General features: G+C 40.6%; 2 protein-coding genes across 3 annotated transcripts in view; one reads left to right on the forward strand and one right to left on the reverse strand.

The window, feature by feature from the left end:
- Positions 1–7,210: 7,210 nt before the first annotated feature.
- PSMA5 (proteasome 20S subunit alpha 5) lies at positions 7,211–31,133 on the reverse strand. Of its 2 annotated transcripts, XM_089514842.1 has the most exons (9): positions 30,977–31,133; positions 23,641–23,707; positions 18,620–18,746; positions 17,194–17,261; positions 15,580–15,687; positions 15,419–15,477; positions 11,011–11,113; positions 9,935–10,021; positions 7,211–7,488 (listed from the first exon to the last, which is right to left on the reverse strand). In XM_089514842.1, the coding sequence occupies exons 1-9, from the start codon at positions 31,003–31,005 to the stop codon at positions 7,411–7,413; spliced, it is 726 nt and encodes a 241-aa protein (XP_089370968.1). In that variant the 5' UTR covers positions 31,006–31,133; the 3' UTR covers positions 7,211–7,410. The 2 variants fall into 2 exon arrangements, with proteins under 2 accessions (XP_089370968.1, XP_089370969.1); XM_089514843.1 differs by lacking the exon at positions 15,580–15,687.
- Positions 31,134–52,519: 21,386 nt separating this feature from the next.
- The window catches only part of SYPL2 (synaptophysin like 2), a 24,556-nt gene continuing 4,986 nt past the window's right edge, over positions 52,520–72,089 (forward strand). The window contains exons 1-6 of the mRNA XM_089514844.1: positions 52,520–52,626; positions 53,460–53,531; positions 59,277–59,401; positions 66,487–66,691; positions 67,473–67,664; positions 69,233–72,089. The exon at positions 69,233–72,089 is cut by the window's right edge and continues 4,986 nt beyond it. Of these exons, the coding sequence (XP_089370970.1) occupies positions 52,567–52,626; positions 53,460–53,531; positions 59,277–59,401; positions 66,487–66,691; positions 67,473–67,664; positions 69,233–69,361 (783 nt within the window). The 5' untranslated portion in view covers positions 52,520–52,566 and the 3' untranslated portion in view covers positions 69,362–72,089. The remainder of the gene's footprint in view (positions 52,627–53,459; positions 53,532–59,276; positions 59,402–66,486; positions 66,692–67,472; positions 67,665–69,232) is intronic.

Raw genomic sequence — 72,089 nt, forward strand, 5'->3', positions numbered from 1 at the left:
CCTTAAGGTCAACCTGTCGTGGGGTTTTCTTGGCAAGATTTGTTCAGAGGGGGTTTGCCATTGCCTTCTCCTGAGGCTGAGAGAGTGTGACTCACCCAAGGTCACCCAGTGTGCTTCACACACCTAGGATTAAGTTCCAGCACTGAACACAACAGGCTTTACTTTTAAAGAGTAATATAAGGCTGAACTGTTGAGAGTACTGAACTTCGGCTGGACTGTGCATACCTAAACCGGGAGCTGAGAGCCAGTATGGTGCAGTGGCTCAAGTGCTGGACCCTAGGAGACCAGGGTTCAAATCCCTGTTCCACCATGGGAAACCATGGGATGAACTTGGGCAAGTCACACTCTCTCACCCTCAACGGAAGGAAAAGGGAAACTCTCTCTCCTGAACAAATATTGCCAAGAAAACCCCATGGCAGGTTTACCTTAGCGTCTCAAGTCAGAAATGGCTTGAAGACGCACAACAAACAAAGCAAAAGGAATGCAAAAGCACGCTCTACAGTTATATACAAATGTTAGCAATAGCAGCACTTTCAGCATGGATGATAAAACCTCATTTTAAAGAGTAGCTGTGGATAATTTGCCGAACAGCAAGATATCCTCAAAGTTAGACAGGATGATAAGGAAAGAAAGGTCTTTCTAGAACCAACCATGAGTTTAGCTTTACATCTTAATTTTTACAGAGGAAACAGTAGTCTGTCAATAATTAAACGTACTGAAGAATGTTTTGTTTGATCCTCTTCTGCTCCAAAGCTCCTGTTTTAAGGCAAGAACATGCTGCTATACCTGAATAATGCCATGTGTCAGAAATTGTATAGGCCATCTTGGGAGGATTTTTAAATTGAAAACTGAATAGGAAAAGTGGAAGAGCCATAAATTTGAGCTGGCTTTAAAAAAAAAGAATGCACACAAATGGAAACATATGGACAATGCAACCAATTGAGCAAGCTTGCAGTGGTTTTATGGTGTCACAGCGTCAGGTGGAATGGTAATACAAGCATCACAGTGAGAACAGGAAACTGAACCAAAATGTTGCAGCATGAAACTGTTGGGGTTGGGGAAAAGGAGACACAGTGGCATGCAACACAAACTAGGTGCTAAAATAATATTGAGATAATGCATAAAATATTAACTATTGAAGATAGAGCATTATTAGAATTGTATTAGTGTCCTAGTGGAACCTTCCCCAACCCAGTGCCTCTGTGGAAGTGATGAATTACAACTTCTTATTATTCACGAAGCATCAGTGTCCCACAGCAAAGCCCCGTTCAAAAGAGATAGAAAAAAACGCACCATTAGTATCATAGAATCATAGTTGGAAGAGGCCGCAAGGGCCATCCAGTCCAACCCCCAACCATTACAGTGTTCTATTTCTCTTATTTTTTAAAACCATATTGCAGATTCTTTTAGATAGAAAATTAGATTAGAAATCAATGGTAGGCTAAGACTACTATGGAATAACAATGTTCTTTCAAAGGACAAAATTTTAGGAAGCTGCCATTTTGCAAAACACAACTCTGAAACAGTAGCATTGTTTGATAGTGTATTCAGTACAGCCAAGATATTTTGGTAGCTTCTGGCTGCAGCTAATGTAAAATCCTGACATTGCTGTGAAAATGTTCTTATGTTGTTGTTGTTGTTAACTGTCCTCAAGTTGATCCTGACTCATGGCAAACCTGTGCATGAGACATCTTGAAGACTCCCTGTCCTCCACTGCTCTGCTTAGACCCAGCAGATTCAGGCCCACATCTTCTGGTGTGTGGTCCTCCTCTCTTTTACAGTGGACCCTTGTTATACGCTGAGGTTTGGTTCCAAGATCCCCCGTGTATAACAAAATCTGTGTATGCTCAAGCCCCATTAAATATAATGACATAGCAAAATGGTGCCCCTTATAAAAAATGGAAAATCAAGGTTTGATATTTGAAATGTATACTTTTTTTGAACATTTTCAAACTGTGTATGCTTGAATCCGCGTATAAAAAATCCGTGTATAAGAAGGGCCGACTGTACTACCTTCTCTCTTTCCTAGCCTTATTGCTTTTTCTAATGAGTCAGGCCTTCTCATAATGTGGCCAAAGTACAAAAGCTTCATTTTGTCATCCTGGCTTCCAGGGAGAGTTCAGGCTTGATCTTTTCAAGGATTCATTTATGTCTTTCAATGGTATCCTCAGCACTCTTCTCCAGCACCACATCTCAAATGAGCTGATTTTCTTCTAGTCTGCTTTCTTCACTGTCCGGCTCTTGCATCTGTACACGGTGATGAGGAATATGATGGTTTGGACAATTCTAACTTGTCTTCACATTTTAGAACCTTGCCTAGTTCTTTCATAGTTGCTCTTCCCATTCCTAATTTTCTGATTTCCTGACTGCAGTCTCCATTCTGTTAAATATTGGATCCAAGGTACAGGAAATCTTGAACTACCTGTATTTTGATTTCCTCAACATGTAGGTTAAATTTATGAAAATCCTCCATGGTCATTATTTTTATTTTCTTTATGTTCAGCAGTAAGCCTGCTTTTTCACTTACTTCTTTAACTTGCCATGGTAGTTTTTCCCAAGTCTCTCATATGTTCTGATAGTAGCATGGCATCATCTGCATCTCTTAGGCTCTTTATGTTCTCTTCTCCTATCTTTATGCCTCCTTATTCTGAGTTTAAACCTGCTCTTTGTATATTTTCTGCTTACAAGTTGAATAAATAGAGTGATTGAATGCAGCCTTGCCTGGCCCCCTTGCCAATCCAGAACCATTCTGTTTCTCCATATTCTGCTCTAACAATAGCCTCTTGTCCTAAGTACAGCTTCTTCGTCAGGACTATAAATGTAGTGGTACTCCCATTTCTTTTAAGGCCATCCCATAGCTTTTCATGAGCTATGCAGTCAAAGGCTTTGCTATAGTTTATACAACACATGCCGATTTTCTTCTGGAATTCTTTGGTGCATTTCATTAATCATTGTATGTTCACAATGTAGTCCCTGTTGCCTCTTCTTTTACTGAACGCAACTTGCACCTCTGGGATTTTTCTCTCCATATAAGATTGGAGTGTGTGCTGCAGTATTTTGAGTAAGATTTTGTTTGCATGAAAAATTAGTGCTACAGCTACAGTTTTGCAGCCTTTTGTGTCTCCTTTTTTGTGGATGGGGATTTATATTGATTGTTTCTAATATGTTGGACATTGTTTTGTTTTCTGTATTTGTTGGCATATTGTCATTAACATTAGAGTTGATTCTGCCTGTGTGGATTGTAGCACTTCCATTGGGATATAATTTGTTCCTGGTGATCTCCAGTGCATCTTACACCTCACTTTCTAGAACCTGGGGTTCCTCTTTGTATGGTTCTTCATTCTGTATGTCACTCATTTTATCATTTCCTTGATATCTTCTGACTTTTTATGTCTTTTTTTGTGTAGTATGTTCTTCTAATTGTAGACCATTCCCGCCCTCAATCCAAATTTCCCTGAGTTCTTGGATCTTGTGGAAGAGCTCTTATTTTCTTCTACTTTGTTGCATTATTATAGTAGTTCTCTTTGTTCTTGCATACTAGTCATTGGACAATTGCATACATAGTTCTGATTTTATTCCTATCTCCCTTTACTTTTGCTTGTCTTTCCTGTAGAGCTTGAAGCATTCTGTCATCTGTTGCTCATTCTTTTATCTTTCTGGCCATGGGTAGTGTTTGCCTCCACTGTTCCTTAATTATGTCCCTGGCTTCTGACCATAGTTCATGTTCCCAGTCGATTATTTTTAATCATAGAATCATAGAGTTGGAAGAGACCACTAGGGCCTCCAGTCCAACCCCCTGTCATGCAGGAAATCCAAATCAAAGCATCTCTGACAGATGGCCATCCAGCCTCTGTTTAAAGACCTCCAAGGAAGGAGACTCTATCACCCTCCGAGGGAGTGTGTTCCACTGTCAAACAGCCCTTACTGTCAGGAAGTTCCTCCCAATGTTCAGGTGGAATCTCTTTTCCTGTAGCTTGCATCCATTGTTCCAGGTTCTGTTCTCTGGAGCAGCAGAAAATAATGCAAATCTTTTTCTTACATTTTCTGTAAATTCTGTTGAGATGTTCTTCCGATCATATTTTGGTATGATTGGTTTCATTCCCCCCCCCCCAACTTTATTCTCATTTTTAATATAAGTAGCTCATGATCTATACCACAAGAATTGAGCTTCTCTGTCTTTTACTTTTGATGTTGTGTGCCTTCCTTTCTGACTTATGGCAACCCTAAGACAAACCTATCATTTGATTTTCTTAGCAAGATTTTTTCAGAGGTTTGCCATTGCCTTTGCCTGACACTGAGAGCATGTGACTTGCCCAGGATTGCCCGTGGGCTTCATGGCCAAGTAGGGAATTGAATCTTGGTCTCCAAAGTCATAGCACAATCTATCATATGTTCATATGAAGTTGTACTAACAGGTACAAAAACTTTCCAGAATATTTGTGGTCTGTTTGTATTGGTGCACATACTGAAGCAGATCACATATATAAGGATCCTATATATAAGTGAGGCAGCATAATAGTTCACATGTAATCATTAAGACTGAGGTACCCAATCACTGACTCAGAAAATTTGGAAAGGAAAGCATCAAAGAAAAATACACCACCATATGGAGTAGAATAGGAATCATGTAGTCTTCCAGTATGTGCTGTTGGACTGCAGCTCCTATCATGAGATCCATCACAGTCAATCACATGGAATGATGAGAGCTGCAGTCCAACATCTAGAACTCCCCCCCTTGTTGTAGACACATTTCATAATCATAAAAGATATTCAGTATAATCTATGGCCTGTTACAGACTGCCAAAATAAAGCTGCTTCGGGTCTCTTTGGAGGTATGCTGTTTAAATGATGCATGGGTCCTAAGAGTCTGGAGGTCGCGCCAAAGCCACACTCCATTTCTAAGCACTGGAGTGCAGCTTTGGTGCAGCTTTCCGATTCTTAGGATGCATGCATCATTTAAACAGCATACCTCCAAAGAGACCTGAAGCAGCTTTATTTTGGCAGTCTGTAACAGGCCTATGCTTCAGAGTTTGTAGAAGTAGCAAACCTGTAATCGGCTATCTTCTTCCCATCCTATTTAGTTATTTAAAATGTCTGTATATGAACTGTAGGCTAAATAGATAAGTCTCACATACTTGTTCTGCAGACAACTATGGCAGACATAAGATTTGTACATTTTTCTAGTAAATTGTAATTTTTTCTAGTTTTCATAGATCAAGATGAGTACAGCTTTTAAAATTTGATGTTGGCTGGTCTGTTGCAGTCAGGACTGATTTGCTTTTACTGCTCAGATAAGAATAGAACAAAGTCTTGTTTTTTAGTTTAAGAAAAATCATGGCAGGCTCACATGGTAGCTGGTACTACCAACTGTATTTAAAACAGAACATAAAAAGCCTTTGTCTTAATTGTTAGGGAAGGTCTTATTTTTTGCACAAACCCAATAATATCCAGCTAAAATGAAACCATTCTACTGTATACACTAAAAGGACTCTTCATATCCTTTACCACAGATTTTAAACAACCGCATTCTCATTGCAGAATGCACATCAGCTTTATCTTCAATCACTTTTGGTTTACCGTAGTTTACTTCCTCTGCATTTTTCTTTCAAAGGAATGTTATACATCTAATGCAAGTTTACAATGCAGTGGATCCATTCTTATAGGTCATAGAAGGCACTAATGAACCAGCTCCCTGTTAAATGTTGGGCATTACCTAGCCTAACATAGGGAATGTTTCTTCATACTGCTCATTACTCCCAATAACTTTTGCTTAACAAACGTACAGCCCATTAGGCATACTCTATCATTTCTTTTATCCTTTCTAACACCTCCAAATATGTCTTTCTCCACCTGATTACAACACACACTTCAGAACATTTCTTGAGCACTATCGATGTCTAGATGCCAACCATTTGAACGAGACAGACAATTCTTCACTTTCTTGAACATGTTCATCCTACATGATTTTCCAAAACCAGTCTTTAAGCAAAATAAAAAATCCAGCATCTGTCTGGGTTCATCCACAGCTTTTTTCAGAGTAAATGGAATTGTTTGCTTCCAAGTTTTAGAGACTGCTCCAAGCTTTTATTCCTTTGATTAAAAACATCTGGTCTCTATCCTAAATGTTAATAACCTATTGATATGATTAAATGAAATGGGTATGACACAGCATTAGGCTGATGGACTTTTCTCCTAAAATGAAAGTAAAGCTAATAAAAACTAATATGACAGTTGGCCACAATATCAAATAAAAAATTCAGACCAGATGGATTACTAACTGAAAACCTGAAACAGAAATATGAAATCAGTTGGCTGCTTGAGTAGGAGCTTGGTCTCTATTTAGGATTGATATATATATATATTTTCCACAGGAAGACATAAGTGAAAATAAGTAATGAGTTTGAAAACTGTAATAATCTTCTACCTATAAAAGAATTTTTAACATTTGATGTGTTGGCAAGTTGCATAAATTAAACCAATTCTTTAGTTGCAGTGTCTTGTTGAGATTCTGTGTTCCACTTGAGGGAGCTGTGTCTCTTGAAAAGCTACAAACAGGAGCTCCAGAAGTGGCTTTCAAGACCACAACATATCTGGGTATCCAGTTACTAACAATGTTGTCCAGAAAAGGACGAAAATACAGCACAGTAATAAGATTAGAAAAATATTAAGACACTGGCAACTAAGTTACATAATGGAAAAATTAATACACTAACTTTAACTATGGTCTCTGAACAGGTATTTTCAAAATTTTAACTGTCTTGCAATGGATTTTTTTGAGTGTGAGCTTTCAGTGTTAAAAGGAGGACTGAGGACACTAAATTGTTTCCCTAAAGTATTTTTGGTACAATATTCTATTATGCAATCACTTCATGCTACTAATTTCAGACTGCCCTTCCTAGCAACAGTGATCACTGTTCTAGAGTAAAGACCATACTGTTTTTAAAAATGAAGCTGATGCAACAGCTAACTGGAGTCACTACAAGGACCATCACTGCACATCAGGTACCAAGTAGAGAGATGAAAATGGTGGTTAAAGAGGAGTGACTGTACTACAGTCTATTTTGTGTTCTCTTGTAAAAACCATTTCAAAAAGGACAATGGTTTTCAGCGGGCTAGGGAAAGAAAACATTTGCAAAAGGTGCCAGTATCAGCTCAGCACACATTTTAACTATTTCCCCCACCCCAGAACTTTACTGTAGAAGTAATAACATAAGAATAACAAAATGATTTATTCTAGCTTCATCTTATTGAAGATCTTTTTATGTACAGAAACTGTAAAAAAATCTTTGAGACTTTGTTTAAGAGCAGGCATACGTGCTGCTGAAATAAAGTTACGGGCACTGGAAAGAAACTGAAAATTCAGTTTGCTGTGATCAGGGAATGAGGCAGTTGGAGAGGTTCTCTCCCTCATCAAATATCTTTGATGACATCTTCAAGCTCCTCTTTCGTGTACATGTGGAACTTCATTCCAGGTTGCACTGTTGCAAGCTGCAAGGACAGAGGGAAAAGAATTGCAAATGTCTATACAAGTAACAAGTGACTGCATTAAACATAGAAGATAAAGCTTACTGCACATGGAACAGATGTTACCATTAGACTGTCTGGAGTGTTCTGCCTTGTGGATCATTCCAACCAGACACATATCAGCTCCCTGAAATAGCTTCCTGAAACTAAAATGACTACCAATATGCTCTTACTTTTGTACAGCAGAAACTGAACTAAGATTCTTTTACTAAACATGCTTGGGTTCTGTTTTCTTTTGACAGTATTAATATGATAACTTTTTATTCTGCAATGCATTTCTTTAAGCTTATTTGAATCCAGTTCACACCATTTCTTCACCCTCTACCCCCTCTCCAAAAACAGTGAGAGAAGATTATGGAGTGCCTAGTTCGCTGTGCTTAAATCACCACAGTTAGAGAGAGGCCTCCTGCACACAGGGATGGTAATGACCTTTCCAAATGTACAAACAAAGCACATTTAAGAGATGGACTCAATGACTACTTAAGATGGTTTTTTTTTCAAAAGCAAGTCAAGACTTTTTGTCTGGTTTTGTATATTATCAGTTTCAAAATACTGAGGTAACTTGGATGGCAAAGAAAGCAGATAAAACATTTCCATGTTTTCTAGAAAACTACCAATGCTATGTACTGAAATACTTTTTTCAATACTTTATACACAGTATCTCAGTAATTCTTGGGGAAAGTGTGTTAAGTAAAGGGCACTATTATACTCGTATCACAGACTGGATTACGAAATGAGAAATTCCAAGTATTATGTGTCTTCTTTACTTCTGTAAAAGAGCTCAGTGTAATTATGCATCTGTTTCCAATAACCTTTTGGGAAGCAAAATAATTCAGGAGGTAACAATACTGCAACTTTCGAAAACACCTGGTGGACCAAAGATTGGGAATTAATTTGCCAATGTGACAGGTATTATCCACCCCCATTCTACTTTATCCTGTTCTTTATTCTGCTCAGTCATTAATTCTGAACATCCACTGCCCCATCAGATGAAAAGGAAAAATGAAGCAGGGTCAAGAAGGTAGCTGGTAAAGTGATCAAAGCAGTGATAAAAGATGAATCCAGGAATACTCCTAAAATACATATATACTCCTCCATGAGTGCAACCCCATTTAAAGCAGGCAGTTTTCCAGTTGCTAGACTTGGAAATTGCTAATCCAACTCTTACCAGGATTCAGATACAGTTTATTGGCCCTTATCCAACTTATTACAGTATCCAGGCATTGATCCAGCACTCTGGGTCAATGGATACAGTAGAGTTGAATATCATCATCATACTGATAGTATATAATGCCCTAACTAGTCCTGCAGACAGAACTGGAACGATCATCCTACGGTGTCCTCTACTGCTACCAAGCAGAACTGGTCCAGTAGAATATCATGGTCAATGCTACAGAAGACCACAGAGATGCAGGAGGGACAACAGGACAGCACTCCCCTATCTTTCACCCAGAATCATTCATCAGAGCAAGATGCTCCAGTACTGTGCCCTGGGCCTGAAACCAGATTAAGATGGGTCCAGTGGTGTGTTCTCTCCATGGGCATCTGAAATTGGCCAGCCACCACACACCCAAGCACCTTGCCAAAAAGAAGATATTAGTGACAGGAAAGTAGTTCTCATATATATGTGGGCCCAATGAAGTCCTCTATAGAAGAAGGCAGGCTACAACCTATTTCAAAGCACTAGGTACCTTCTCCTGACAATGAAATATTTGGTACACCCTGGTCATACATAATCAATCCATGTCTATCTTATACCTTATCAGAGAAAATTGGCAAGGGTCAAGCCTACATGGGATGGGATGAACTGATTCAACCCCATCATCAGGACACAATAACCTAAACTGATCCCACAAAATTCACCAGATGGGACACTTACTCCTTGAAAGTGCCTAGCAAAATTATCCCAGCACGTAACTAAGGGTTCCACTCTCATCTCTCTAAGCCAGGTCTGATCTTCTCTGCACAGAATGACATGGCTAGGTAACATGTCGAGGATGAAATAGTAGAGTCAAAGTAATACTTTTCAGTCAGTCCCACTGCTGTATAACATGCACAACAAAGACTTGCCACTAATTTTAACTGTACTCTGTGGTCTGCCAAATTTGCAAACCATCAGGAAATGCATTTCCAAGAGCCTAGACAAATCAAGTTTTTACCACAGCATCCATTCACTGTCTGTAGAGAGCCTTCCTTAACTTTTTAAGAAGTTAACACATGTAATTAAAAGTGAAGCTATTGTCATCTGTGTGAGATGACAGAACTCTCACTTCAAAGCTAAGGAACATCAAGTTGTTAAGAAACCAGCAATAGCAGATATGAGATCTTCAACTATGGCAGCAGCTTAAATGTATTTACTCAGGACACAGAAGGAAAGCACTTCTCTTTATCAGCACAGTAAAATACATACCTCAATGTTAGTTGCATTCAGTTTTTCTTCCATAACTTGTTTCAGAATGACAAGGGATGACTTGATTGCTTCTTTCAGTGTCATTGACTGTTCAGAGAAATCAAAGAGATTAAGAAGTTAACAGAAGTTAAGAGAAATCACAGAAGTACACATGACAACTGCCATATGAAAGCTGCTTTTGTTCTCCATGTGGAGGAGCTCTCTTGGAGTAAACTATTTTCTCTAGGATGATACATACTAAAAAGGATGGCAGTGGCATACAAAAAACTGCATATTCTGTATGGTGAGGGACCACATATGAAATGAATCCCTAGATCTTTTGCCATGGTGGCTTGGAATGATATGAAGTAATTCAATAATTATTCATCCTGTGTGTCAGTATTTTTGGAAATCCTAGTACACATGAAGACACAATTCCCTGCAATGAAAATAACTGTACAGTGAAAGATTCAGTCCTGAATTTCAGAAGAAAATTTAAGTGAAAACTGATAACTTGATAAAGCAAGATAACATTGGGGTTTTTTCATGTCTCTGACAAAATTCACCTTTAATTTTAGAAGAACAGAGGTAAGCATTGCAGCCATCAAGTCAAATACTACTGCACTTATTATTATTGAAATATTATGACAATTTGCTTCCCTCATGACAAATATTTCTAGAAAATTGGCTCAAGTGAAATTTTGAGATCCAATTTAAATAAATCATACAAATGTGAAAGATTGTGAAATGCCAACAACAGGCCAATCATGTCACAAGTAGTTTGCCAATTATATTGATCTATAGTGATACCTTCTAAAAACCTTACAGCTGATTTATACATAGACTTCTGGTATGTATTCTGTAATCAGGTGATATAGCTGTCCTTTGAATACTTCTTTTTAATCAGGAGGCAACAGTTTTGCAACAGTTTTTAGAAATTACATTTCACACAACAGTTCTTGTTGTGAGTAAAACTAGCATGAATATCACACTTGTTCTTTTCACCCCTTGTTCTCTCACCAGGGAAAACCAGTAAACAGTGTTTTATGGGACCAACAAGCAAGCCAAGATATGTCTTTTAGACCTCATTCTGTTACCTTGTGATAAACCTCTTGCAGAGAGCTTTGTGCACCTTCTGAAGCTGATCCAATTGCTCTCGCATCACACTGTACAAATGTTCCAGAAGGGTCCATGTGAAACCTACAAAAGAAAAGATAACAACAGAATGAACAAGGGATTTATACACCAAGAAATTTCCCTACCAGTGATATTGCAATATAACATGGCTCACAGGAAGTAAGTTCAGTAAGAGGTTTAGAAGGATTCTGCAAGCATTATCTGTTCTGATAAGAAATACAGTGCATGTATGGCAGCAAAGTATTACATTTGACAAAGTGGAAAGAGTAATAATTGGCCAAAGATATTATGTACTTTGGACCTAGAAAATATGGTGGTCTGTATACGAAACATTCAAAAGAAATTACAGGAGAACCAACAGAATATTCAAATGATTAAGAAATTCCTAGAAGAGATACTGTATTATCTTGGTAGTGTTCCCTAGAATGCTATCCTGACATGTGGCAGACGTCAAAGAACTACCTCAGCATCAGAAAACACTCCAGAATAGTGTATCAATCACTGTCAGGTAGGTGAAAATACCTTTTGCTCACACATGAAGTACTTTGGATCTGAAGTGGTATCTTTGGGGAAAATGCTAAGTAACTTAAAGGCAGATGGAACATATGTGGGCTGCATACAGCCCTTTTGTATCCTCAAGATTCCACTAAGTTGACTGACTTTTGAGACAGGGAAATCTTCACCATAAAATGATACACCAGTCTTAGCTCCAATAGATGTCATAATGAGAACCTGGGTCCTGTTAAATGTCGCTGGACTCCAGCTACCATCAGCTACAACCAAGGGTGGCCATTAACAGAGCTAATGTCTACAACATATGGACTACTAAAGATAATGTCTATAACATATGGATGGCTACATGTTTCCCACTCCTGGTATATATTATCTTGCCCATGTAGATGATCAGATACCCATCAAAGAATGTGAATACTAACAAACTCACAGGTGAACACTTCAACCTTCCCTGACATTTGTCAGGCACCCTGGTAGGCGTCCCAAAAGCAAATTAGGAGGACATGAAATAGCAGAACAAGACCTCTCATTAATATGTCAAGGCAGACTAAGACCTTAGTATAGAATCCCTCTCACAATAAAACCCAATAGGAGAAATAAAATAAAAATCCCATGAAGGTGATTTTCAAAAATTCAGAAAAGTCCATTTATTTTCTTGCAATCATTTTGTCCATATCAGCATCTAACAAACTGGACTGAAAATTTTAACCGTTCTTACTTTTAATGAGATTACTCATTTGTTTGCCACTCATTCTAAGCATTAACTGTAGTGCTAACAATGTTAAATAAGAGGAGGCTTGGAGGACAAGAAAGACACAAAAAAGATAACAATTGAACATGTAACCATTCTGAATAGCCTGCTCTTTCAACTACATTTTATTTTCATGAATTATCATTTTCATTTATTTATAGCAGGGGTCGGTAACCTGCGGCCCGCGGGCCGGATCTGGCCCGCCAAGGCCTTCCTACCGGCCCCTGCGCAGTCCTGCCGCCGATTTCCCCCGTTTTCGCGCCGCTCCGGCCGCCATTTTGTTTTTCAAAATGGCGGCCAAAGTCTCGTGTGACCTCAGGATGGCAAAGGTCACGCGAGACTTCGGCCGCCATTTTGAAAAACAAAATGGCGGCGCCCATCTAGTAGGCCCGGTGCAGCCGCTGGAGCACTCCAACAGGGCTCCAGGGGCTGCAGCAGGCCTGCAGCAGGCTCCACCTCGCCCTCCGCCTCCTCCTCCCTAAGAGCAGGGAAAGGAGGAGGAGGCAGAAGGAAGGAGTACAGAGCGAGGGAGAAAGGGAGCCAGAGCAGCAGCTGCAGCCACAGCAAGGCAAGAGGTTGGTTCATTGGGGGAGGGGGTTAGCGGGGTGTTCTTTCTGCAAAATGCTCTCTCACCAACTTGTGGCTTTTCTGGGTTGAAACTGTGTGCATGCTTGCTGCAGTTTATTTTCAATTGCATTTTAGTAATTTCCTTGCTTGTAACTTTATTAGTATTATTATTATTACTACTTGCCCTGGGTGTTCTTTCTGCAAAATGCCCTCTCAATGAGAAAGAAGAGGAGGAGGAGGAGGAGGAGGAGGAGGAGGAGGAGGAGGAGGAGGAGGAGAAAGAGGGGGAGGAGGTGGAAAGGTGAGTCATTTCAGGTCTGCCTTGGGTTTTTTCCATTAATTTTTAAAAATATATAACACTTATTTTTGTTTTTTTATTTCATTATTTTTATTATTGCTTTTTATTTCATTTCATTATTTTTATTATTTATGAAGGTGAGACAGTGTGACTTTCCAAAGTGCTGTAACAAAGGTCTGCTGTAACAATGATAGTGGTGGTGGTGATGATGATGATGATGATGCTTCGGTGGAAGCTCCACCCCCAGTGAGTGGCTTTGCCCCTGGAGGCTGGAAGCTCCACCCTGGCATGTGGCTCCGCCCCCAGAAGGTGGAAGCTCCACCCCCAGCATGTGGCTCCGCCCCTGGAGGGTGGAAGCTCCACCCCTGGCTTTGGCCCCCCAGTTGTCTGAGGGACAGCAACCTGGCCCCCGACTCAAAAAGGTTGCCTACCCCTGATTTATACAGTGCTATCAATGTACATGGCACTTTACAAGGAAGAAGAAGAAGAAGAAGAAGAAGAAGAAGAAGAAGAAGAAGAAGCAGCAGCAGCAGCAGCAGCAGCAGCAGCAGCAAACTGATTGGTGACAGAAAGTCCAGTTAATACTTGGACATCCATGTAAATGACAATTATAAATTATCTTTACTACTTGCAATAGCATATTGTACATGTATATGTAAATGTCAAATTTAATTTTTAAGAAAAGTGTTCAACCAACTTCTATAATGGACACACACACCCTAAACCTCACTCACATCATTTGAAATGATCTACTCTCCTATGAAATTCAGGAAGGCATGTTTCTTTAAAGACTGCTTGGAACTTTGAAGTGCACACCGCATTTGGTTACAAGTGCTCTCCTAACCCCACCCAAAGAATGCCATAGCAGACGACAGGTATTATGTTACCAGTGGCTCTGCTGCTCTTTTCAAAAAGACTAAAGAATATTTGGACCTTCTTTATTCCTTCTTTATATTTACTCTGAAATTCTGCTTATTCAAGCATTCAAATGTATTTAAGTGTAACTGCTGTACAGCATTGTGTTAACTCAAGCAGTTCCTCTGCATTTTTCCATGAAAAGAACTGACTTTCCTGAATTACAATAATTTGATCAGTATAATTGGAAAATACAAAGCATTTCATACTGACACAGCTACAGAGGCATCTATTAGTCAAATCCATCACAATATGCTGCCTATCAACTGCATTTCCATCCTAGGTTATTTCAATATATCAAGAACATTAGGCTGCGGCACTATACCATTACCAAAATGAAGTTCAAAACATCTGGAGGGTCAGAGGTTTCCCACACTACTTTAGTGGGAAGTAGTTTTTAGCTTGTATATTTCCTATACTCTAGTTTAGTGATGGTTACAGGGGCTTCCACAGGATCTTGGGAGGGCTACACATATAGAAGATTTTCACACTTGCCTGCATCGCTGGGAAGTTGCCCTCCAAAAGTTGCTAAAAGATTTCTTCTTTTTCTTCTAGACGCAGTTTGCAGTTTGCGTCAAGAAGAATCTCCCTGCTTCCCTGCTTTCTTTGCAACGATTGAAGGACGCTACAGAGGGAGCTCCGTTTCCTTGACGATTAATGAGCACTTCCAGCCTTCAGACAGAGAGGCTCATTTCCCTTGTAGCAACTTTTGGAGGGCAATTTTCCAGCGATGCAGGCAAGTGTGATCGTCAACTTGCCCTGCACCACCAACAAGCTTTCAGTGCCCCCAAAATTATCTTTGCTCTCAAACGGCCAGTTGCAGCTGCCCAAACCTCACTGGAGGGTGCCGCTCACCATTTGCAATTGCCTCCCCCATAAGGCCTGCACAAGCCTTCATTTCTTATTTTAGAAAAGTCCTGTGGAGGCCAAAGCACTGTAGTCATTGTTAGACATCTGTTTGATATTTAGAGAAATACATTTTTATACATTTAGGGAAATACTATGTTATTGCCCACCCCAAAAAAAATGTTTTGAGGTGAAAGAACCCGTGCAGGGTTGCCAAAATGACTCTGGGGCCACCTTTCATCCATGGAGCACATTTTGCCCACCCTTGCACTAGCCCAATAGGGTATTGATGCTGCTTGCAGAACCAATGCAGTACACACCTACAAATACAATAGTTCCAAGTCAGTAACCTTAACTTGTAGTTAACTTTTAATAGAATTCTAGGGAGTTCAATTTCCTAACCAAGATATATAACTGTAACAAACACTCTGGCTTGAAAACACACAAAACAGAGTGAAGAAAGAAAGACTAAACTTACAACTGAGGTCCCTTTTCATCGACTCCTCCAAAGAGCAATGCCACACCAAACGGCCTTGACTGGAAAAAAATGGCAGAATGATCAACAGTTTAATGACCGAGTAACTGGATACTGACAAAAAACATACATTCAGAATATAATTGATACAATCACCTACTCACCATAGCACCTGGATCAGCATCTTCCTCCCCAAACTGTAATGCTAAGTTGGACACTGCCTGTGTCACACTCTCTACAGTCATGATTTCATTGTATGTAAACCAGTGATTCTGAGAAGAAGGGGGGAAAACAGTCTGATCTACATTTTTACACAATGGCTTTTTGATTACTGCATGTGTACATGAGCAAAACCTCTAACAGAAATAATAAAGAAGCTTATTTTATTCTTAGGATAAGAAATTTCAAATGTCTTCAGTTTGGATGCTTGCATCTTCATCAGATATGACATTACACCCTCACTGTCTAAGTGCCCTACAGTTGACAAGCTTGACAGGTGTCCTACCATAATATAAATTAAGAAGACATACCAGGATGGTGCACACTATTTTCTTATTGTGCCCTACTAGAAGACAGTGCTTCACAAATTAGATTTTGGCCTATGTAGCCCTTTGCTTCAAACAACATTTGGAAACTCAAAATATATCAAAAATATATTTAACTTTTCTTAAGACCCTCCCAGAGTAAAATGTCATTATCTCTATTCTTCTAGGTAGCAGGAACCAAGCAAGAGATTCACATGTCATTGCAATGCTGTGCCAAGTGAGATGCAGAAGGAATTGGGGCAGGTCATCCATTAGGTATACTTAAAAGTCATGTATCATAAAACAAGATATTCAGCAGCCTTCCCCAACCTGCTGCCACCAATGGCTATCCAGAGGGCACTAGGTTGAAGGAGGCTTCTCTAAAGCATTTTGAATCCAGACTTGGGAGTGAAGCGCATGGATCTGTAGGAGCAGCCTCTGGCCACTCCAGCCACAATCACACTAATACCACAGTGACTGCACAGCCTGCTCCTAAAGGAGGCCACCATCGCAAGTCCCAAGCTGTGCAGCCAGGAGCCAGTTTTTTTCCATTCTTTTTAGCCCCAGTCCACTGGACCAGAGCACGGCAACAGAGTGGCTTCTGGCTGCTTTGAAGGTGTGTCATTTGAACACCACATCCCCAAAGCAGTCAAAATCCACCTTATTTAGCCCATGTGTTCTGGACCTTAGTTAGGGTCCATTTACATTTTTCTAACCATACAAAAATCACATCTTCTAAGAGCAGTTCCAACACAGGCTGAAGTTTGAGATGTCTGAACATGAAAACTGACTGCCTAGATCCCAACTACAGAAATCAGCATCCTATGATAGGGTCATTTAAATGTCAGCCCATCTGCAAAGAATAAATAGTACAGAAAAGTGGCTCATTTGTAGTGAGGGTGACATTAAACGTCTCTTCAGTCTCTCCTGAAAACTCCCAAAGAAAGCACTTACACAGCCAACCAGAAAGATTACTGGGCTCACTGGCTGGGACAGACTATTCTATTTAAACATACTACCTTCAGAAGCAGAGATCTCAAAGTTATTCTGGTTATGTAAAGAAAAAACTATGCCTGCACTGAAAGATTTATGCTCACTTTTTGTTAATTTGAGGTGACTTGAGTAGCAACTTTTACTACTTCAGAAAACACTGTTTGCTACTCATTTAATACTGCTTCCCTTTGCCCAACAGAGTATTTCAAAATGGAAATAATGCTTTCATATATATGTTCAGTGGTGAAAGATAAATGTTACCTGTGTTTCAACTCTTGCTTTGTCAATTAATGTCTTTGCATCAGCTATTAAACCACTCATTGCACAGCCTGAAGAAAAATGAAAATATATAAGCATTACACAATTTTAAACTTTCAGCACACTACCCAGTGAGGAAGTTTCCAATTAAGCATACAGCCCCTACATCATTCAGGTTATGTCCCAACAACTGGAAGACAAAAGAGAAAAGAGTTCAAGGCACAAATTGCATCTTACAAAAACCTGTAAACTGACTGCTTTGGACACCTAGGATTATCACACAAAGCAAAGTAGCAAATAAACTAGCCATCTTTAGTCAAACCTGAGTCAAGAAGCACCAACTAATTCATTTCTTGGAGCGTCTGAGATTTGGGTATGAGACTAAAACCCCTAGATCTGCTGAGTAAAACACATCTGTTTTACAGATGTGCTGAGTAAAACACATGCATATTCCTCTACATGGACATTGCCTCTACATGGACATGGATATTTTTCTAGATTAGCTGGCAAAAATACAGTGAAACTAAAATGGTAAATTGTAGGTTTATAGTGTTTTATTTGTTTAATGTTTTATATGTTCAATGTCTTATATGTTTATTGTTCATATGTATATTATATAATTATTCAATAAAAATAAAAATAAATAAAATGGCTTGGAGAGATCTTTCAACTTCCCAACAACACACACTATATGAAAACTCACTAGAATTTCAGGAGCATGGAGCAAACCTAAAGGTTTGTACCACAAGGTAAAACATGCTATCAGTCCAATGGCCACAGCTACAGATCCTATACAAATAAGTTTAATTCCCAGTCATCTTCATGTATTAAAGAAATACTAAAACATCTGTGATAGATTCTTAGATTTTTTTCACAAAATGAAAATAACCTCACTAATTTCTATAACCTACGTCCTATGAAAAGTTAATATTGTCCTTGAGTAGTGAAGAGATCAGGATAACAGTCAGTACAGAGAAAGAAAGATACATAGAAAAAAATTCCTGAGGAGCAAGCTCCATTTTCAAGGAGGGTGTATGCGTGCCTGTGCAAGAAAGTGTCTTGGGCACAGAGGACATGCTAACATTAGTGGTCCAATCAGTGAGCTTCAAGCACAGAACCTGGCTGGGGATCAAGCGTTTACATTGCAATTCCCTGCCCTCCAAGTTCTAAATTTGGGGACAAGCTTTCATTAGTGAGGTCAAACAGAAGCAAGTTACAGCTGCTGCTTCCTACTCCTGCAACTATGTCCTGCTGGCCCAGAGCCTGGAAAACCAGTGACCAGTACCATTAAATATTAATTCCCTCCCTACCAAATAAAGTCTGCACACAGCTCTGTGGGCTGTACTATAGGAGGTCTGCAGAGGAAGGTTTTATGCATGCACATGCTATATTAACATTTAATAAATAAATAAGCTTTTGTTACTTTTACCTATGTGAGAATCTATTTCAACAATTTTCTCAATACTGCTGGGTTCCATAAGTGGGGACGTGATCCTCTTCTCCACAGCCAGGCACACCCCTTCTGATGTCTGAATTCCAATTGCTGTGGAGCCAAGCTATTTTTTAAAAAAAGAAAGAAAAGATAATCACTATCAAACTATTTCTGATATTTTATAGAACTCTTTATCTCATCAACATAACTTTAAATGCATCCTAACTAGTATTTCTGATTACCAGAGCCAAATTACAGTTACCTCAGTTAACAAAGCCTCTGAAAAAGCACCTCCTTTTGACAAATACTTTTTTCTGCCCATCCAGCCTCTTTTCTTTTCCTCATCCTTGGCTTATCGGGAGGTTGTTAGTTTGTTTTTAACAGAACTGGAATTGGGTGACTGATGACCAGTACCATTAAATGGAGAAACCTAGACTTTCAGTTGCCAGGTTGAAACAGAGTGTCTGCAGTAAACAATGCAGCAAAACATGAGCTGGGAAAGAATGGGACACCCCCAGCCAATCTTATTCTAGTTGTGTGTGCCTGCTTGTAACAGGCAAAGTAACAGCAGCTGTCTCTAGGATTCCTTACTGAGCATGCATGAACAGCAAAACAGAGAAAAAGCAGGAAAATTAATTAGCCAGCCTCATCAATTACCGCTAGTATGTTAAAAAAAAGTACACAACTATAGGTGTGGTTACCAAAATGAAAATCATAACCTAAGCAGAGGCTGGTGAAAGTGTGTGTGGGGGGGGAATCTCCGGATGCATTTTGGGAGATTCTTTAAAGTACCTGCAGAGGGTTCAAAATGTTTTTGTTTACTTACTGTATACCAGGCTTACCTGACCTGGTTGCTTCATTTCACGTGTGCATATTGTTAGTTTTGAATAAAAAATCTGATGAAACATGCAGAACTGCTCTTTTTGCAGTACAGGGACCTATTCTCATTCTTTCAATGTTATTTCTACCTCTGGTTCCAAATTTTATGTCAATCAAATACTGTAATAGCCAGGAACATATCTATTTAATTAACTGGGGTATACATGAACTCTACGCATGCTGCCAACTGAACAATTACAGGTCAAAAATACATTCACATAAAAGGTAATCTAAGAGTTAAAATCATATCCCCTGTATTGTTTCAATGTTCAGCAATATCCAAGAACAAGCACTTCAAATTATGAAAGTATAGTTTCTAGATCAAGGGAAGTAATGGTGCCACTCTATTCTGCTTTGGTGAGGCTTCACCTGGAATACTTTGTCCAGTTCTGGGCACCACAATTCAAAAAGGATGCTGACAAGCTGGAGCGTATCCAAAGGAGGGCGACTAAAATGGTGAAGGGTCTGGAAACCATGCCCTATGAGGAATGATTTAGGGAGCTGGGTATGTTTAGCCTGGAGAATAGATGGTTAAGAGGTGATACGATAGCCCTGTTTAAATATTTGAAGGGATGTCATATTGAAGATGGAGCAAGCTTGTTTTCTGTTGCTCCAGAGAATAGGGCCCAGAACAATGGATACAAACTACAGGAAAAGAGATTCCATTTCAACATTAGGAGGAACTTTTTGACAGTAAGAGCTGTTCAACAGTGGAACACACTCCCTCAGAGAGTGGTGGAGTCTCCTTCTTTGGAGGTTTTTAAACAGAGGCTGGATGACCAACTGTTGGGGATGCTTTGACTGAGAGTTCCTGCATGGCAGGGGGTTGGACTGGATGGCTCTTGTGGTGTCTTCTAGCTCTATGATTCTATTAATTTATAATTCCAAATTCAGAAGAACTTTAAATCTACCAGCTTACCAGTTTGGTTCACAAGGTACCTGCAAAGTGGAGCTCTGAATATAAAAAATTGACATAAAGACACATTTCACATTAGCCTGCACTGCTATATCTACAATTGAGCTATTCCCATTGCACAGGTATACCTCTGTTAACAAAGTAGATATGTTCCTGAGCATTACCTCTTCACCAGAAACTTTGGTACCGGGGCAGGAATAACAAGAATAGGGATAGGTTTCTATACCAGAAAAAGAGCATCAGCTTGGACATGTTTCAGCAAACTTTTTACCCAAAACAAACAAGATGCACATGTGAAATGAAACAGCCAAGTCAGGTTAGCCTTGCGTGAAAAAACAAAAACATCTGGATCTTCTAGAGGTCACTTCAAGGTTTCTTCCAAAATGCATTGAGGGATGGTTTTTTTTCTTTTACCACTTGCTGGTGATCAAACTTACAGATCTATGCATTTGTAGCATGCCAGGCAGATATGGTTTGGATTATCTTCTCTCCCTTTTTTCTGTTTTGTTCTTGACACATGTTCAATAAGGGACTCTAAAGGCAGCTTCTGTTTACCTTGCCTGTTGTGAGCAGCTATATTGTGAATTCACACAAACCTGCCCATCTCCCCTCAGGCCGTGTCCTGCACATGTTCCCTCATTATGCTGCTATGCAGCATCCAATTGGAACCTTAGGGGAAAGAGCAGGAATGCTAATGGAAATTGACAATCTTTACAGGATAACACCCTCTGATTTGATTTGCCTCTTTGAGCACTTGAACTCAGCCATCATGGAAACCTCCCAACTTAAGCCAACTTCCAAGACATCCTCGACACTGATGGATTAGAAAAGGAAAAGAGGGCCAGACAGGCATTAAAAAGACTATAAAAAGAAGCTTATGTCTTAGAAGCTTTATTAACTAAGATATGTCAGTGTTTGTTGGTCATGTTCAACCCAGAGAGTTTTCAGTTCAAGGATGATTTATAAGAGATCAACCATCAAAGGATATGGAGCTTGGGTTGAGCAAAGCTGCACCTTTCACCAGTTTACATTATGAAGATAGCTATATATTAATTTTTTAAAAAGTTTTTTTTTAAAAAAAGAGGTTTTATTATGGTGAAACAATACATCAGCTGAGATGAAGTGATACACTATCTGCCTTTATTCTTTCATATGTATCTTGCCATAAGTCAGCAACGACTTGAAGGCACACACAAATTATGACTACTGAGTCTACTAATTAATTTGCATTGCCAATAAAGTCATATCACAGAGAAGCATTGTTGTGCCTAGAAGCTACCCATTCTTATTACTATAAAGTTTTAGGCATGTTAGTCTGCACACTAGTTTTCAAATTATTGTACTTAGTGTTCTCACATGTGTCAATTAAATGCCAGTTCTTTCTTCACAAATATCTACACCTTGATAGGCCTTGGTAGTCAAACTGAAAAAAATGAACTCCAGGTTCTTTCCTGTCATCCAACAAGGAGTCATCTGTCCAGTGTTCCAGCAAGGAAGTAACACACCTGGAAATGGGTGTATCTCTTAGACAGACTGGTGGGGAGCTTAAAGTGATGCCCAGTCTAAGGTTAGCTAAGAGAGGTCAAGGACTACTTCAGAAATGTAAAATAAACACCATCTACCTCTGCAGCTTTACAGCTATGAGGAAGGCTGGGCATCTATCACATTAGCTATATAGTGGTAGCACAATCACTATGGCAAGTACAGTGTCTGAAAACATCAAAGCCTAAACAATAAGCATCTACTCATACAACCAGCAAAACAGGTGAACCAAGATTTCAACTGCACCAGCTGTTCCTATGCAATAGACATCTTTTCTACATAATGGAAATTAAGAGATCTGGTTCTCACAGTTGCACTTACCTATTCTCTTATCTCACAGGAGGAAAAGTATGTATTGGACTAAGCTTATGGCAGGATGAAAAAAACAGTTCTGCTGGCTGCTAAACCAAATTACGCAATGAAAACTGAAAAACTATTATAATTGCCTACACAATGTAAATATTTGAGTCAGTCATTTTTATTTAGAAAATTCTAGTTTGGCTGTGAAACTTTCTATTGATGGAATGAGGTAATTCCCTCTCTCCCCCCACTCCAACTGTAAAATAGCATACTAAGAAACATTCATTGAATACTGCTGCACAGTATACAGAGCTGAACAGGGAATAGTGCTTGTAGGGAAGATTGCAAGAACTAAAGTATGACTGAGCCCAGGAAAGTCTCTGAGGTAGCCATAAAGCAGAGTGGGCAAAGACCAACCCTCCATATGTTGATGGATTGTATCTCTCAGTACTGCTAGTTGAGACTGATGGGAGCTGCAGTCCAACATCACTTGGAGGGCTGCACCTATGTCCATTGCTTTTAAATCTTTTCCCCTTGATCATGCAGGTGTTACGACTTAAGATGAAGAAGTGTATGTAACAACTAAGCAAACACAAAACTAAGGTGCTCCTACATGTTCTCACAAAGAACAATGTGTACTAGCTCCACAACCCAAGAACAAAATTTACAGTACTCTGAAAGACAGTACTAGTTGCTGTCTTCTATGAAATTACTATGCCAAGTTCATTAAAAAAAGTATTCTAAATGGGTTTACTCTTCAGTTCACAGAAGAGACAGTAATTAATATTTTGACAGGGATGAATCCACAGTGTTCTCTAGACAAAAATGCCAAATACCCATTTAACACAGGTGTACTGTGAACAGGAATAGTCATAGCCCACAATGTATTTTTCTCTGGCAAGGAAGGGAGGGAAGAGAGAGTGAAAGAGAGCTCCACATTTCTTGCCATATGCAGAAAGGCAAAATGGGACGGCATTGGATTCTGTTGGGTGTAGTACTTTACAAGAAAAGTATTATTTTACATTCCTGATTGGTCCTAGACCTCCTGTGACCAATATGGCTCCCTCTCACCTATTACAGAGTCATTTTTGAATAATTACTCCAATTAATGTGATACAGAAATTTCAGCTATATTTCAGCTGTATGCAGCTGGATATAGTTAAAGAACACAAGGCCAGTCCTTGACAGAAAAACAATACAATTATAAGGGGTGCTATCTCAATTTGTATGCTCCAAAAAGTACACTTTTGGGGTAACAGTGCTAAAATTCTGCAACTCAGTCTTAGTTATTTCTTTGACATTTCCCATTCTAATCCAGCCACCTTTGTGGAACATCATGCATTTTGTATTTAAAATAATCATTTTGAAACGCTTATTGTACCTTGATAGCTTCAATAGCATATTCCACCTGGAATAATCTTCCTTCTGGAGAAAAAGTGTTCACACCCCTACAATTGAAAGACAGAAGTCAAACTCACAACCTAGAAGATCAGAATCTTCAAAAACACATGTCAGATGATTTATTCAATGGAAACAATGGTATCTACTCAAAAAAGCAAAGGCATTTATTTAATAATTCCATTTTTGACCAACAGAACAACCACACTTTTTCACATGATATAGAACAGTGGTTCCCAAAGTGGGTGGTACACCCTTCCCCGGGGGTGAAAGGTTCCAGGGGGACAGTGAGGTAGAAAGGGAGCAGTAGAGTGGCAGTGAGATAAAAAAGGGACGGGGTACCTTCAGTTAAAGTATTGGTTTGCAGAAAAGACAAAGGAAACCAGCAGTCTTTAGGATGGGGATTACATTAAACTGCTTTCCAGCATCCCCAGAAAACCACCACATAGCTTCGCTGATCATTTTCTTTCGTGGTGCCTCCTGCTCCTTGCCTGCCCATGTGAGTTCACTCCCTTACCGGGTGTCTTTTGCTAGTAGTAGCAATTGGGAAGCAGGGCATTGTTTCTGTGGCTCAGCGGCACCATTTTGGAACAGACTGGAGTTAGAGCACATGGTGGCAGGGGAAAAGTGGCAGCAAAAAGGAGCTTTCACATTTGAGACCCTGCCTGAGCTTTGTGAGCTTTGCTGGGACTTGGCTAGCTGGTTAGAGTTGAGCTGCTGCTCCTGCTTTCTTCCATCAGACAGGGTGAAGGAAGAAGTAGCAGAGGAAACAAATTTTGGGGGGAGGGGGAGTGGACATTTGAAATTGTGTGAGGAAGACATGTCTCTGGGGAAGGAGTGTCTGTGCTTGATTCTCGGAAAGAGCGCTTTGTCTCCTGTCCAGAGCATGTAGCTCTGTCAACCCCTTACAACACACCGGCTCCGCCTTTCTCTGCCTCATGAAGCATTGAGAGTCCCTCCTCTCTAGAAAGAAGCTTCTCCCTTGCACCTGATCACCCTGGGAGCAGCCTGGAGTCCTCTTGTCTGCACTGGCCTTTGCTTCAAGGCTGGCATGAATAAGAGGTTTCTCAGTTACTGCTTAGCCAGCTGCTTGGTTATTGCACCCAAGTTGGCTGGGTGCAAAGGAAGCAGCAACCAAGACTGGTTGTTTTGAATTTGCAGTAGAACAGGTAAAGGTAAATGTTTTCCCATGTCAAGATTGTTATGTCGTGTCTGATTGTAGAGGGTGCTACTCATCTCTGTTGCTAAGCCAAGGTAGCCAGTATTTTCAGAGACTATTCTGTGGTTTGTGGCCAGCACGACTACACAGAGAACAGTAGAATAGTAGACCTAATATCAAAAAATATGTGCTGGGGAGGCACTATGGTCGGCACCCAAAAGGAAAGGAGGTGGTTGCACCAAAACATTTGGGGACCACTGATAGACCCTGTTAAAACACAAAAAACACCAATAAAATAATAAAACAGTGTAGGCTAAGGCCTAAGTAAAATAGATTACGCATTATCATGTAATAAAGATCATCAAATGGGCAGAGGTCCAGATACATGCATACCGGTACATAGTCTATATGTTCTTCAGCACATCTGTCACCATTAGTCAAAATATATGTTTGGTGAAATTAAATTGTTTTGTTAATGTAACTCTGCATTCTAACAAACTGGCTAGTGTTTGCACCTTTGTTTATAGATCTACCATAGCTGTTACTTAGTTTTCACTGAGAAATTGGCTTGTCAACTCCTTACTTTTAAAATAAATAATGACAGGTTAAAAAAGGGAACATTTAATTTACTCAAGATTTCAAATATGAATGACACAAGAAGGCTCACTGTGGCCAGAAGTAGACGGGTCAAAAGGATGGTGCCAGGCCACCGGAAGGAGCAGATCATACCTGCTCCTTTTTGGCATAGTTCCTCTTGTTTGGTGTGGTGTCATCACAGCTTCTGGCTACGTTCAGGACATGCATCATCTAAATGCCACATCCCCAACATGGCTGGAAGCTGAGGCTTTCTGCCTGTGTGTTTTGGTCCTAATATGACACTACAAACAGTTGTCATTGGCCAATATTCTATTCATTAAAATTTTTTTATATATGTACTTTGTTGTGAATAAGCATCTACAACACAACCCCCATGCAGCTGAAATTAAATCTACCAAGGACTTTGAACACTGAGGTATCATGGCACCTTATGTTCCACAAAACAAACTGCTCTATAAACACAAAACATCTGGGTGCAGAACTGTTCCAACAGCTTGCAAGAGAAACATGCCTTAGTTTTACTTATGAATATCATGATTTGCTGAAGTGGCTCACCTAACGTTCTCTGGGAAATTTGTCAGTTCCCCCAAATTTCCCAGAAGAAACACAAAGACAAACTAGCATAGACTGGCTTTTACCAACAGAGAGCCCTGAAGTATGGGAAAATATGAATCACAACTAAATTTATGAAGGAAGTTTGTAATCTGTGCTTCCCAATAATTTTTGATATTATCGTCCTCCTAAATTGCCAGTGTGCTTGCCAATATATTTTAAACCTATAACTGACCTTTCTGCCCTCTCAAATGCTTGTAGCTTTTAATAAATGTTACCCAAGACTCTACAAATGTATTTGATAGTTTCTGCATAATATATTTAATTTTTGATTTAATTTTTCTAATGTTCATTTTAAATTTTTTATAATACACCTCCAAGTTGACATTGAAGTGTTATTTAGCTTCAGCAGATAAAGAGGAACAAATGATACATAAGTTCTGCCCAGCTCAGTGTAACTGAAAACAAAAGCAAAAGCTTAAAGACTCGTCATTATGACTAAGGAAATTGGCTGAGGCCTACTATTTCACAATGCAATATATTAAATCAGTGCTACCTTCAACCTTCTTTATACATTTCTGAACAACAGATAACTTGAGAAAGGGGCATAAAGCCCTCCACCAGCAACTCACATGTTCTTTTGCCAACTACTATGCTTTATGATGGTGCTTTGGAAACACAAAACAAGGAAGAGAAGGGCGATTAGGATTAATTAATATGAGGAAAAATAATTTGACAACTTTGCGGGTTCATTTTTAAAGAAGAACTCAGTCCTCCTCGAGTAACCTTTGCATTACTGCTGGACATTTTATGTCTGTGGTTTAGCCATCATAAAACTTTGTAAAACTCACTTGCTCAGCAGAAAAAGGAAGCAAAGCCTGCAAAGGGGTTCACTCAAACTATACCTACTGCTAAAACAGAACTCTTCTAAATAAGAGATGATGTGTGTCCCAATTGTAGCTTTGGATAAATAGAAATTATATTTTCACCAATTTTAAGAGACTTCCCTCCAAGAGTGCACGACTTACACACAAGCCCTTACAAATAAGATCACTCATCAGTTTATGACAGATATACACCATTTCTCAGGTATGCTAGACACAAGATCCCATCTGATCTTGGAAACTAAGCGGGGTCAGCCTTGGTTAGTACTTGGATGGTAGATCACCCGTGACTATCAGATACTGGGAGCTATATTCTAGAGGAGGGAACTGGCAAAACCATCTCTGACTACTCCTTGCCTAAGAAAACCCTAAGAAACTCATGGAATCACCATAAGTCTACAGGTGAATTGAAGGGACACACAATCTTGCACAGAAAGCACTACAGTAATTCAGTCTGGTTTTCTCAGTAAGCACAACTTATGGTGACCACATGAATGAATGGGAGAGCCTAAATTCCCTAAAGGCACCAAATCTTGGATGCTAAACAGGGTCAGCCCTGGTTATTACTTGAGTGGAAGGCTGCCAATGAATACCAGGAGCTGTAGGCTACATTTTAGAGGAAAGAACTGGCAAAACTACTTCCTAGAATTCCTTGCCTAAAAAACCTGGGAAAATCATGGGGCCACCATAAGTCAACAGGTGACTTGAAGGCACATACACACAATCCTGCATAGAAAGTACTGCAGTACTAGTTTTCCCAGTAAGCATGACTTACCGCGACCATATGAATAAATGAGAGCTCTTGGGCAAGTCACATGCTCTCAGCCTAGAGGTAAACAATGGCAAACGTTCTCTGAACAAATCTGGCCAAGAAAAACCCATGGTAGGATGGCTGTAGGATTGACCTAAATTGTAAATGACTTCAAAGCACACAACAACAACAAAGTACCCTAAAGGTGTCAGATCTTGGAAGCTAAGCAGGATCAGCCTTACTTAGTACTAGGATGGGAGGCTTCGAGCAAAGACTAAGTGTGGATGGCTATGTATTTTAGAGGATAAAACAGGCAAAACCACCTCTGGCTATTTCTTGTCTAACAAAACCCTGGGAAATTCATGGGGCCACCACAAGTGGACAGGTGACTTGAAGGCACAATCCTGCATAGAAGCAAACACACAATCCTGCATAGAAAGCACTACAGTAATTCAGTCTGGTTTTCCCAGTGAGCATGACTTACGGTGAGCACAGGAATGAGTGAGAGGGCCTAAATACCCTAAACGCACCATATCTTGGAAGCTAAGCAGCACCCACCTCAGTTAGCACTTGGATGAGAGCCCGCCAATGAAGACCAAGTGTGGCAGGCTATATTTCAGAGGAAGGAACTGACTACTCATTGCCTAGGAAAACCCTTTGAAATTCATGGGGCTGCTATGAATTGACTTGAAGGTACAAGCACACCCACCCATATGCATGCAAGATGTTGTTGTGTGTTGTACGGCTTCAGGTCAGAGCTGTTCAACAGTGGAGCATGCTCCCTCTGAGAGTGATGGAGTCTCCTCCTTTGGGGGTTTTTAAGCCGAGGCTGGATGGCTATCTGTCAAGGGTGCTTTGATTGTGTGTTTCTGCATGGCAGAATAGGGTTGGACTGGATGGCCACTTAGAGTTTCTTCCAACTCTATGATTCTGTGAAAGGTAGCCCTATCAATGGTTTTTTTTCTTGGAAAGATTTGTTCAGAGGAAGTTTGCCATTGCCTTACTCTGGAGGTTGCAAGAGTGAGCTGAGGGAGCTGACAGAGGATAATGACGTTTTGAAATAGTAGGCCTCAGCCAGTTTCCTTAGTCATAATGACGAGTCTTCAAGCTTTTACTTTTGTTTTCAGTTACACTGAGCTGGGCAGAACTTATGTATCATTCATTCCTCTCCATCCACTGAAGCTAAATAACACTTCAAGTTGAAAATGTCAACTTGGAAGTGTATTATAAAAAAAATAACAATGCTAGCAAAATTAAATCAATTATGCAGAAATTATCAAATACATTTGTAGAGTCTTGGGTAACTAACATTAATTGTAAACAAATGCAGTAAGAAGGGTCTTCTCACTACCCTATCATCTTCAGAAAAAGAGGGTGTGATGTGAGCAAGGGCTTTTTGGTGGCTGCTTCTAGCCTCTCATATTCTGCCAAGGCAGACTAGCCTGACCTCTTGTTCTCCTGCTAACAGGCAGACATCTTTAGATTCATTTAAGCTGTGTCACTTTTGAGAAGGGACCAAAATGTTACTACTTTCATTCTTCTGTTTTTTAATCTATTTTATATTTTAATCTTTAAAGCATTTTATACTTAAATTAATTTTACAAGTTAAATTATTTAAAGTTACAAGCTTTGTATTAAAAGCTACAAGCATTTGAGAGGGCAGAAAGGTCAAATATAAATTATATATACACTTGTCCCTCCATATTCGCTAGTGTTAGGGACTGTAAATAACAAAAACGCCATGTTTTTACCTAAGAGGACACCTCTCTAGGAACCTCTAGGTCCTCCAGGGCAACTCTGTGGTCAACATCCGACAGACACTGACCACAGAACTACACTGGAGGAGATACAAAGGCCTAATACAGCATTCTCTCTCGGAATCTTTATGTCTTTCAGTGCAACCTTTAAAGTTGACCATAGAGTTACAATGGAGGACCTAGATATTCCTAGAGAGAACACATTAATCAAATCTGTGAACAATCAAATCTGCAAAAGTCAAAGCCACAAATATGGAAGGATGAGTGTATATTGCCAAGTGCACTGGGAATTTAGGAGGAAGACAATAAGGCCACCCAGTGACTTCCGTTGGGAATCAAACCCTGGTCCCCAGAGTCTCAGTCCAACACTCAAACTACAACAAATGACTAGCTTTCCCTCTTAAGCAAGTCTGCAGTTATGACATTTGGTTGCGAGTTCAATCCCAACCAGGGGCTCAGGCTTGACTCAGGCTTGCATCCTTCTGAGGCGGCTAAAATGAGAAACCAGCTTGATAGGGGCAATTAGCTTATACACTGTAAACCATTTAGAGTGGTATGAAGCGGTATATAAATGAAGCTGCTACTGCTATTGCTATGACATCTGTGACTACATGCCCTGAGGTGACCCTATCATGGGGGCGATTTCCTTGGCAAGACTTGCTCAGAGAAGGTTCACCATTGCCTTCCTTTGGAGGCCGAGAGAGTGTGACTTGCCCAACGCCATCCAGTGGGTTTTGTGACCAAGTTGGGAATCAAACCCTGGTCTCTTAGAGTTGCAATGCAACACTCAAACCACAACAAACAAGTAGCTTCCTCTTTTAAGCCAGTTTGCAGTCATAACATTTGGTTGCGAGTTCAATCCCAAGCAGGGGCTCAGGCGTGACTCAGGCTTGCTTCTTCCGAGGCAGCTAAAATGAGTACCCAGCTTGATGGGGGCAATTAGCTTACAGTTCTAAACCGCTTAGAGCTGTAGTTCTCAACCTTTGGCTCTCCTAATGTTTTGGACTTCAACTCCCAGAAGTCTCAGGCACAAAGGTTGAGAACCACTGCCCTGGAGGCTGAGAGAGTATGACTACCATGTGGGACCAAGGAGGCTGAGCGGGGATTCGAACCCTGGTCCCCAGAGTCGCAGGTCTAAAACACACACTCCAGTTTGAGACTGCTTTAACTGCCCTGGCTCAGTGCTAAGGAATCCTGGGAATTGTAGTTCCCTGGGGCAGCAGAGTTCCCCGACAGAGGCTAAATGTCTCACAAACACTACAATTCCCAGAATCCCCTAGCATGGAGCCAGGGCAGTTAAAGCAGTCTCAAACTGGGCTGTTTCTGCAGTGTGTGTTTTGGACGCAGTCCCCAATAGGCTGAAGCCACTAGGCCACGCTGTCTCTATGCATCATGGAGGGTAGCAGGGCGAAAATCTCCCTGTATCCCGGAAGGAGTGAGGGAGCGGACCCCCAAGGAAGGAAGCAGTGGGCTCCAGCCAGTGGGGTGGAGGGCAGGGGCCGGAAGTAGCTCCCCACTTCCGGTGGCGTGTGAATGAAGGCAGAGAGGGAGCCACCGTGACTCAGCCCCGGCTGGGCCCAGGCCGCGCTGCCTCTGCTCCTCCTCGGGCCTAAACCCACCTGTCGTACTCGGAGCGAGTGAGGAACATGTTGTCCTGGCAACGGGACAGGAAACGCTGCGAATCGGACTTCCGGGAAGCCGCTACTGGATCTCGGGGTCGATGGCGGCCCTGTCAGCAGCGCAGCACCCGGTTCCTCTCTCTCTCTCTCTCTTGCCACAGCGTCCCGCGCATGCGTACAGCGACCCGCCCACCAATAGGACTCCGAAGCGGGCTCTTACAAAAGGCGCGCCGCGATTGGTTCGGAGCGCGCACGCGTACCCGGCGCTGATTGGTTCAGCGGTTGCCATGAGCTGTGGAGGAGCCATTAGTCCCGCCCTCTCGCTTTGGCTGCTAAAAGGGAAGAGCTTCTATGGCAGTAAATGGAGGCTGGGAGGGGGCGGGGCTTGCACGCAGTGACGTCACCGGGTTTGACGTCACCTGGTGAGGCAACTCATGGCGTCACCTCAGCCGCCATTTTGTTCCTCTCATTCCACACTACACAGTAATAATGTCACTCATCAATCATAATTCAAATACATAATTGCATATAATTGGGAATATGCAGAAATAATCCAGTTTGACACCACTTTAACTGCTCTGGCTCAATGCTGTGGAATCCTGGGAACTGCAGTACACTCATCCCTCCATATTTGCAGATTCGATTAATATATTCTCTCTAGGCATATCTAGGTCCTCCAGTGCAACTCTATGGTCAACTTTAACTAAAGGTTGCACTGAAAGCCCTAGAGCTTCCTAGAGAGAATGCTCTACTAGGCCTTTGTGGCTCCTCCAGTGCAGTTCTGTGGTCAGTGTCTGTCGGATGTTGACCACAGAGTTTCTCTGGAGGACCTAGAGGTTCCTAGAGAGGTGTCCTCTCAAGTAAAAACATGGTGTTTTTGTTATTTGCGGTTTTCCCGTATTCACGGGGTCCTTGTGCCCCTAACCCTAGCGAATATGGAAGGACAAGTGTATTGCCCCTACATTCAGTGGGAATTACAATTTATGAGTAACAGTACATACAAAAAAACAAAAACATTGCCTAGTGTTTTGTATGGTGTGGTACAGGAGGAGATTGATGGTGGCCTGACACTGTTCCCTGGCAGTTCTAGTTCTGTGAGGCATTTGGCCTTCTCTGTCAGAGAGCTCTGGTGCTCCAAAAAACTACCATTCCCAGGATTCCATAGCATAAAGTCAGGACAGTTAAAGTGGTATCAAGCTGGACTGTTTGTTGTGGTGCCAGAGCTCCCTGACAGAGAAGGCTAAATGTCACATAGAACTAGAATTCCCAAGGAACAGTGTCAGCCCACCACTGAACTCTTCCCATACCACTCCATGGTAATGTTTTTTGTACTAATGTTACTCATAAATTGTAATTCCCACTGAATGTAATGGCAATACTTGTGGCATAAACAACTAGCAAAATTAAAGTTATACCTTTAAATTACAATATCGTATGCACAGCCTAAATGTATTTACATGTACACAGTTCCTGCTGGTTAAAGAGAAAATTTGGTGAGATGTGATGTTTTCCAAGAAAATTTTAAAAGAATTTTTAAAATTACTTTTTTTACATTTTTAATTCACTTTTTTTTTAAAAGCATGGGGCCTCCCCTTTCTCCTTCCACTGAGCCTCACCCCACTCACTCCATCTCTTCAGTGTTTTAAACAGACACAGGTAAATGCCACAGCCAGTTTCTGCCAAAAAGCAGGTGTTTGGGGAGCATTGCTGTCACACACACACAAACCCTGGCCTTAGGATGTCAACTGGTGCAGCCTGAATCCCCCACACTCCCCTAGTGATGCTTATGCTACAACTTCTTTCTTTCAGTTAGTCTCAAAGCTGCTACAAGGTCCCTTTGCATACTGATATTACATCCGGACTAGCATGGCTGTCTCTGAATTCCACCTCAATAGGAATTATTATCATCATCACCGTCATCATTTCTACGCCGCCTTTCTCCCAAAAAGGGACCCAAGTTGGCTCCCTTTATAAAATTGATATCGGGGGGGCATTTAAAATAAAATTTAAAAAACAATTAAACTTATCTAACTAGAAACAGTATAGAATGACATAAAACATAATAAATGTAATAATAATAAATGTAGATAAAATTATAATGTAAAAAAGTATAAAACATGATAAATGTATGGGGAATGTATGGTTGATCAAAGGATTTCCTCCATTCCACCCCTATTCTACTGAAAGTGGGGCTAGAATGTCTCTTTTGATGGGAAGAAGCCCCTCAAAACATGTAACCAGCCAGTGGCATTTAAAGAGAGCTGCCTACTAGTGGGGTAAATAAATAAACTCTTAAAATAAACTGTCCATTTGAATTGGGAAAGACTCCCTAATTTCGCAGCCAGGAGTCCAACCCCTGCTATGAAGCTCTGGGACCGAATCCATTTAGTCTCCTTAATTAGCCACTCCCTTAATGAACTGGGGGAATCCACTGGTCCTAGGATACCTCTCTTCATTCATTCGAACGCACACACACCAGCCACTCTGCCCAGTTTTACTTGCATACTCACATGTGCGCTCATCCTGCTTTGAGGTTCACAGTCCAAGAACTGTGCAGCTGAAGGATCCCCACAGTTCTATGGTTATGGGTAAAAGTCCATGGCAGGTGCGAACAAAGGCTGTGTATAATAAACAGACAACCAGTGGTTGACAGTCAGTTCAGAGTGGACAACAACTAAGATGAAATGCAAGCCAAGCACATGGGAATAAAAGGAAGAAGAGTAAGGGAGCTGAACTAAAGAGATACTTGGGAGTGTACCCTCTAGGCCAGGGGTAACAGTTTTCACAGGGAACACTGATTACAACTTGTTGAAAATCATTAGGTTTAATGGTTTGAGAGAACACAATAATAAAACAAGTGGCTGACATACAAATTTGCCTTACCATACCATTGAAATGTGTTGTTCTTCCACCTGTTAGTTCCTTTCACCTATAGAACCATTTCACCCACACTTCAGCTTCTGTACTTAAGCAGAGAGGGACAGCTCTCAGTTTCCAGGAAGCAGTATCAGTAAGTCCGCTACTGCTCACCTTCCAAAATCCTCACACATGCTAAGCAGGTTCCCTCCCAGCCCCTGCTGAATCAGGGATGTGAAAGGTGTAACTTGCTGGCTGTTGCTGGTCTTTAGCTTCCAGAATCCCTCACCTTGGGTATGCTGGCTATAGCTGTTGGGAGTTGCAGTCCAATAGCATCAGGAGTGCACAACAGGATTTCTGACAGAAACATTCCTGTAATTCAGTTTCCTTTACACACTGACAACTTGTACATTCCACATACCTTGACATCTGTGTTACATGTTTAAATGAGAAAGTTCTAGAGAGGAAGCTTGTAATGAAGAATATAATAGCTGTAAATTCTAACCCTGCTGTAATTGTTAATCCTGCTTTTGTTCTTAACCTCAATGATGGTTCAGTCTGTCTGGAGAGAAGTATGATGGGGTGGTGTGGGCTCTGGTGAGACCTTATTTGCTTTAAATCTCACAGCAGCATGTGCTAGGGCGTTCCTAGGCACTTGCCAGCACTGCCAGTCAAAAGGCACTGACCAGCTATTCCATCTCTCCCTCTTTAATGGAGTTTGTGGTTTGCAGTTAGATGGAAGAAGCAGTGGGGAGACTCACCTGGAAACTGCCCCACCAAGCCATTCTGTGAATGAGGGAGGGCCATAGCACAAGGAAAGAGTCATCTGGATGCACCCTATGGCTCAGCAGAGTGACACTAAATATTCACTGCAGCTTGATCAAAAAGGAAAGCTGGAGAGGGCCAGAGAGTTATATATGGGGGAGAGCAATGTCATTTGAACCTGTAAGTGATCTGATTCAGCAAATCCACTTCTCAGTCTCTAGATGCAGCTTCTTGTCAAACTAAACTACCTGCATCTCCCTTCTGTGATGCCAGTTGCCATGATGGTGCAGCAATGAGGGACCTGTTGCCAGTGATCCCCGTTTTGAAATGTCTTCTGCCTTACAGCTACCAATTCCCACTCCTTGTCCTATTGATACTTTACATCCTAGACTACTCCTTTTCTCTTAAACAGATTATACCCTTATCATAATAATAGCTACATACATTATAGCCATGGCTGTTTATTTATGTATTGTTAGTAAAATGTTTTTACCCTGACCATTTAACATGAGATCTCAGGGTAGCAAACAGATCAAACAAAATAAACAGTTTAAACATACCTAGGAGAAGGTTCTGAAGAACTCTTCTACAGCAGTTAGATCTACATCTTAGGAGCAAGGAAAGTCCCATTTCATCAAGCTAACAGTCCATCCAGTATCCTACTGTATAACTGATGCCTTGTGGGAGCTCCTAACTTTATGATTGTGCATCCTACATTTGCACTCTACTATGTGTATTTGTACTGCACATTGTCATGCTCACGAGAACCCACAAATGGCATATTGCCCTTGCTGGTATCCATCTATTCAGTCTCATCATAACATGAACTGCAGCTCCCCCAGTCTCTTGTAACACATTTTTCTAATGCCTGCTGCTCAGACAACTGACTTGGCTATTGATATGCCACTAACCCATTATGGAGATCTGAAGCTCCCATTTAGAAATGACTATTTAGTGGCCTGAAATCAGAGCCTTAATGTAGTGCTAACATCTCAATGTCAACACATTTAATAAAAATATTTAGTTTGCATTAGCCATTAATATAAATGTAGAACATTTATTTGTTTTACTAATTCATAAAAAATAGATTTTAAGCATGATTTAGAATGACAAAAGGGCCAGACTATCCCACATTATTTCCTTAAAGTAGCAGATTAAAATAACATGAACTCATTGGCATTTAGTTATATTTTTTAAAAAGAAGGTGATTGATAAGGTTAACCAATTAGAAGTGATGTAATAATTGTTTAGCTCTGAGCCTTGTAGTATGCATGGTTGGTAGTAAGAGCCAGTAACTTCAGTGTAGTTTATTGCTAGAAAAGTGTCCACAGAATTCTTTCTTGCCATATCCAAAGAACAAATCCTTTTCTGCTCTGCCACTCCTGTTCTTTTCACTGATAACACTGTCCTAAAAACCAATGTCTTCAAGCTCAGGCATAGAACTCCTGTTGCTGCTTTTGTAATACAGCAGAGATAGAAATTACATGGCCCTCAATATGCTGTTCAACTGCAACTCCCAACATTCTCTATCATTAGGTGCATTGCCTAGCTCTGCTGGTAGACATAGTCCTACAACATCTGGAGGGCTACACATTTTCCATCCTTGTAATACAAGAACCCCTGGTAAGCTAAACATGCATCCCAGAACAAGGCGCATGACACAATTTCACATCAGCAAACCAAGTCATTTTTTTCTTTTTTCTTTGTCTTTTTTTTTCTTTCTTTCTTTTTTGCATTTGCCATCTTCCTAAACGGACTACATTTCAAAAAGCCTAGATCATTTTTAAAAAGATAAAATATACTATTTTTATGCCAAGCATTCATTTCATGGCCCAGGTTCCCTAAATATAGGAAGAATGCTGAGCTAGCCATAAGTGGAGCAGGGAAGGAGTACTCTGTTCTATCACATAAGGAAATATGCTGGAGGTGTAAAGTCCAAGGCTTAAATAGCAATTCAAGAGAAGGAGGCTCACATGTGGGTTTCAGGTTGCATTACACACAAGCCTATAATAAAACCCTACGCTGACCATTTGATCTGCCAAACATTTAATTTACTGTATATAGAAGATGCCAAAAACTATTGCCACTTTTACAGAAGGAAGTGAACTCCTGGAAAAATATGGGAGTAATGAATGTTGTGGAGATGACTTTCAGTATCCTGTAGTAATTTTTCTTGGGTAAAATCGCATTAGAGTTACTAGACTTCCTGGAAATTAATTGGAATGCAAGCATGCAACCGAGTTCTGAATCAGTGCAGCAGGTGTCCTGGAAATATCTATAGACTTACGCCTTCTTAACACAGAATCTTTGGGAACAGAAGAGTGCAAGTTTAAATCACACATCTTCATTATTATTATTATTACTGCTTTTTTTTTTTTTTTACAAATAAACAGATAGGTAAATACTGTCTGCCATTCTGCTAAACATGGTAGCCAGAGCTTCCTAGAAAGCACCAGCTTAAAATGTTCAATAATAGTGACAAAAAGCACATCATCATTCATTTTATCCTTGAGTTGTTCTTGGCAAGCAATTGTCTTTAGTGTCCCAGATTCTTCAAGGAGGGGGAAACGCTCAGTTTTAGGCATTGAGCAACTTGTAAGATTAAAATGGATTGCTTCTGATTGATGCTATGCCTATCATGTTTAAAAAAACCAAAACAGCCAAACTACACCTTCTCCCATAGTAAATTAGTTCGCTGTCTTAAAAGTAACACAGGGCATTGATCTTCTGCTGCAACAAATCTGACTTAGCTACCCTTCTACAAAGCTTCCTCCATTATATATATATATATATATATATATATATATATATATATAGTGAGAGAGAGAGAGAGAAAGAGAGAGAGAGAGAAAGAGCGCACTGCCAAGCCTGAAACATTTATTTTTCATGAAGATTACTTAACACACTGTACTATAGAATATTTATTCAACTGAAAGAGACTCTAGTTGACATCTGTGGGTTCACTGTTTCTGACCTTTTGGTATGCATTAAATTGCATATGAGAATTTACACCCAGAATGCAAAATTACAGTTTGCTTTGTGCCTTTGCACTGACTATCCAGATTGGCTGATCCTTAGCATATCATTCAAGAAGACAGATTCAAGTTCTTCAGCTTAAGGGCTCAAGGTTCACAGACATGCTAACAAAATGCTAGTCTGAATCACTGCTGTTTCACTCACACATGTGCTGATTTTTGTAAGAAAAAAAAACCTGTATGAAACAGGCTATCTATTGTATTTTGTCTATTCTGAGCACAATTTTGTTTAAGAAAATTTGTCAGAAACACCCCACTTTCCTAAGCAGTGAGCAATTCCAGAGGCAGTGCTTCAGACTTAGTTTTCTTTTGGTGAAGTGATCAGCAACACAGCATTGTGATATCTTGCCAAAGCCGATGTCAGAGGTCAGCATAGTCAGGCCCATGTCAAGGTCTAAACCCAGCAGGAAGCTCACTGGCCCAGTTTCTTGACATATTTGCCTAGTTACCCGCCCTTTCAGATTACTGTATAATCACCCCTCCTAACTCACGTATCTCAGATCCACACTCTTGAAAATCTGTGGAGGGGCGACCTCTGGTATTTTCAATGGGGCCCGTGCCCAGTACACGCCCCCCCTGCACATACATAGGGCATGTGCCCCATTCAAGCCTATGGGGCTTGAATATGCACAAACCTCCATTTTCACAGGGGGGTCCGGAACAGATCCCCCACGAAAACAGAGGGCCAACTGTATTGTGAGTAATGATGAGAGCAAGGGAAGATAGCAGCAGCATCCGTGCCTTCTCCTTCTGGCCAATGATGCATCTAGACTCAGAGGAAGAGGCCAAAAGTGACAGTGACAAAGGGCAAGGCACTGAGAGCATTTTTCCTAAGGCTGTTGCAAACCCTGGATCTGGTACACGGTATCCAGTTGTTTGTAAATAGGGAGCAAAGAAAAATAAATGTGAAACCAGGCAGCATTACTCTTTCATTTTTGTTGTACAATAATAATTTGTGTTCCACTGTTCTCCATCACAGATGGATCAAAAGCAGCTTATAAATGGGAGATCAAATAAAGACTAGAATCCTGTTGGATCAATAGGTGCACAAGCAGTTGAACTTTCCTGGAGGTTGCATAAGTGTGGGGTCCCTAGTACAGACCCTCAGTTTCCAAACACACACACACACACACACACACACACACACACACACACACACGGCCCTCTCCCCCTTGACTTGGTGATTATAAGTGAAATGAATATCGCATAGCAGGTGAGCTCGAGGCTATGGCGCCTGTTGTGTCTTTGCTTGTGCAACTGTGGGAATCAAGTATAAACATGTTAATGTATGTTAATATTATGCTAAAAGGGCAAAGGATCTTGTTTATAGACAACAGAGAAGTATCTACTGAGAGCCCTTAAGGATCCCTCTTGCAACTGTACTCAGGCCTGTTTGTCCCTGGCTCTCTATGCTGCATTTACCCAAACAGCAATCTCTTCACACAGACCATTCACAGCTCTAATCTGACTCACCCCAATCAAGCATGGACAAGGGGTGTGTAAGTATGGTGTGGGTCATGGGCCTCTGCCCCAGGGATTCTCGGGGTGCTGCTTGGATTTGCCAAAAAGAACTCCAGAACAAATAACCAGGAATGGCTAGATAGCTGGTTTTGAAAAATGTAAATTTTGATGTCAAGCAGTTTAGGGGTCTTGTAAACCATTTAAAAGGCACATAGCCTCTTCTGGCGCCTTCCAGGGGCTTGTATACACTAGTGGGAAATGCCACACTGATTGCATAATGGTTGTGACCTGAACACCTAATATTCCTCAGGATTCACAGACAATGTGGAGCCTTCCTCTGGAAAGCGGGGCGGGGGGGGGATTTCAATTTAACGTGCATTTGCCTGGAAAATCCAAATTAACAGCTAGGACATGACCATGTGGCCCAAAATATTCCACACTGTAGGAAATGTGATCATTGCAGGAAAGTCTCTTTCTTCCAAGTTGCTCTGATTTTGCCATAGTGTGTGTGGAACTATCAGAATCGCTACTGACCAGGAAACTGTCATGTGGCTACTGGGTAAGTATGCAGTTTCTTGCTGGTATAGACAACTCCCAGGAGAGGCAGCTTATCCAAGAGGCCTGAGGGGGTTGAAGGCTACACAAATTTATTTATTAATTTATATTTTGCCCTATTCCTGATATGGAAGCCAAGGTAGCTCACAATATTGGTTAGAGGAAAACACAGTTAAAGCCATAGATAATACAAAAGTAAAAAAAAAAGTTTTAAAAAGTCATCATATTAAAACATTAATTTAAAACAGTTGTTAAATACCATTAAAATGAAATGGTCATGATAAAAACACAGTATTGTTATTATTAGCTGCCCTCGAGTCGATTGCAACTCATGGCGACCCTGTGGATGAGACATCTCCAAGAATCCCTATCTTCCACTGCCTTGCCCAGCTCCTGCAAGCCCTTGCCCATACCCCCCCCCCCCCCCCGATCAAGTCTATCCATCTGGTTTGTGGTCTACCCTCTACCTTTCCTAGCCTTATTATTTTTTTCTCACTATGTGGTCAAAGTACAATAGTCTCAACTTTATCATCTTGTCCACGGTATCCTAAGTAGAGTTGGCCCTCCATTTTCACGGGGGATTCATTCCACCACCACCACCCCACAAAAATGGAGGCTCACACATATCCAAGTCATGGGCTTGAATAGGGCACATGCCTGCAAGCGAGCGCGGGATGCATGCCATGGAGGCACAGCCCACTGGAAATAACAGAGGTCGCCCCTCCATGAGTATTCAAGGTCGCAGATCCCAGATCTGTGAGTTAAGAGGGGTGACTGTACTCTTCTCTAGCACCACATTTCAAATGAGTTGATTTTCTTTATGTCTGCTTCCTTCACTGTCCAGCTCTTGTGTCTGTACATGATAATTGGGAATGGCCTGAATGATTCCGACTTTAGTGCTCAGTTGTATGTCTTTGCTCTTCAGGATCTTTTCCAGTTCTTTCATAGTTGCTCTTCTGTCTTCTTATTTCTTGACTGCAGTCTCTTTTCTGGTCAATGTTTGATCCTAGATATGGGAATTCTTTAACTCTTTCAATTTCCTCATTGTCTAGACTGAAATTGTGAATTTTTTCTGTGGTCATTATTTTTATTTTCTTTATGGGGTTTATCATATGGGATGGATCCTGTGCAGAAACTGAATTTAAACTGGAGAAAAACCTGCAAAAGGGGGTAGATTTTCAAACAATGTCAGGGGTTAACCCAAACAGAAAGTGGACAAAACCTGCCTAAGCAGGTTGATTTTCACACGATGTAAGAGTTAATGAGCATTAACATGACATTATATTGAAAGGAAAGTCAACAAAACCCACTCCTTTTTACTTTTGGAAAACTCATTTGAGTTAATGTCACATTATTGCTTATTAATCCCGACATGTCTGAAAATCAACCCGCTTTTGCAGTTTTTTTCTGGATTTTTAAATCCTATTTCTGCACAGGATCCATCCTGTGTGATAAACTCCTATGTTCAGCATCAGACCTGCCTTTGCGCTTTCATCTTTGACCTTCCTTATTAACTGTTCCAATTCCTGAATATCTTCCGCTAATATTATGGTGTCATCTGCATGTCTTAGGTTGTTAATGTTGCTTCCTCCTATCTTAATTCCTCCTTTTTCTGATTCTAATTCTGCTTTTCTTATTATGTTTTCAGCATATAAATTAAACAAGTAGAGTGATAGGATGCAGCTTTGCCTGACCCTTTTGCCTAGTGGGAACCACCCTGTTTCCCAAATTCTGTTCTGACAGTGGCCTCCTGTCCTTGGTACAGATGCCGCATCAGTACTATCAGATGTAGTGGCACCCCCATATCATTGAGTGCGTTCCATAGCTTTTCATCATCTATACAATCAAATGCTTTGCTGTAGTCTATGAAACACATGCTGATTCTTTTTTGGAATTCTTATTGGAAAACCTATTGGAAAAGCACCAGGGCATCATCACTGGCTATTAGGAAGTGATCACAGGTCCAGAATAGGGTATATCATAGTTCTTACACCATAAATCATATTACTAACTATAGTGATTTGCTTTGTTACCAGTTACTTAAATTTATAGAAAAATACAACTATAACTGCATATCTAGAAAGACTTTGGATTCCCTGATGTTTGCAATGTACTTTGGAGACTGCTCTTCAAAATGAAAGAAATCAAAGCTTCTGCTTAGTGTGGTTAGATCTTTTTGACTTGTGCCCAATGATCTGTCTAGGCAGTAGCCATTGTTTTCTACTAAACAGAGTTCACAGGGCAGATGAAAACAGGGGCAAATACAGTAGCCATTCAGTTAAAACTTCTTTTTTCAATTCCATTACTTTTCCCCCTTTCATGCTAGAGCCCTGCTACATTCTGGTTTAAGCAGCAATTTTATAATCTTGGAGCATGCATTTTCTTCTGAATAGGCACATATAGTATTTTCAATTTTCTTATTGATCAATGAAAGCAGTAGTAACAGATGACAAAGGGGCAAGTGAGTGCCAAATGATTTTCAAGAATCCTCCCATACATATTTGATTAAATAAATAGTGTTTCCATTTCTTCATTCATTCCAAATTCTCAGTCAACTTTTCCATAGACTAAGTAGAAACGTAATAATATTGAGTTCGTCATGATGTGACAAACCAAAAACCAGCTTTGAAAACAAGAGGCCCATAAGAATGTCCAGCTAGTAGTCCAATTGTGTAAGCATATGCTTACTGAGCACTTTTAGATTAAAATCAGCTAATATGTATTTTTAACTTTTTAAAATCTTCTTACAAAATAAACCAGTTGGTGCAACATGTTGGTTTCCTCTTTTTTGCTGTTGTACAGCTGTTTTGCTAGAATGTATATCCTCTGTATGGGTAGACTTGGCAAGATACTGCAGTTAATATCAACTATGGAAATCAGTTGCTTTTTTTCTGCATTTTCACCTTAACCAAAGATAAGAAGAAGAGGAAAGGATGAAGTCTTCTGGCTTCAATGTCAGTTGGGTGATGAACCTGCTCCAGTTTTTTGTTTGAATTACAAAGGAGCTATCCAAAGTGCTGAACCCATTTTGGGGGTGGGATTTGGCCTCTTGCAAAATTCATTTAAAGTTTCCAGAGAGGATTCACCAGCCCACTGACACTGGAGAGGAGACAAATATACTCTGGTCAGGGGGTAAGAACAGTAAACATGGTGTGTTGTGCTTTGTCTTAGTATTTATTACTGTGTTTTAAGTGTGTGGTTTAAATGGTTTTAACTGTGTGCTTTTAATGAAATTGGTTGTTGTTTTTAAAATCTTTGAAAAAGCTGTGTCAGGAGAAGGGCAGGATATAAATTAGATAAATAAATACAGCGAAGAGATGGATATTTTTGGTTGGAGTATTTTTGTTTGTTTGTTTGTTTGTTTGTTTGTTGCCTTTCTAAAGTGTAGTAAAATTATAGGAGATGGCAATTCTGTTTTCCACCACATTCTACTATGGATGCTGGCAGGACTTTCCACAAAACTGTATCTATAAAGGCATTGTCCACACACACATACACACCGGGCAAGAGGCTCTATACCAGTGGCAGATAAAAATGCACCAAAGTAGACTATCATTGTACATCAGTATGGTGATGAAGTAACTGGAAGGTAGAACCTCTTGGTTTCTGCACATCATGACACTGTTATAGGCACAGATCATCTCTCTTGGGGAACAAAAAGTGACAATTCATTGTGTTTACATTCTACAAGGACTAGGTAATCTAGGAAAGTGTACAGTCAATTTTCATTTTGATATAGCAAGAGAGGCATCTTTATATCCAATTGGACTGTGGGGAAAAGTCATTTGCTTCTTATTGATAATTACCTGAGCTGCCTCTGAAACCTGGAGCCCATTCACACTACCTAATTATAGAGCTATCATTCCTTTTCAGTTGTCATGACTCCATCCTATGGAATTCTGAAATTTGTAGTCTGTTGAGGCACTGGAGCGCTCTGGCTAGAATTTGCATAGGATGGAAATATGACAGTTAAAGTGGAATAATAGCACTATAATCTGTAGTATATATAGACCCTGGGAAATTATAGTAATATCACCACATCATATATGGCAAGAAGCCATCACCAAAGGAAGCTCCTTCCAGTAAGGAAGCCCTGGTTCAGGCTTAGCGCATGCATGGTAGGGGAAGATAGTGTGGAGTCAATTCATTCAGAGATTATGGGGCCTTAGTGTGGGCCTAAACTTCAGGTAGGCCTGGCCTCCAGAATGGTTCTAACTCTGAACAGCCTGTGTAGTTGGAGGATGCCCTTCCTCATCTATGAAGATGTATTATCCTGCTGAACTAAGGAAAACAGTGCAAGCCTGCAGGAATCTGCAAGGGGATGGCCATGCTTTCATAGTGGAAAGGGCAGATCTGAACCCTTTCACCTCTCAGAATGAATAGCCTAGCACAGAGGGGAGAAAATGTAAGTTTCTAAGAACTGGCAAGAGAATAAAGGGAATAAAGCAAGCAGGGGGTTGAATTTGTAGGGAAAATGAAAAGTGTATATACAGTATTTAGTGTTGCTCAGAGGCATGTACAGAGCAACTTGGAAGTGGCTTCAGGTAATCAAATTGATGTATATCTTAGCCACTTAAAATTTTGCCATGGAGTAGTTCTTCCTATTCATAAGCTGGCTATTTGCATAAATAAGTATATTGTGATATAATAATTAGCTTGCTCATATTACCACTCAGATTCATAGCTGAAGATGGTAATGATAATATTGGTCCTGTGGGTGGAAGGACCTGTGGCAGTTCATATATGAATGGATTGCAGTTCCCATCGTCCTGTACTACAGGTTGGTAGTTGGTATCTGACAACATTTGCAGAAGTGTGATTTACCTCTGTACCCTGTCCTGTCTACAGGACAGAGACCACAGATGAACTACATTCTGTTGTACCACTGTATATGCTCATGTATAAGTCTACAAATTTTAGTCAAAAAATTGACCCCAGAAAACCAGGTCAACATATCCACAAGTCTACAGATTGTAATTTCAAATTTAGCTTAAGTTTGGAAAGCATCAAGTCAAATAATTCTGATGTGGAAGGAAAAAGGGAAGGTAAAGGTTTTATTAAAGTTGAACCAAAAGTACTAGAAAAGAAATTTGTTAGAATGGATGGAAGAGGGCATCAAGGGTGAATAAAAGGAGACCATACACTGTGGTTAATTCTCAGCAGTTTGCCTTAGCCATTTTAGCATTTTTCTCTTCTATAGCTTTTTGTGTTTGTGCTAGTCTTTCACATGACTGAAGCATGACTGACTACCCTTCCAAACAGAATTTGCACTATATCTTCTTGTGCAAATCCTTCTGTACAGGAGCAAGGCAATATTTACCCTCCTTTAGAGAAATACTGCAAGGAGTTATGTCTATTGATCTTTCTCACTTTGTATTACATTTTTATCTTGTTTTACTTCTAAGTGCACACACTAAATGTCTATGAGGTCTTCTTCCATTTTATTCCCACAAGAACCAAGTGAAAGGTTAGGCTATGAGGTAGTGTCTAGCCATCGGTCACCCACTGAATTTCATGGATGAGTAGAAACCTAAAGGTTCTAGCATTTTATGTGCTGTACTACATAGACATTTGGGGGCATTTTTGCAAGGAAGTTTAGTGTACAGTATCCTCCCTCTGGAAAACAGAAGCTTCCCCAGCCCTGTGTGAATGTGATATCACTGTATTACCCCTAAATCCTTGTTTGATAAGGATATGTACGAATTCCAGAACATGTGATGTAAACCATAAAATGAGTGGTTTAAGCTACACTGTCAGTTATATCAGGGAATGAAGAGCTTTATACAGTTGTATTGTGTGAAGAAGATCTAGGAAAGACTGTGCTGAAAAGCCTGCCCTGTTCATTGGCAGCATGGATCCTTTGTCTTCGGACATATACTGAGAAACTGACATTAACTGGCTGTTTTCTGACTTTTTTTCAGGTAGCTACCTTTTCTCTGCCTGTTCTACCTTTTCCACTGCTGGACATTCTGGCTAAGAATGGTGGGAGTTGTAGTCCAGCACAGCTGCCATACAATTGGGTTGGGGAAGTCTGCACTCACATTACTTATCTTAATACAGTGCTGCAGTTCTCTGATAAATATCAGTGAAAGCAATTTGGGTCCTTTGTTTTTTTTAAAAAAAATAAGGACATTAAAAACTGCAGATTGGGAGAATGCAATTATATGTGCAAAATATGAAAAGTGGGATTTCCTTCTATAGAGAGTGAGGGACAATCCATTGTTACTATTAGAATCAATTTAGTACCTTAGGGAAAAAAGCTCCAGATAAACAGACCAATCAAATCCTGGCTTGAAGTTCTTATTTTATTAATAGAATGACATGAGCTGATACCAGGGAGAAAATAATTAACTCTACTTGGAGACAGACCAGATTGGCAGCCTGGCTGGCTCCTGCTAAATGACAAGACAGGCCTGGTAGCTTCATTCTTCTGTATTATAAACTGAACATGCTGTCGTACTGTATGGTTTGGCAAATTTACCAGGTTCTGTAAGCATGAAGAATGTTGCTATATATTTCAATTTTGGATTTTCTTTGATAAAAGCCTCGGTTATTTTTTTTAAGGTCTCCTAGAAAACCTTCTAATAGTCAGGAGGGGAAAATAGGTTTCTTTGTGGTAGTTTTCAGAGGTAGCAGTGTTAGTGGCTTGAGGCATAAAAAGGAGGAAAGAAGGAGGCAGAGAAAAAAAACAGAAAAAGAAATGTGTGGCAGCACCTAAAGACTAACTGGTCTTTATTTTTGCATGAGCTTTGTGAATATAAACCCATTTCTTTGGATGCAGTACAAAGAAGTAGGTTTATATCCACAAAATCTCATGCAAAATAAACACCAATTAGACGTGAAGGTGCTGCCCCATTTCTTTTTCTTTCTTTCTTTTTTTCCTCTTCCACATTTCTTTCTCCTTTTAAGGTATTTTTGGTTTTTAAAACATACAGGGATTCATAGTCCTGTTGTGAATCTGCTGATGTGCTCTGCAGAAATATTGTAAGCAGCTGAATGTTAATATGCTTGGAAGTTGTCCTTTCACATTAGATGCCACAAAGTGGGCATTTTAATTGTGAAACCTCTGATTCCCCAACTATTTTCAGAATTTCATATCATTAGCAAAATAGTAACCAGCAGTTCTCATGCAAAAGGAGCTCAAGTGCAGGACACCTGTCAGTCAAAACGAGGGTAGACTTCATGTTAGCCAAAGGGCAATGTGCACAAATTTACTTCACATCAGAAACCTGTGCATCTAGGAATTCTGTTTTAATTTAGTTTCCCCTATGTAGTATCTCACCCTAACATTCTTATCCTATAACTGTGACAAAGGACAATTGCAGCATTTCACAGCTCATGTCCAGTTATGTGGGGCTGCTAGTTAAAAGGGAAGGAGCTATGATTATAACACAGTCATCCCCTCTATCATGAAAAGGAGATCTACACATGAAAGTTGTCTTTCTTCACGGTGCTCTCTTTCCTGGCTTAGAACCCATATAAGAAACAGGCTCTATACCCTTGGGTTGTCTGACTGAATGCCTACATCTAAACAACTGGGGCTGTTTGTGTGACTCCTGATGCTGGATTCAAACCCAGATGTGCTGTGTGGAGCATATAGATGGTAGAAAAGTGTATCCAGGTGTGTATTCAGTGTACAAGATCTTCACCAGTAGAAATAGGTGGAACATATCCCCATCTGTCATAACATATTTTAAATTCATACTGCGCATAGCTCAATCTCAGTGATAAATATGTGTTAGCTTCCCATCTGTTGTGCAAAGTCTGCCTTCCAAGCTATTTTGTTTATTTTTATTTACTCAGAATACGTTAACCCCACTCTACAGTTGAAACACCTTCCAAAACAGCTAGCAGTAACTTTAAAACCAAATATACAATAAATACAATAAAGCATTTGCAGCTGTAAAAGTAGGGGCAGAAAAAAATAAAATAATTAAAACATTATTGAATTCAGGATATAGACATATGTCAGTTAACAAAATAGATATGATCGTGCACATTACATTTTAAACAAAAATTGGAACTTGAAGTAGAAAGAATAGTACAGAAAAGGATCGATTTCTAAAACACAAAAAAGAAGGGCATTTCAACATGTTTCAGCAAACTTTTTATTCAAAAGGGGTTTGCTTCCAAGACCTCCCATCGATAACCAAGACCCATGGATGCTCAAGTCCCATTTTATGCAGTGACATAGTAAAATGGTATCCCTTTTATAAAATGGTAAAATCAAGGTTTGCTTTTTTGATTTTCTTGGTTTTTGCTGGTTTTAAACTTTAACATTCTGAATAGTTTAAAATTCCATAGATCTAACACAAAATACCTTTCCCTGTCCATGTGCTCCTTCTTATTGCGATCATGAAACAAGGCTATGCTTTGGATGCCAACCTCCTATGAAGCTACATCAGTAAAAGTGAAGAACAGGACCTTTACAGAGATTGCTTTATCTCTTTGGAAACCTATTTGCTAAGAAGTGCCTAATTTCTGGTCACCAGGACCATCACTAGGGGTTGTGTCACCCGGTGCAGATGGTGTCAGCTATCCACTCATTGACTTCTTGCCATATCACACCATGTAGAATCCTTAGTAGTATTTTTGTACTACTATTACTCATAAATTGTAATTCCCATATATTACTGAATGTCATAGCAATATTTGTGACATAAACAGTTAGCAAAATTAAACCTAGCATATATACTCACCTATAAGTTGACCTCATGTATAAATTGAGGGCAGATATAACTGTTTGTGTTCACACTAAAGGCTGAATAGATGAGAGAGTAGAATGGTGTCGGTGCTTCCAGGATAGATTATACTCTTGCCTTGCAAGTTACACCAGAGGATGGTTCTTTTTTAAATAGGAGTTAAAAGTAATTTATTGAATACTGTGTTAAATGTAATTGCCTCTCATGTAATTCTTCATAAGATTACAGTTAATCTGAGAGAATGATGTGGATTCAAGCATTTTGTGAATGGTTTAGTGTGATGGCAGACTGGGTGTTTTATTTATGATAAATACATTTCTACTTTATTTGTTATGTCAGATTTCAAGATGATATATGGCATAAACAAATATAAAATATATACAGAGAAAAGGGGAGCCAGTGTGGTGTAGTAGTTTGAGTGTTCGACTAGGACTCTGGGAGACAAAGGTTTAAAACTCGATTCAGCCATGGAAATCTATTGGTTGGCCTTGAGGTATCTCAGAAGAATGCAGTGGCAAACCTCTGAATAAATCTTGCCATGAGAACCCTATCATAGGGTCATTACAAGTTCAGTCTCCCTTATCCAGAATTCCAAAATCTGAAATACTCCATAATCCAGTATTGTCCACATGAGCGGCTGAGGTAGTGACACCTTTGATTTCTGATGGTTTAATGTACACAAACTGCTTCATGCACAAAATGATTAAACAATATTATGTATAAAATTATCTTCAGGCTATGTGTATAAGGTATATACAAAACATAAATGAATTTCACTTGGGTCCCATCACCAAGGTTATCACATTATGTATATACAGATATTCCAAAATCCAAAAAACTCTGAAATCCAAAACACTTTCCGTCCCAAGCATTTCAGATAACGGAGACTCAACCTGTATAAGTTGAAGTTGACCTGAAAGCACATAACAATAATCGCAGAACAAGAAAGAAAAGAATTAAAAAGCTAAAAATGCACAAATGGCTTGCTGAACTTGTCTTGCTAGTTTCTGTTGGGAACATGTACTGAATTATTCACAAGACAATATCTCTCTGCTGTGTGGAATATGAACAAATTAATTGTGGAACAGAGGTGGAGGAGAGGGGAAACGTTAGTTTGTAAACTCCTCCAGGAGGAACCATTTTCTTGTTTTGTAATGTGTCATGCACACATAATATGATAAAGGCCACTAAGGATGTGAAATCAGCTGGCAACTGAGAAAAATAGTAGCGTGGTTCTATTCTGGTAAAGAAGTAGGCAATAATGTAAAACAGATGCAGTCCCAAAATTCTTCCGGTTGGATCACATGGGTTCTGAAAGTCATATGAGTACATTACAATGAGGGTTACATTCCTGTACCATTCCTGTACCATAGCTTGGGATCTTGATACCTGATAGAGCACCTCTCCCTATATGTGCTTTTTCTGTGTCCCACCAGTGAGGTCAGTACATTGTATGATAGCCATATTAGTCTGCATCAGCATGTTAAGGGATCTTGTTGTAGCATCTTTGAGATTAACTGGGAGAAGGAAATCAGAGATACGTACAGTCATGTTAGTCTGGAATATCAGTATGCAAAGATATTTTGTATCACCTTTTGAGACTAAATGAGCAAAAGATGTTGTAGCATGAACTTTCACAGACTTGGGGGTGCATCTACACCGAAGAAATACTGCAGTTTGACACCACTTTAACTACCATGGTTCCTTCCCATGGAATCCTGGGATTTGTAGTTTTGTAAGGCACCAACACTCTATGGCAGAGAAGGGTAAAGATCCTGTAAAACTATAAATCCCAGGATTCCAAAGGCTGGTGCTACAAGTGCTTAAAGTGGTGTCAAACTGCATTATTTCTACAGTGCAGGTGCACCCTTGGTCAGATTCCTCAGATGCGTTGGACTAGCAATAGCAAGTACATTTCTATACTGCTCATCAGTGCACTGAAGCACTCCCTTAGCGGTTTACAATATGTAAAGCTAATTGCCCCCAACAAGATGGGTACTCATTTTAGCGACCTATGGAAGGATGCCAAGCTGAGTCGACCCTGAATCCCTGGCTGGGGATTGGACTCACAGTCTTGTGGTTTGTGAGTGGCTGCCGTACAGGCATTTAACCACTTGGGTCTAAATCCCCGCCTGGCCATGGAAACTCATTGGGTGACCTTGGGCAAAGTCATAGTCTCTCAGCCTCAGAGGATGGCTAAGCTGGGCTTGCACAACATATGGCCCGGGGGACACATGTGGCCCGCCAAAGGATTTTGGGTGGCCTGCTAGAATGTGGAATGATTTAAAGGCTCTGTCACTGTTTAGCTTCCTTCTGAGGAAAGGGCCATACGGAGGAGGAAGGGCTCCTGCAAGACTCCTCTTTTGTCCAGCTTTCTCCAGAGAAGGCCAGGAAGAAGAGGAAGAAGAGGGACAAATGCTTGCCCCTCAAGGCTCTTCTGTCACTTGGCCTTCTCCTGGGCAGAGGAGGAGGAATACGGGATATTAATAATATGAATAATAATGAATTAAGTAATTAATATTTACCATATATACTCGACTATAAGTCGACCTCATATATAACTTGGGGGCAGGTTTGGGGGCCAAAATTATGGATTTTGATATGCCTGATGGATAAGTTGAGGGTAATACTTAGAGGCATGTAATAAAGGATCTACAGTGGATAAAACAAAGGAAGACAATGGGCTGAGACAGATTGCCCAAAAATGGCAGTCTGCAGGTGCCTGTTTTAATAATAATAATTAATAATTTGTTTTATTTATATACCACTATTCCAAAGATCATAGCGGTGAACAGCAAGTAAGCTAATTAGCAAGTAACTCTGGAGGGGCGTTGCAGCCACCAAACTATGTGACATCCCTCCATAGTAAATAGAACCCAGTTCTTCTGGGTTCTTTTTGTGTTGCCCAAGTTATGTTATGAGTGTGCCACTGGTGCACTTGTGATGTAAGTGATACACAGTGACATGAGGACACTGCATGATGCTTATGTAAAACTGGTGGCCGCCATGTGGATGGGAGGCCGCCATTAGGCCGCCACCCGCACGTACTAGGGTTCTGGAGCGTGTAGTTGCTGCGCACTCTGGAACTCTAGTTTCGGCAGCAAGATGGCACTTTTGGCCCGTCTGTCTTGGGCCAATGCCAAAGAACTTACTCCAGCTGGCATAAGGATTTGTGCTCATACTAAAGGTTGGATGGATGAGACAGTAGAGGGGTCAGTGCTTCCAAGGCAGATTAAACTCTTGCCTTTCACTGTGTCTATGTGTGTGTATAAAAATATGAGTTGCAACACACTACACTTGTCTCTCCATATTCGCTAGGGTTAGGGGCACAAGACCCCCATGAATTTGGGGAAACTGCAAATAACAAAAACAACGTGTTTTCCCCTGAGAGGAGACCTCTCTAGGAACCTCTGGGTCTTCCAGGGAAACTCTGTGGTCAACGTCCGACAGACCCTGACTATAGAACTGCCCTGGAGGAGCTACAAGGGCCTAGTCTTCTCTCTAGGAATCTCTGGGGCTTGCAGTGCAACTTTTAAAGTTGACCAAAGCCTTGCCCTGGAGGACCTGGCTATTCCTAGAGAGAACATATGAAGCAAGTCTGTGAATAATCCAATCCGCAAATATGGCGGGACGAGGAGGGCCCTTGCTTTGAGCCGTGGATCAGGTGAGGGGGGCGATTTGGGGCCCCCTTTTCCCTCGAAATGCCTATCCAGGGACCTCTTTGCCCTGGGCCCCTCCCTGCTGCGAAGTCCTGCAGGTGGAGGGTCAGGCTCTCTGCACTCTGCAGGAGCTGGAAGTCCCAGTGGCCTCTCTCGGCTCGAGAGGAAGAAGAGGGGGGCTTTGGGGGGGGGTTGGGGAGGGGTCTGCTGGCCCTCCCCTTGGGAAAGTGGGCGGGGCCTGGGCCCAGAGGCCCCGCCCCGCCCTTGAGCTGCTCCCTCCATGTGCGCCTCCTCCTCCTCCTCCTCCTCCTCCTGCTCCTTCTCCGGGACTTTCTCTGCTGCTGAGTTTCTTGGACAGGAGTCCCGAGGAGGGGGCTTCTTCCCGCGGAGGAGGAGGGAGCAGGAGCAGGAGCAGAGCCCGGACCTCGCACCACCCTTCCTCCTCCTCCTCCTCCTCCTCCTGCTGCTGCTGCTGCTGCTGCTGCTCTTTCCCCGGAGCAGCCAAGCCGCCAAGCCCTCCGCCCCGACGGCCACAGCCAGCCTCCTTGCAGACAGACATGTCGGAACCCGGCTCCCGGAGCACAGCGGCAGCGGACAAGGAGCCCCGCAACCTGGTGGTAGGGCCCCAGCTCTGCCCTGCCTGCCTCCCCCAGACCTCTCCTCCAAGGGGCTTCCAGGAGCCCTCCTTCCCCCGCATGCCCTCCCTTGGGAGCAGCACCCGCAGCCTTTGGGGCTTCTCCTCCTTTGGCCATCCTGTCCTCTCTCTCCGGGAGGAAGCCCCAATCTCCTCCAAGGGGAGCAGGACTCCCAAGCATTGCATTTCGGTTAGTGTGTCCTCCCTCCCCAGGACCTGTCCTCCATTTCTCTCCAGGAGGTCTTTTGGAGCATTCGCAGGCATTGCTTTTAGGGTTTGTTTTTTAAAAAACAAATGTATTACAATTAGACAGGAAATAAAAGAATCCAAATGGCCAAAGTCATGAGGAATTCCTAACTGTTAGCAATGTTGGCTCTTCTTTGGCCGTGTCCTAAACAGGGGACCTGTCCCTCCATTTCCACCTTCTTCTGTCCAGGAGGAAGTCCCCAGGGTCCCCCTTTGGAGGAGGACTCCCAGGCAGGCACTCCCAGGCATTTCTCTTGGCACCTGGGGCTTTTCTTTGGTCAGTGTCCTAGGCAGGGGGACCAGACAAGTCCTCCTTTCCCAGGACACAGCCTCCATTTCAACCTTTTCTCTAGGAGGAATTCCAACATATCCTCCATTTGAAGCTTGACCAAGAAATGTGTTTTTATATCTCTAGAAGTCTTTTGAACTTTCCTTTGGTCAGGGCCTCCAGTTTTCTGGAATGCCTTGCCCTCCTTTGCATTGAGGGCCTCTGGTCCCCCCTGGCCTTGCCCTCTTGGCTGACCTGAATCCCCTTGTTTTCTCTCCTTCCCCCTTTGCTTTCCTCACTAGGCCCAGCTGCTTTCAGGGCTGCGTTGGGGCCGCCTGGAGGAGCCCCTGGGATTCATTAAAGTCCTGGAATGGGTAAGTTCAAAATTTCCTCATGCCACCTTTTTGGTCACTTCTCTATTGCTGAACCCAAAGGAAGGTTGGCATTGAGAGATGAAGCTTCAGGCTAGCAATGCCCCGACAGGGTGACCAGAGGCCCTCCTTTTCCAGCACGTGTCCTACATTTCCACCTTCTGTCCAGGAGGAATTCTACAATGCCCTCCATTAAGAGCAGGACTAACAAGCATGCATTTACATTTTTACACAGGGTGACCAGTCATGGTCCTACTTTTCCAGGACATGTCCTCCATTTCAGCCTTCTGTCCAAGAGGAATTCCAAAATGTCATACACTTGCAGCCTGACTGAGAAGCATGCATGTACATTTCTAGGAGTGTTTCAAGCTGTGATTTGATCCTGTCCTCCATTTTTCTTGAAGGTCCTACACTTTGCAGTGCCTTGTCCTCCTTTGCTGTGAGGACATCTGGTCACCCTGGGCCCCAAGGGGGCTGCCCTGGGAGCTGAGGAGGAGGAGGAAGGGGCGATTGACTTTCTAGCTGTGGTATTGGGGCAGCATGCAGGAACAGTCAGTGAGGAGGGAGGGAGGGAAGGGGGCAGGGAGTGCCCTCTAAGGCAGCCTTCTATGTCCAAGGCGTCTGGATTTATGGACTCGGGTATGTATGGGAGCTGGCGTTAGCAGTGCTCACATTTCACTCCGACGGGTTTAACCTTTCTGAGCTCTGATCCTGCACATACCGCGCCTTCACATGTCTCTCAGCTCACGAAGTCACTCTCTTCTCGCAGGCATCCCGAGGGGAGATTGAAAACCCTGGACTTATTTAGTGCTCTCCAGCCCAACTGGGCAGAGGCTAAGCTTTAGGTTTCTTCTCCAAAGGATCTGCATCTGAGTAGTTAGTTTCCACACAAATCACTCACTTTTCTGCCTGTCACTGAAGTTGGGAACACACAGGGCAACCTGAGGTCCTCCTTTTCCAGGATATGCCCTATATTTCAACCTTCTGTTCAGGAGGGATTTCATAATGTCCTCAACTTTGAACATGGTTAATAAGCAGGAATTTACAATTATATGAGTGTGGTTAGGTTTTATTTGGTCATAGCCAACATTTTTCTTCAATGTCCTACATTTTGCAGTGCCTTGTCCTGCTTTGCAGTTATGATATCTGGTCACCCTGGGAACACAGTTCAGAGAAGTTATTCCCTCCATAATCCCCTAACCAGCATGTCCTATGATTCTGATATCTTTTCCAAGCTCCGATTAAGAAGCACTGGTATCTCAAGAAAGGGAAATTAATGGGCCTTATTGGACCTAGATGTTTGCTATAATTATTGAAAAGGAACAAACCCACTGCCCTCTTCCCAGCACTCTAGGATCTAAAGATATTAACCATACAGCATTCTGGTGGCACATTGTCCAGCAGTCATTTATTTTGTTTTTAGCTGATTTAGGCACAACGTAACAGCTCTTTAGTGAGGAAGATGTTTTGCCAAAATCAGATGGCATCTCTCAGGGGACATGTCATTGGTAACTTGGATTGTGCAAAGTAGTCACAGTACTTCCTAAAACTTTGAAGAGAGTCAGGAAGTGATTAACGAGAGATAAGAGAACTAAGCTGACTTCCGTATCTTGTAATGTGCAGCAGTCATTGATGGCTTCCATGTGAGCAGTTACAAACACTTGGTAGCATAAGTTAATGCAAGTGGGATCCCTGAGTATTTTGTTGGATTTGATTCTGCATGTTGCATTGCTTTAAGGTAGTACTCTGAACAGATGCATGAAGACCCACTAGTAGGTCATTGGGGCTTTGTACAGGACTGGTCAGTTAAAGCAGTGGGATATGGAAATAGACAACAGATGAATGACAGGTGAACAGTGCAATAGCATTGGTAGCTTTTTTCTTTCCTGCCTCAAATTTTATGCATTTGCTTCTTTAAGTACCACTAAATAGTAGTACTTCTATGTAATACAGTACTACTCTTTCTTTTCTTTTTCTTTTTTGAGATTTGGATTGTCGTTGTCATTATGTGCCTTCCAGTCAATCTACTGATTTCTAGTGACTCTATCAAGACCCTTGGCAAGATTTATTTAGAGGAGGTTTACTATTGTTTTTCTCTAAGGCTGAGAGAGTGTGATTTGTCCAAGGCCACCTAGTGGGCTTCCATAGTTGTGTGGATATTTGAATCTTGGTATTCCAGAGTCCCAGTCCAATAGTTAAGCCACTACACCACTTTGGTTCTGTTGGGATTTATGTGTGTGTGTATACACACAACTCACCTGTTGACTTATGACTACCCCATGAATTTCATAGGGTTTTCTTAAGCAAGGAACACTGTGAGATGGTTTTGCCAGTTTCTTCCTCTGAAATATAGCCTACACACAGCATCTAGTGTTTGTTGGTAGTTTCCTATCCAAGTACTAGCCAGAGCTAATTCTGCTTAGCTTCCAAGATCAGATGGGATCTGGTACCTTCAAAGTATTTAGGCCCTTTTGGGTTTTTTGCCTAGACAAAATGTTTGAATAAATCTCCTAAAAAGACTTCATTCTGGAGACTATTTCAAAATTTATGTGTGTTTCAAGCAAAGAAATTTCCTTTAGTATTTTTTTACTTTTTAGAAAATGTATTGAAAACATTAATTTCATAGGTTTTGGGTTTTGAAATGAGTTTCAGCTCTTTGAATAGCACATACACTTGGCCCTTCTTATACACTGATTTTTTTATACACGTATTCAAGCATCCACAGTTTAAAAATGTTTAAAAAAGTATAAATTTCAAATATCAAACCTTGATTTTCCATTTTTTATAAGGGACACAATTTTGCTATGTCATTATATTTAATGAGACTTGAGCAGCCAACGGATTTTGTTATCTACGAGGGATCTTGGAACCAAACCCCAGTGGATAACAAGGGTCCACTGTATAGCTTTGGTGAAACCAACTATAATATTCAAATAGTAGTAAAACAACTCCAGAAAATTCATGGTAAAAACTGGTAGTCCTCTCCATTCTCTGGTGCAACTCTCATAATTTCTCACCATTAGCTGTGTTGGAATGGGCTACTGGGAATCATAGTCTAACAGCACATGACAAGCCATACATTTCTCAGTCCTGTAATATGTCGTGTTAGTCCTTCCTCTTTGCATGTTTTCTTTTTGTGAGTGTGGTGAAGCATTTGTCATGGTGCATGGTTTGCCCAAGCCATCTGTGGTGGTGATGGTACTGTGCTGGTGATATGTTGTTCTAACACATATTTTTCCTTCCTGCATAAAAGATTTTTATTGGGATTTTATAGACTTTTTTTTAAAGTCCAAGGATCTCTGTGTTATTATTGCTTTCCATTCAGATTCCCTTTTATTTTCACATTTCTTCCACAGTTTTGGTCCTAAATTTGCATTGTTCAGTTGCCTATCCACAGCAGACTTTTGCTCCTCCCTTTCTGGAAGCTGTTAGTGACACTTTCAGTTTGATCTTGCAAACCCCCTTCCCTTGAGAAAGTGAATACTTTGAGAGTAATGGTGATATCACTGGCAACTAAATGAATGCAGCCCACACAAACCTAGACATGATAATACATTCCATGTGGGAGAACCTAGGTGCAGTGTCTGACTAAGGAAAACACTGGAGGAAGAGGCTGTTGGCTTGATTTTTACTTCTTATGGGCATGGCAAATTGAAGTGTTGTGGGTTTGTCAACATCTCTGATCAAGCTTCACTAAATCATGGCTCTTACCTTGTCTGTGGATCAGAGGAAGTGAGATCTCCCTAGAAGTCAAGATTATGATCCTAAAAATAGTGTTTTCTTTGTGGACTAGTTGCATGTATAGACACCTTGTTTGAATTTTTATTTTCATTTCATTTTAGGTCTAACTATTATGAGCAGCTGCAGCAATGGGCCCTATCTCATTTGTTGGCATTACACACACACACACGCACACACACTCACTTTGGTACCTGTATTTCTATTATTGGAGTTCTTCAACCATAGTACTGCAAACAATATTTTTGTTTTAAGGCTTCATGCCTTTTCCACAAAGGCCTGTTTTCACAACTGAGCATTTAAATAATGTGTTACCTTTGATCATAATAACTGAGCTGCAGTGGGGCTGTTGTCTTGTTGTCCACTGTTGTCACTCAGGACTATATCACACGGGGGAAATTGGGGATTTAAAAAGGCATTTTCCTGGGACATTCACACAATCGTGGGAAAGATTTTCCCACAACATAGCGATTAAAGAGGACTTATCCTAGGAAGAACCAGGAATGCTACAGCAACAAATAATTCATGGGAAAATCCTGTGAATGATTTGTTGCTGGAGCATTCCTGATCCTGGGATAAGTCCTCTTTAATCGTTATGTTGTGGGAAAATCTTTCCCGTGATCACACAAATGTCCTGGAAAATGCCTTTTAAACTCCCGATTTCCCCCCATGTGATAAAGTCCCTTAATATTATGATGTAGCTCTCATAGATCAATGTACCTGGTATAGGGCAGGCTCTTCCTACTTTTGCTTTGTTAAATATAATGGAGAACCAGTTTAGGAGGCCTGTTCTTCATTCTGTATTTCCCCTGTGTTGATATGTGTACAAACCTGAGTTGGGCCAATCGTTAGCATGGGAAACCCCTGCCTTTTGTCTATTTGTTTTTTTAAAGGTATCTGTTGACCCCATCATGGTGCTGAGGATAATTGTCTTGATAAAGCTTGTAGAAAGCTCTTGATAAAGCTTATGAGATACTCTTGTTGTTTGATGGCTTGTTTTGTTGGTGTATTGTTTGAGGTGGAACAATTTCAAGGCCAAAAATTTCTTGTTCCATTCTCTTATTTTGTCATTAGCTGTCTAATTCATGAACTCAGTCTTGTGTTCTTTTGTTTCAGATAACCTCAGCAATTTTTATTTGGCAGTAATGAAACATATTTGGGTCCCTATGATTTTTGCTGTGTCTTTTTGATTACAAGTGCATTCACAGCAATTGGCTCTAATGGTGTTCTGAATTTAATTGACCCAAAGTTAGGGAGATTACAAGTTTCAGGTATATTTGTGATACATTGGCTTTAACTTTTTGATCAACTGAATTTAATTTTGGGATAATTGAGTCCAAGTCTAAAAACTTGTGAGATGGATAAAACAGCTATGTTTGACCTATTGATAGAGGTGATTTTAGGCCAAATCCCCTTTTATGTTGAATTCTGTGACCACCTTCAGTTGTCTGAAATGGCAGCATTGAATAAACTTCTAGAAGCATGTGGTTTCACCCAGAAATTGTTATACTGCATCTAAGGGTCCCAGCAATTCTTGGTTTTCTTCAGCTTGCTTCTTTTAGTTGATGTTTTTCTCACATAATAGTAAGAGGTTGCTTGGAGTTTCCTCCCAGACTGTTGTCTTATCTATCTAGAAAAAAACTAGATGGCAAGGTTTCTCTTTTTATTTTTTCATTCTTTTGGAAATGTTCTGATAAAATAGAGGTTATAAACAAATTGTTTGTTGCTTATTCTTTTTTTCTTGACTTAATCTGCCAGGTCTTTACATCACTTGGCATGGATGTGCATTGTGACAATGGTATTATGGCTGCATGCAAGCTGACTTTCCTAAGGCGATGCTGGGCCATTATGAGTTCCAAGATAAACCTGAGTGGTTGTGTTTAATTTCTGAGGCCTTTAGATCATAGTGGTTGGCAAAGTTAGATGTGTTACCTTGCATGGAGTGTCTGTGCCATTGCTTGCTATCCTCTGGAACACATTTGGTTCTAAACTCCTTTGTTTTTTCTCCAGCTCTTTGCCATTTTTGCCTTTGGAGCCTGTGGTTCTTTCAGTGCAGAAACAGGGGCTACTGTGAAATGCACTGCAGATCCTAAAGAGACGACTGCTATCACTGTGCAGTTTGGATATCCCTTCAGGTAAAGGGGAATCATGCTGAGAGTTAATTTAGGAAAAATATGAGAAATTGAGCATTATACCTAGTAGCTCTTGATAGGGTGGGTGGGAAATGCTGGAATTTTACTTCTAACTACTTATTCTACCTTTTCTTGAGAAGGTTTCCTTAACATTTGGTCAGATGTTCATTTTCCCTTGCATATAGAGTGCAAGCCAGATAACTGCTTTAGTTATGTCAGGGAGCTTGGATATGCTTAACCAGAATATTTACCTCCTTTTTTTAAACAGCAGGTCTCTGGATCTGTATCTCATACTACATGTGAGAATCTTTTTGGTTTCAGAACTGGAATACCATGCAGCATGGAGGGTTGTTGATCAAGAAACAGGATCTCAAGGGCCTTTGGGTGCATGGAACTACTTGCATGGTTCTTTGGATCATTCTCCTATTCAGTAGCACAAACTGATTTTAGGAATGTTATCACAGAGGAATAAAATCAATTAAGAGGCAAGTAGGGTATATTTGCTTTAATATGAATTATAACTTAGCTGGTTCTTTTGGTGTCATTCAAAAGCAGAAGCAGATGCTTCACCCGTTGCTCACAGACACACAAATGGCCAGTGGTTCCCTGTTGGACAGAAAAGCAATCTTTTGACAAATATATACAGGATGTACAGTTGTAGTACACATCAGATCACTTCCTACAAGTTCAATGAAGGGTGGATTTTTAAAAATATATATCATTGTGATAACTAGACTGAAAAGCTGTTTGCTGTTCTGTCATACTGACTGTTCAAGGCTGTGTAAGCGTCATAAACCAAACAGTCTGCTGTCAAGAAGGTATGAATGGACACATTGCTTACAATGTGAGGGAAAGGCATTACCATAGATACATAGGATTCAGTTATATCTCCTGTAAACATTTTAGCTGATACTACCCATATACTTGTGTGGTGACATTCCTTTTTTCTGGATATATTCTTTTTATGAAATCTGTTCTCAACTGTGTTAGTAGTGTTTCAAAGACAAGTGAGTGAGAAGGGACTTAGCATGAGAGAATTCCTGTGATACTCCATGGTGAGTTAGTGTGCTGACCAGTAGTTTTCTGTGATCTAAAGAGAGTTTGTGGGTGAACAGTGCTTACCCAAATCTTTTAGCTTCTGAGTGATGCATTGTGGAAAAATGTAATCTGTTTAAGCTTCTCATGATTCCTTTTGGGCAGATTTTTTCCTGTTTTGTTTGGGTATTTGGTAACCATTCTTCCCAGCTCCCTAGGGCACCAAAAACCTCCTGAAGAGTCCATCTGCCCTAAGTATATTCCCCATTGTCCAGGAGCTTTTCAAAGAAAGTACCTCCCTTTCCAGCTGGCCCGGGTTTGGCTATTTAATATGGACAGGAGTCTGCAACTCCTTGCTTGGAGGCATCATCCTCTCCAAAGACAATCTGAGGAAATGAGATCTGTTGCCAGCTAAAGTACATCCACTCCCAATGCCACAACACCTCTTTGGGGTTTCCATGTGACTTGGAATTCTATGTTGCCAGCAACCTGTTTGTGGATGGTTCAACTGAATTTGATCTCCCTCCTCCCACTTCTTTTTGGTTCAAATGCACTGTGCCATAGTTATGCCAAATGATGACTGCATCAGGAGACATATGTGTATCTTGTAGCTACATCTTCATAGGACATCTCCTCCCCCCCCCAAAAAAGCCTACCCTCCAAAAAAAAAAAAAACCCACCTTGTAAGCACTGCAACTTGGTTGGATCCTTATTGTCAAAGAGCTGGGAGATTGGCAGGGATACATCCAGCTGTTTTCTTGTAACAGGATGCACTGTGACAGATATCTACAGGGGCTGTCTGCTGACCTCAGGAGGTCCCTGTGTGGATGCCTGTCATAGTGCATTCAGCTACAGGAAAATAGTTGGATGTATCTCTATTGATTCCTTTTCCTCTCCAGTTACAGAAATGGCTGTGTTGGTGGCTGCACTGTTTATAGGTTGCTGCATGGTCAGAACAGTATTCGTAGTGCCACAACCCAAAACAGTGACTTGCAAAGGCATAAGTCTGACTTACACTGTCATAATTCATCTACAGGATGCCAGCTCATATCTGGGGGTGGAGTGATTCATTTAGGACTGAAAGGCAGGATGCATACAATATACAGTTACAGGTGCAGAATCCCATCAAAAGTAAAAAACAAACAAGCCCACAAATATAGGATACTTTTAAAAAAAAACTTGAAGCAACACTTCTCTAGGCATTTCTAGGTCCTCCAGTGTGAAAGCTGACTATAGAATTATGCTGGAGGACCTAGAAATGCCTAAAGAGAACATACTTTTTCAGTCACACACAGCACAGCAGTGGACACCACAGCAAATACAGTAATCTGTGAATAATCAAATCTGCAAATAGTTAACATGCAAATATGAAGGGACGGCTGTAAATATGATGTTGTAAAAACAAACGGTAGAACTTTCTAATGGCATCTCCAATGGATACTTCGTTAGATGCCACCAACAGACAGGTAATTCCTCGTCTAATGTCTGCCAGTTAGAGTAGAAGACCCGAGGCTCACAGGAAAGTAACATCAAAACTGATCTAATGCAGTGATTAAAGCACAAAACCCATGTATTAGCTGTCATCTCCATTATCCCTCCCCACACACTTCCAAAGGGGAAGTTAGCGTCTGGGCAGCAGTGCACCTGCTAATTCTGATTGCTGCTAGACTTGTAGGGGGGGGGGATGTCCTTCTCTGCAAATTTAAAAGTAGCATCTGACCTGACATATCTGTCATCTGTTGAGAGGCATATAAACAGGTCTAAAATGTTAGATACTCTTTTTGCTAGTGTACTCTGTCTCTCTTTAAGTCATAGTGATCAGATTGTGGTGGGGCTAACTGATCCATGTGTTACAAACAAATGTTTGCGGCTTGCAGAATTTGCCTCTGCAAAAAATGAGAGGGTGGATTAGATTGTGGGTGGCATTCCTAGGCCCTTGTGAGATGCCAGATTAGGAGATTAGCTTTATTGGGATAAAGAAAAAATCAGCAGTGAAGCTTTTATGTTAGAGATTTACCACAAGTCTTGCTGGATGAGTAGAAATGAGACCAAAGTTAGAGTGAAATCAATCCTGTGCTTGCTGTGTGAAAGATGTGAACATGGTTATAGCATCTTTGCTTCCCTGCCAACATCTGATAGCTATAAATAGAGACATGTCTGTGAGGTCTATTGAAATGCATTTGATGAGGAGAACAACCTGAAATTGGTAGTTATGGTGCTGGCAGTGGCAGTATAGAACAAAATATCTGGTTAACTTTCTTTTGAAATAATGAATTGTTCATGGGTTGAGAAGTGCCTAAGATGGTTGAAGTCTTTGCTTGCATTCTTTGAGACCCCCTCCCACTTCCCCCACTGCTGCTTGGCGTCTAGATTAAGTAACAGCAGGGACATATAATGTATGTGTCTGGCAAATCACTAAGCTCTGCAACCTTTCCATTGTGGGGAGGTAGACCTCTTCCCTTCTGGTCATGCCTTTGCTACAGGGCCCCCTGCACAGTCTGGCTGTTAAATTTCTCTCTGGACAAGTCCTTCGATTTCTGCCTTCCTTATACCTGAGTTCAGCACACAGCTCATAAAAAGATAGCATGGGAACAGAAAAAGAAATATTTTAACTATTTTCAGGCAGATTTACATTTTGCAGTGAAAGCTTAACTAACTTTTTTTAAAAAAATCTCATGGCATCCTTAGCTGATTTCTGTGGATTCAGTTTTATTACAATTGGTGGTACAGATTCATATAGCCTTCAAAAGGATTTGAACTGGCAGACCTTTGTAGGTTGGCTTTGTAGTTCTTGGAAAGGTTGGAAGAAAACTGTCTGATTATTATTATTCTTTATATTACTAAATGCTTGGTTTGATCTTGGAAGCCTTTGCTGCAGGGTCAAACTACAGGACCTCAGACTGTAATAACAGGCCTGGTTCAAATGGCACTGGTGGGAAGAGGCTGAAGGTTATTTATATGTAGATAACCACTGATGTTATACAACCTGATAGCAGCTGAGTGGAGAGCTCTTCTTAGTGATCTAAAACTATATGCATAGCATTTCTCCAGTTTCTATAATCTACTTGATATATTTGGTCTGCTTGCAAACGGATATATAGATATATACTACACTTTTATTTAGCCCTAGTCCAACTCAGCAATTTTCCCCCACAATATAAAAACTGCAGTTCTGTACAACAGCATAGTCATTGTCTGGGGAACTGTCTGTATAAGGTGAAAAAACAGATTCTGCTAGATATAAGAACAACCATACTGGATCTGACCAAAGGCGTATCGATTTTGACATTTTACAAACACAGTAGCCAGCCAGATGCCTGTGGGAAGCCCACCAGTGGGATATGAGTGCAACTGTACCCTTCAAATTTCACCAACCTACATAACTGATATACAGAGGTGTACTGCATCTGATACTGGAGGTGATATATATTCTTCCTTCTCTAAACAAAGGATTACATGTTGATAGTAGCCAATGGTTACTACGTAGCATAGGCTATGTATGATAAAAGAACATCTTTCCATACACTTTTTTTTAGTAAAATACTTATTTGCTGCATAGCGTCTTTTCTCTCTCAGTAACAAAAGTCTCTGTATGTCTTTCCTCTCTCACTAACTTGAGAACAGTATCTCTGACTCCCTTAGTAATTAACAGTGCTCAGCTTGGTTGCTCCTTCTTCTAGTAACCCCTTTTCCTGGTGAAAATAACCTGTATAGTGCATGTGTACACAGACACATGTATGTTTTATGTTAGAATATGAAACTGAAATTAGAAATTTCATGTATGGGTGGAAATAGGCCAAGAGACACACAAGAGCAAATGGTGCAAGATAATGCTTAGTATAACAGAAGGAGATCATGAAAGTAAGAGGCTGTAGCTGTACATTTAGATACTTTACATATACCTATGAAATATGTATACGATGGAACTTACAAGCAAAGGTGGTGAGCAGACCCAGTGGCCATGATTAGCTAAGATTATGGTAAAATTGGGTGTCCTGTGAATGAGCTGTGTGCTAGTGCACACTTAGATTGGTAGACTAACTAGAAAACAAAAACTGACCATGACATCCAAATCCAGGATCATGGGTTGGGGTGCACTTTCCAAGCAAAAATTGTAAAACTGTATTTGTTTGGGTGTAATAAACCTGGTAGAGATGTTTGGGTGAAATCTGTGTTCTGGTTCGCTTAGTTGGATGTGTTAGTGCAAGTAGCCAATTGGGAGTGAATTGACTCTGTATTCATGGTGAGCCAGGATTCACTAGATGTCTGTAGGGCCATATTCTCATTCATTCATTCATTCATTCATTCAATTTATGTTGTTGTTGTTGTTGTTGTTGTTGTTGTTGTTATTGTTATGTGCCTTCAAGTTGCTTCTGACGCACAGCATTTTCTTACAAGATTTATCCAGATGAGATTTGCTATTGCCTTCCCCTGAGGCTGAGAAAGTGTGTCTTGCTCAAGATCATCCAGTGGGTTTCACAGCCAAACTGGGAATTAAACCCTGGTCTTGAGAGTCCAACACTGAGTCCAACACTCAAACCACTTTGTCATACTTGCCCTCAGTTTATACCCTGCCCTTTTTCAAAGAGATCAGAATGGCTAACAGTAATATACAAAAACACATAATTAAAACCACAGACCTAAAATTACAAGTTAAAGCCACCAGTTACACTTGTATAAAATTACAAATATCTTATATTATTAATTATAAGTATCTGCTAAAGTACATTAATAGCAGTGCAAACAAGCAGCAGTCAGTTCTGCTTGATCATTGACTTTTGGAAGGCTAATCAAATTCAAGTTGGATATAAGTTTCTTTCTTTGATTTACAGAAATAATGCAGTAGAAAGAGACTCCTTTGTAAATATTCTCAGTTGAATGTGGTGTTCCCTTCATGTTTGCTCTGTAATGCTCAATATAAATTTAAAAAATTAAAAAGCCAAATTAAACACTTCCTTTTTCCTGGATGCTTCCACAAATCTGTTATTGTCTGAAACTTAAAAGATGAAAGTGTGAGGAACAAGTTGTTATCTGACAGAAGGGAGTTCTAAAACTAGGGTGCTACTGCAGAGGAAGCCCTGTATGTGTCCATGTGTGCTAGCCCTACAGGTTACACTGTCTTGGGACCACCAGCAGAACTTCCCTAGCTGGTCATAATTCCCAAATTTATCAGTACTGATTGAGATGGTCTTTTAAGGACCTGGGTCCGGAGCCATTTATAAACTAAAATTAGCATCTTGACTTGGGCCTAGTGGCTCACTGGCATCCAATGCAAAGATATTAAAACAAGTGTCATATGCTCAGGCCCTGCTCTTATCACCACCTAGGTACAAACTTTTGTGTCAGTTGTAAAATCTATATTATTTGCTAGCAATCTTGGTAGAAAGCTAGCCAAATACTGGGGCAACATGTTCTTACAGAAAACCAGCTGTCTGTACTCTAGAACTGAACAATATCCTAGAAGAAGAGAAGAGTGGCATCTCACTCTTATAAGGAATGTGTTTGTGCAGGTCAAATAAAAGCATTTGTCCCACACATGCATCTGTTGAAAGCAATATCAGTGCCAAAGAGGGTTGATAAGGAGCCACTATGTACTATCATAATAGGTTGGATAGGGAACACTCAGTCTGTCACCATAGCCGGATTGCTAAGGATAAGCAGAGACCCAGATACACTATTTTCGGTGGGAAGAATGGCATGAGTTCATTGAATAAAGCAACCAGACTTACTGTTTAGAATCTGATGCCTTCACTCCACAAGAACTAAGGCAGTTTGAAAGTGGATCTTCTGTTCTGTGTATATACACACATACCACTTTCCTCTCTGATAAACAGGTTTAAGGCCTGCAAAATCTGTTTGCCCTGAAGGACAAAAAAAGTACGTTCACCAAGAGAGGATGAACTTTTTAATATTTGCTGAAAGCCTATCATCTCCATCCTGACCTCATTGATCAGATGTGTTTTGTGATCCCACTCCTCTATACCTTATTATTTAAACTATATTAAATATTTTGTTTCTTTTCTTTTCTTTCCTCTCCTTTTCATTTTGACCAGGTTGTACAAAGTTCCATTTGAAATGCCAGACTGTGTTACAGGATCTACTGCTAAAAGGGTGCTGCATCTCATGGGAGACTTTTCAGCACCTGCAGAGTTCTTTGTGACCTTGGGCGTTTTTTCCTTCCTGTACACCATGGCAGCTCTTGCAGTCTATCTACGATTTCACTCCCTCTACAAAGAGAATAAAAAGCTACCTTTTGCAGTAAGATCTTAATTTGGTTTTCTTTTGTTTGGTAGTTAAGTCCTGCCACAATTAACCAGTGTCTGAGCAGCTGTGTACACAATCCTGTGTACACTTACCTTGGGAGTAAGCACCATTGAAAACAGTTAGACTGATTTTAAAAATGAGGCTGTCCTGTAAGTGCCTCTGGGATTACAAGCAATTCTTTATCCAAATGGGAAATGCTCCCCCTTAATACTATCCATTCTTTTTGTCCTTGGATTACTTTCATATCAGGGACTAGTTCACACAACTAAAATGTGTATTGATTGGATGTGGACTGGATCTGACATAGTGTTTTGCATGGCACCACTGTATTATGACAAGCTGTGCCTGTTGAAAATTCTGCTGCTGCCAAACTGGTAAATGTCCAGGGTTCTCCTTTTGGTCCTCCCTCATTTAGAGTTAAATCGCTAGGCTTCATTTTCATGAGGAGCAGCACTTTGAATGAAGCAGAAAAGGCTAGTTGAAGTTTTTAAACTTTTTCATGCTTAAAACTATGAATCATTAAACATTTCTCCTTTAAGATTGTGCATTCTTTTGAATTGTGAGGGCTTCATATCTCTTGCAGATCCCTTCAGGGTATATTGACTAGTTTTGGAAAATTGGACATGGGCATTTTGGAGTATATAATCCACCATATAAAGAGCCTGAGAGGTGAAATAGAAGGAGCCCCCAGTGCTCCCCACTTTGGGTGGACCACGGAGGATAGTTGTGCTTGGAGATGGTGCTATTGTGGTGTTGTCTGTTTTTTTCCCTGCAGGATTTCTGTGTCACCGTCTCATTTACCTTTTTCTGGCTAGTGGCATTTTCAGCTTGGGGCAAGGGCCTATCAGATGTGAAAGGAGCCACGAGGCCTTCCAGTCTCATTGCTGCCATGTCAGTGTGTCAACTCAAAACTGCTGTGTGCAATGCTGGGGCTACTCCTTCTATGGGCCTGGCCAACATTTCTGTGGTAAGAATTGTTTGGGAAGCAGGATTATGTAGCCTTTGATGGGCAGATGGCAGGGTTTGCCTTGCATTGGGCCAGATATAATATAGCTCTAGTGATTTTAATAGTGCTTAGTCAGTTTGATACCTGACTTCTAAGCTTCCAGAATTCTTCAGTCAGAGTGAAGAGGTCTAAAACAGAGCTTGGAAAAATTTTTCATATTACAACTCCCAGAATTCTTCCAGTTATCATGGCTACTTTTCTAAGCTCTGATTTAACATAGCTGCTAAACTAAAGATAGTGAATGCAGGGACTATCATCTATGTTCCATTTTTTAAAGGATTGGTTGCAGTATGTCCACCCAAAGCAATGAATATCAATGTAAAATTTATAATGTGATAATGTGCTATTATAATGTTATAGTTTAAACATTACAATTAACTGACTGATTTTCAGTATTTAAAAAGAAAAACAACAATATAGCTTAGCCAGTACTAAACAATTTCCAAAGCCACAGCTATAAAATTGTAGTATCCAGTTAAAAAAACCCAACAACTTCTGTTCAAAAAGCTGAAGACTTTTGAATACTAAGCCCACTGTCCATCCTTTGGGAGGGTGTTCAGGATGACCTGCTACCAGTTTGAAGCAGGGTGGGCAAATGTGTCAAGTCTGCAAGGCAATTTGCTATTCCTGGTACCTTCCAGGGGCTACATGAACTGTCCAAAAAGGGCTTTTTTTTTAATGAAGTATCTGAAAGTCTACTTCTGGTTTTGAAAAATTGTTTTCCTCCCCATATTATAGAGTGCAGAGGGGGCATCATTCAATTTAACAGATCAATTGTTGCACATGGGGGCTCACAGTACAGGCAGTATACCCTTTTCTGCCCCCAAAATGGTAATACATGGGACCCTGGGTGGACTGGAACAACAGAAAACAACTTTGGGGACTGCATTCAGATCACTCCTGACTCAAAGAGAGGCCTACAAGCTGAACTTCCAGTGTTGACCTAAAGCCATTGTTGGATCCATACAGGCTTAGGCAGTCCTTTAAAAATACCTGACCATTTAGAAATGGGCAACATATGGCCCACAGTGGGGTCAAGGTGGCACCTGGTGGGATTCAGGGGATAAAATTATTCCACTGAACCAGCTGAAGTTTCCTGAGCTTAGTACTTAGTAGAGCATGTTGATTTAGACTGCATACAGAAAGGAAGTACAGTATAACAGTTCTTCTGATGTATGTAGTGCTACCAACTTAGTGATGACCTAACTACATATTTCAGCAGCTGGACAGCAGGTAAGTGGACAGCACACTTTAAGGAATATTATTTTAGATTGTAGAGATCCATTGAAGAAAATAACTTTTAACCTCAGTTTGGTCCTCATGCTCACAAGTGTGGCAGGAAATCACTACTCCATATAAACATGCGTTGAAAATTAATAGAAATTTGCCAGAATACTGCTCTTTAATCACAGTTGGGTCTTGAACAAGACATTAAGGAAAATGATTTTGTGTGAGCTCTCATGCTATTGAGATACCTTGGCTTATAAATATTTTTGTGTTAACTGTGCACTTCTCTCTTTCTTTCTTAGCTGTTTGGTTTTGTCAACTTTATACTGTGGGCTGGAAACTGCTGGTTTGTTTTTAAAGAAACCCCTTGGCACACACAGACCACCAACAAGGAAAGTTCTGCTGAACAAGGAGCTGTTGATAAGCAATAAGGAACCTTCCCCTCACTCCTGAAGCCTCCTCTTTCCCTACCAAAGAAAAAACAGACAGTGCCTTGTCTCGCCTACATCTTCATCCATTTCACAGCAGGGCAGGAAATAATGCCTTGTCTGCCATCTTCACTGCTGTCCAACAGTCATACTGGCTTCCCTCTGTGACTGTTACGGGATGCCTTGCTCCAGCTGAAACTAGAGGTGCTCTTGTGGTCCTAAACTGCACACAGTTTCAACAAAATATTTCTTTATTTGAATTTTATATATATATACATATGTATATACATATACATATATGGTATTGTACATAAAAATATTGGCCGCCAGTCCTAGGATATGTGGCATTGGTTTCCTCACAGCTGTTTCTGACCAGGTTATAAAGGGGTGGGGGGAAGCTGGTAGCACAGAAAGAACTACAATACTGGTGTCATAGAAGTGGGGCATCTAGGTTTCTTTGAGACAACATATATGTTATGCATTGCAGCCATAATAAAAGCAGAAACAGAAATATGCCATCTAGGTTTATGCAGCAAAATAAAGAAGAAAAGAGTATTTTTATTTTTATTACATAGGAAGGAGGGTATGTTGCATTTTCCCCCCTGTTCCATTATAGGCAGAATGTGCTAAACATTTCAGCTTCCCTTGGATTGGATTAAAGCTTAAGGCATTGTTTGCCTGCAGGTGGCTAGTTCACTGTTGCATGGCAAAGATCTGTTGTTTCTTTTCTTTTATCTTTGGTCATACATGAATGTATATTATGTCCATGCTGAACTAGAAGTGCTCCTGCCAGTGTGCAGTACTTATCAGATGCTGGCCTCTGTGTCTGATGCGTATAACAAAGAGGTAGTATCAGGGAATATTTTTATCACTCAATAGATGAAAACTCTAGGCATTTGTATCAGTGTTTTCCTGAGTTTTTTTTTCTTTTAAGTACAACTAGTCAGCTTCTATGAATATAAAAACCTAAAGAAATTTTGTTTAGCTTCTAGGATGGCAGGTTATAAAACATGGGCCCAAGAGGCTTAGGGCATTCATTTCCAGGCTAAAAAACATGCAGAGATAAGATGGAATTCTGCACATATTACACTAGGCAGAATCTTTGTGGTTTGTAACCTTTGTATCGGCTCTAACCCTAGAGTTAACAACACCTGTTGATCCCTAAATTTTGTGGCGTTGATGGTTTGTCATGGAACTCTCATATTCTTGGCCACATGCCCTTTAGCTCCACTGTGGCAGGAGACAGCTGGCAGTAGAATTTACGGAACATTGATAGAGACTTGAGGTATCTCAAGGCTCTCAAGTGAACACAGGAGTTTTAAATAAAGTTCCTAAGCTACTTGGATGTCCCTCAATAAGAAGATGGGACCACCAGAACGTGGTTAAGGCAGTATTAGTTCTATCTTCTTTCCCTGCATCTTTTAAATTGTAAGTACAACTTGCTTTGTCACATATGTGAAGCAGGTAATTCAGTAGAGATGAGCTGTCTCACTGTGACTTTCTTCCTTTTATTGATCCTGCCATTGATGCCAGCAGGAGGCTGGAACCTAACACTAGGTTTTCTCTGAACAATGCTTGGTACCCATTGTGTGAGTAAATAAAGAAGGCAGGCCCCCAAACCCTTAGATTCCAGTGCCTCCAATGTGTTTAATACTGGATGGGGAAAAATAGGTTTTGGGAGTGGGGGAATACAAAAAGAAGGTGAGTGTGAGTTCTTTCTCTGCTGAATTAAACCTTTCACATCAGACCTTGTTTGGTCATGGTTTTTCTCTTATTCTTTTCTCTTCCTCCTTTCCATGATGGAAGAGAGGAAATGTATTTTGCAGAAGGAAAAATGTTCATGGTGCTTTATTAGGTATGGGACCTCAATAGTAAGCAAAACTGCCGTTGTATTTTTTGTAAACTTCCTTTTTCTTCCCTAATTTTGATTATTGCTTCTACATCATAGGAAAAGTGCCATTTGTGGAATTCTGTTTGCATCTCTGCAATGAAATGCAAAGAAGAATACAAACAAAATTTTTGTACTTCTGCAGTCTAAATTTCTTGCTGCATAGGGACTATGTAAACTGATAAGAACACTCCTAATAAGTCTTAATAGAATTATTTTTCATAGTATATATATTTTCCCCCAAAAATCCTTTCTGGCCATAAGCAGCTTCATAACTGTGGAGGCCTAGTGATGCAGCTTCTTCTAGAGTAATGTGTTCGCTGCTTGCCCATTATAGGGCACCATCCCTACAATCTTACTTTGAACCAATTGATACTACATTAGGGAAACCTGAGAAAGTGGATCAGTCCTCCATATCTTCCCTAGGTGGATAAAAGACTCTTTGATCTTACATACATATCTGATTCTTTCTGTATGTTGTAAAGATATGTTTTTTACTTAAAGATATGTGGAAGATCCTTAGTTAACATAAATTAATGTCACACTACTGAAATGCTGCTACATCATACCAGCTGAGGATCTGACCTTTACATATAAGCCATGGAGAAAGACTAAATACTACTTCAAACATTGGAAATGCACTGTGCAAATGGATGCTAGAAGCAGGAATAAATGGTCAGGAGGAGAGGCATCCAAATTGGTAGTAATGGTTCCTGAAATACGAATTGTGTATCATTGAGCATGCTACAAGTTCTGCAAATCACTTCTCAAATGGCCCAAGTTCATGTGAGTTAGCATCTATTTATTTGAAAAAAGAGAGGTAATGTATAGTGTGGCACAGCA

This window comes from Sceloporus occidentalis, unplaced genomic scaffold (genome assembly GCF_023333645.1).
Source record: "Sceloporus occidentalis isolate IW3139 unplaced genomic scaffold, rSceOcc1.0.p SCAF_3, whole genome shotgun sequence".
Lineage (NCBI taxonomy): Eukaryota > Metazoa > Chordata > Lepidosauria > Squamata > Phrynosomatidae > Sceloporus > Sceloporus occidentalis.

Coding starts and splice junctions, on each gene's coding strand:
- PSMA5 (XM_089514842.1), bottom strand. CDS start 31,005: ATGTTCCTCACTCGCTCCGAGTACGACAG. Junction 15,688..17,193: donor AAGCAAGAGTTGAAACACAG/GTAACATTTATC, acceptor CCTTCTTCTCAG/AATCACTGGTTTACATACAA. Junction 11,114..15,418: donor GATGAAAAGGGACCTCAGTT/GTAAGTTTAGTC, acceptor TTTCTTTTGTAG/GTTTCACATGGACCCTTCTG.